The sequence below is a fragment of the Vigna unguiculata genome, chromosome 6 (genome assembly GCF_004118075.2).
Source record: "Vigna unguiculata cultivar IT97K-499-35 chromosome 6, ASM411807v1, whole genome shotgun sequence".
Taxonomy (NCBI): Eukaryota; Viridiplantae; Streptophyta; class Magnoliopsida; order Fabales; family Fabaceae; genus Vigna; species Vigna unguiculata.
In genome coordinates, this window is record NC_040284.1 from 20,069,318 (window position 1) to 20,141,406 (window position 72,089).

Here is a 72,089-nt window from a genome sequence, read left to right on the forward strand (position 1 = left end):
ATGTAAATTTATCTTAAACTACAATAAATCATCATCCACAACGTAATTGAATAAAAGCAATACATCATAGGCAGTTTAACCAGTGTAACCGATACATCAAATAATGGAGGTAATTCCTTTTTAAAATTATCAGATTTTTAAATCTCATTTAAATAATTATCGAATTTTAAATATATATATATATATATATATATATATTTCTTTTTATTTATTTATTTTGTTTTGTTTTTTCTTCTTTGTTTTGTTATTTTCAGTGTTAATTTTTTTAATTTTATTTATTTTCAATTTTTTAATTTATCTTAATATATTATTTACAAACTATATATATATATATATATATATATATATATATATATATATATATATATATATATATATAAGCACATTGTAAATATGTTTTTATGTTTCAATTTATTAATTAATATTTTTAATTGAATGAATTAAAATAATTATCATTTTAGGTCAAGAGAGTGTGTAAATGTCGCATTATTTTGAAGAGACATAATTTGTTGGTATATTCACTCAATTGCCTAAATAAAATTGTGATTTTTACTTTTTTTTAATTGTTGGGTCAAGCTAAAATGTTTTTAGCAAGTTCTCGGTAGATAGTTTTTCATTTTGACTGTTATCATTATTAATTGTTTGTACTTTTAATTTAATTCTCTTTAATATTTTTAATTTTAATGGAACTTTATTGACTTGTGTACATAAGTTTGTATTCTGACAGGATTTTCTCACCTAAGAAATATTGGTTTGTCTTTTGTAATTATTATCATTTTTTACAACTACGCATGATTTTGATTTTAATATGAAAAATAGTATTTTAATCCTATTATCATTATTCAATTTATTTTATATTGCATATCATGATTTGGAAACGGTAGCATTTGTACATTTGAAATAATTTAATAATTGTTCGAAAATTCTAATTGTTTGTTAGAGTACAGAGTACAGTTTATATATCTATTGATAAATTTATTTAATTTTAATTGGTTTTTAATTTATTAGAGATGTATTGGCAAGTCTGATCTCATATAGTACAATACATATTTACAAGTTTTCATATATTTAATATCATTCGCACAAATTCTTAAATTGTAATCATATTTAATTTTCACTTGTGAAATTTTATCGATAATTAGTATATTAAAATCTAGGTTAATTACTCTTTTAATCCCTTTATTTATCATAAAATTTCATTTTAATACCTTACATAATACCAAATATTTTTAATGTTCTTAGAACCAATCTAATGTTCTAGTTAAACACAATCAATACAAACATTTTTAAAAGCCTAAAGTGCCAAATTAAGATCGTTAAAACTTAACGTACTAAAACATAAAAACCAAAAACTAACATTTAGGAAGTAAAATATAACTTGGCTAAAATTTATTTATATCAAATATCTATCATAAGTTTTGTTTAACCTATTATACCATAAATATTTATATTATGACATATGTAGTAGCACCCAGGCTAGAATGATACTAATCCGATATCTATTTAATATATTTTTAATTGAAATATTATTCACCGAACCTTATATTTTATATCTTTTGCATAAAATAAATATTTTTGAATTAAATAATTATTAAACTCTCTTATAATTTATAAAATAATTTAAATAAAGCATTTTATCTTTAAAAAACATATATTTTAAACACCATGAAGTTAAATAAATATTTTAAGTAAAAGATAAAATAATTTATTAGTTATATGATTTAGTATATATATATATATATATATATATATATATATATATTAAATCATATAAATAATTAATTATTTTATCTTTTACATAAAATATCTACTTAACTTCATGTTTATTTGTCTAATTATTATAATTTGTAAGGTCTTACGTCACAACATTGACATACAAATATTAATTATAATTTGAATTTTTTATTAAATCTTTTAATTGCATAAAAAGTAATTGTGAAACAAAATACAAATTTTTAAATGATATCTTTGGTAATTTCCATTATCAATTTTTTAACAACTAGCCATGAATCCACGATTTTATAAAGTTTGAAAGATAATATTTTCACTACAAGAAAATTCCTCTTTTTTACAACCAATTTTAGTAAAAAAGATATATTATTATTCACCGGATAATTTAGATACTAACTTACACAATAAAAATTTATTGATTACCGAAACAATCATTATTATAAAAAAAATCATAATTGATCATTAATTAATTATAGGCTAATTTAGAAACTTAGCAAAAATCTTGATAACTCATGTTTAATGACCATCTTTTTTGTAGTCAAAACTTTGATAACTAATTTTAAAAGCCAATGTAGAGATCAATTATAATTTTTTATTCATAATAGTGACTATTTTAGTACCAATAATTTTTTATTTTGTAAACTAATATCTAAATTGGTCACTATAGTACTGACAATATTTTTTGTCACTAAAATTGATTGTTAATGAGAGATTTTCTTATACTGTTTTAAATTAAATCCACTGTCATTTATTTAATTTTTTATCTTGTATTTAGTCTAGATTATATCATTTATGCTTTTGATTATTTATATTTTAAACATATGAGTATAGTTATTAATGTTGATGAACACATAACATTATTAATATCAATTATGCTTATCTAATTTATCATCAAGAATCATTAATAATCAGTTACACATAATCTCAATGAAAAGATTAATTAGTGCTTTAACCCTAATATTATTAAAATGATAGGTGATTTGTTGTCAGATAAATTAATGTTTATGATAAGTTGATATATATCACTTATTGTTATTTTAACTATTAACAATATATAAATATATAAATTGATAGAGAAAAGAAGGTGAAAAAGAGAAGCATCAATAGAATTTCATAGGATTTCTGTAGCGAGTTGGAAAGGAAGAAAGTGTTGAAAGGAAGAAAGAAGAATGATGGAGCAGAGTGAGGAATGGCATAATGAATTTGGTGCTTCGGATTCAAAAGTGTTGCCTAAAATTCAAACTCAGTCTGCGTCAAATGTTCCTCCCATGTCGGAAACAACCTCCTCCATTAGATGTTCTCTTCAAGATGTCGTTGAAGCTCCTTCAACGTCGTCGTGGTCTCAAACATCACAACGCGGCCACATGCGAGTTCAGTCCAAGAAACCAAAAAGAATAACTTGGACCGAAGAAGAACACAGGTGCTTTTAGGGTTAATATTTTTTTGTTTATGATTTATTTTTGCAATGCCATTATATTCATTCAATATTTGTTTATTATTTTTCACAGGCGATTTCTAGAAGCACTTGATAAGTATGAAAAAGGAAATTGGAAAAAAATTTCAGCGTATATTCAAACGAAAAATACAACTCAAGTAGCCAGCCATGCACAGAAGTATTTTATCCGTCAACGTAGATCAGAAGAGCAAAGGAGGAGAAAAAGCATTCACGACATGGTTCTGGAGAACACTGCTAATCATACTAATATTCATGCTCAAAATTCATCTTCTTCTAAAACAAGTCCTGCAATTTCACAATTTAACAGTATGCAATCACTAGAAGCGCAACCACTGCAATCTATACGTCCTACACAGTCTATCCAGATGCAACCACATCAAATGCAACCACAACAGGGACAATTACCGCAACCACATCAAATACAACCACAACAAGTGCCACTATTGCAATCACAACAAGTGCAACTACCGCAACCACATCAAATACAACCACAACAAGTGCGACCACCGCAATCACAACAAGTGCAATTACCACAACCACATCAAATACCACCACAACAAGTACGACTACAGCAACCACATCAAATGCAACCACAACAAGTGCGACTATCGCAACTACATCAAATACAGTCGCAACAAGTACGACTACCTCAACCACATCAAATGCAATCACAACAAGTGCGACTACCGCAACCACCGCAATCAGTACATCATACACAGTCTAACCAGATTCAACCAACACATTCTTTCAACAACAATACACAGTTTTCCCATATGCAACCAGCACATCAAATGATAAATGTGAATTCCAACAACATAATTCAGCGTCCTCCACAGTTTAATCAACCGACAACCAACGTCATCGTGCAGGTTAATCCCATCAACAACATAATTCAGCATCCCACACAGTTTAATCAAATGCAACCGACAAGATGAATGCACTAATGTTAAGAGTTGCTCAAGAAGATGACTATTTTGTTTGTGTTTGTAGATTTTTTGTTGATAGAAGACCATTTTATTTTCATTTTATGTAACTAACCATAACTCTTTTTATTATTTTGTATAGAATGATTTAAATTTTGTTTTAATTATATATTTTAATTTAGTATTTACTATTTAAAAGTCAAAAATTTCTTCATGCACCCCTTATAATTTCTTCCTGAACCCATATTTTTTAAAAGTGTTAAATATGTTTTTGATTTTTCAACTTTTAGTAAAATTTAGAATTAGTCTCTAAGAAATCTTGAACCAATTTAGTCCCTTATATTTAGAAATGGGTGGATTTAATCTTTTAAACTAAATTTTTTAAAGTTTGTTACGCGTTTCTCAACTAACATTGTAGTGAATATGTGTCTAACAGTATAAACAAACTAAAATACTACAATCAAATGTGTTCAAAACGTCAAATAAACTTAATAAAATTTGGTTAAAAGTAGAGTCATCAAAGTGGGTCAGAACCTATGGGTCAACCCGGCCCACCACGGGTTCAACTTGGGTGAGCCGGGTCAAAAATTGAGCCATACTAAACCCTAAACCCTAAACGCAAAGAACGAGGTTACTAAAGTGGACCTCTAGCGGGAAAAAAAATAAAAAGAACCTTGAAGGAAATCAGTAGGGGTTGAAGTTTAACTTACGTGAAGACGAGCTGAACTTAGAGCTAGCTTAGAGCTAGCTTGACCAAGAGCCGTGAGTAACCCTAGCAAAACGTTCTGAAAGGAAGAGGGGTAGCGTTTTAGATACTGTTTGCAAGAATGAGGCTGAAAAACCTAGTATCTTTAGGAGGCTTAGCACCCTATGAGCCAACCCTTAGGCCCAACAAATTAAGACCAATCCTTAAACATTAGGGCAGAAAAATAAAATTTGACCTTCCAAACTAACTTAAAAACATATAAGTATATATTATTATTATTATTATTATTATAAATACATATTATATATATATATATATATATATATATATATATATTATTAAAGTTATTTAATTGGATATCATATCATATTATTAATATTCATCGTATTTTATTGGATATAGATTAAATTAAAAGTGGATTTTGAATGTATTATTTAATTTGTTATTTTACATTTAGTATAACTGATATCTTTCATATACTTTTGATTATTAATGTTTAAAAAGGAACACATACTTTTGACAGAAAAAGTTGGCTTTTTCAATAAATATTATTTAGTTATCTAATTTTTATGAACACGTAATATTATTATTAATATCTTAGAGTTACCAAATTTAATTACCTTCTAGTTTAAAGTATATCATCTATGGTCTCCAATATGAACTTTTATTATTTTTTTCACTAAGATCGGTACTAATAAGATTTTTTTTTATAATGAATAAATAGTAATACTAATAAATCGTAATAAATTATAGTAATATATAATAATTATAATAGTAATAATATATTATAATAATAATATATAATACTTATTATTATAATAATTATTATTATTACAATACTAATAATTCTAATAAAAATAATAATAATATGTAATATGTAATATTTATAATAGTAATAATGATAATAATATGTTATAGTAATAACAATACATAACAATAATATTAATAGTATTAATAATAATAATAATAATAATATTTAGTTATCTGATTTTTATTAGCACGTAATATTATTAATATCTTATAGTTATCTAATTTAATTACCATCTAGTTTAAAGTACATCATTTATGATTTTTCAATATCAACTTTTGAATTATTACTCATAATCTTATTAATGTGATATGGTGATATATTTTATTTTATAGTTACATATCTATATTGTTATAACTTATTTTCTTTGGCATTTAGTATAAGTGTATCTTTTATATACTTTTTGATTATCAATATTTAAATAAGAACACATAATTTTGATGAAAAAAATAGGCTTTTAAATATATACTATCGAGTTATCTAATTTTAATAAACACATAATATAATTAATATCTGGTTTAAATTATATCATTTATAATCTGAAGCATCTTTACGCGTATAAGATATTTTAAATAATATATATATATATATATATATATATATATATATATATATATATATATATATATATATATATATATATATATATATATCATGTTATCTTATCTATAAATAAGATATAGGGTGAGAGAGAAAAGTAAGAAAAGATAGAAAGCATTGAGAGTGATCTGTGTAGTGAGTTGAAAAGGAAGAAAGAGCCATGGCAGAGCATAGTATGGATTATTGGAAAGAGTTGAGTGCTGATTGGTATGACTTGATTGGTCAGCCGTCGCACACCTTCCATGTTCCGGCAGCCTTGCAGAGCCAACCTGTCGCCGTTGCTATGGAAACTCCTTTAATGTTGCAGTCGCCGTCATTGCCATTATCCTCGTCATCGCTGTCATCGTTGTCATCGGCGTTGCCGTCATCAGCGTTGCCGTTTCCATCATCGGCGTTGCCGTTGCCGTCATCGTCGTTGCTGTCGTCGTTGACGTTTCAGTCGAACAAAAGAAAAAGGATAACTTGGACAGAAGCGGAGCATAAGCGGTTTCTAGAGGGACTTCATAAATATGGAAAAGGAGATTGGAAAAACATCTCAGCTTACATTCAAACGAAAACTGCAATTCAAGTTGCCAGTCATGCACAAAAATATTTTATCCGTCAAGCTCAAACACAACACCAAAAGAAGAGGAAAAGCATCCATGACATGGTTATGGAGAACGCATTTCATATGCAAAATTCATCTTCTTCTGGTGCAAGTTCACAGTTTTCCGATGTGCAACCACTACCCTTCAATCCTCACGTCAACGTGCCTCATCCACCAGAGCTACAACCCATGCGAGAAATGATGAACCAAAATCCTATGAATCCCAACAACATGATTCATCATCCTGCATACTTTAATCAAATGCAACCATGTTAAAAATTGGTCAAGAGGATAACTCCTTTTGTTGTTCATGTAATTTTTTCATTAATAATATATGGAAAACCATCTTATTATATGTAACTACCCACAACTCTTTCCATTAATTTTCTATCGAATGATTTCAATTTTTATTTTAACTTGTGTTAATTTAATATTTTATCATTAGTAAGTATTCCCAAATACTTGTTTATCGAAAAGAAATTGTGATTGTCAAAACTTTTCCTTTTTCTCTTTAACGAAAAGTTCTACACATTTCTCAATAGAATGGATGGAAGTAATATAAAAAATACTTAATGATGTTAACATACGATTAGTAATGACGTTGACATATTCATAATTCTTAGAAGAAATTTGACATATCAGCTTTTGTTGCAAATAAATTAAAAGAGAGGTTTTTTTTTTTTTTTTCTGTTTCCGGCCACTACCAGAAAAAAGAAATGTTCATTTCCTGCATTTTTTTTATAAATTTTTTCTTTTGCAAGAAATTGATGCGTATTTTTCTTGGAAATCTTTTTGGGAAGAAATTCATTTGACTTTTTATATGGAATATAATTAGCAGGAAATATATGCAGAAGATTTTGATAAAAACTCTTTTTTCATATCAAATACATGTAGATTTTCTTATAAAAAGTATTCGCAGAAGAAATGTTATAATTTACTTGCCAATTTACTTACGTGTATATCTTTTTCTTACGAATCAAATTTTGCAGCAAAATGTTTAGAATTACTTATTGGAGATTTTTCTTATAAATATAGTTTCGCAGATAATAACATTGTAATAATTAGAAAAAAAAAACTAGGTAGGTAATATGTTGTATTTAGTTTCTTCACTCGATCTCACGGTCTTCTTCACTCAATGTCGCCGGTATTTCATCACTCCCTTCTTCTCTTTCTGGTTCTCACTATCCTCTCATTTCTGGTTCTCATGTCGTTTTGATTCTCACTCTCAGTGTCATTTTGATTCTTACTTTCACTCTTTAGAGATTTTGAAATACTTATAAGGATTGAAATTTTGATTATCATGAATTACCTAAACAAACAACTACATTTGAGAGAGATTGAAGCAATGAGAGTTGTGCAATGTAAATATGCCTGTAAGAATCCATTCTTGAAACTTGAAATTGTATGCTTTCTTATTAAGTTATAAAATAGTATTCAAGTTGGTCGGCGGAGCGTAACGTCCATTTTTTATTCCTTTGGTTTCAATTGTAAGTTAAAAAATGTTATGGTTAAAAACTTAGGCCAAGCTGTTCAACCAAATTTTCTCACATTTATCTCATATTGGCACCTGATAATGATTTTTGTTATAGTTTAAAATTTGTATGTTTTATTTATTTTTCATTATAGTACGATTCAACCTTATTTGAATCATTGTCACAAAAAATAGTTTTTTAGTTAGAATGTAAAATATAAAATATATCAACATATTTAAAATTTAAAATCGGATAAAATTACATTAAAAAATATATAAAAAACTAAAATAACTGGACCTTGAATATTAATTATATACTTTTTAAAATTTATTACAAAAAAATTCTTGTGGAATTTCTTACAAAAATATTAGTAGAAAAAAAATATAATTACTTTAACGTCCCAATTAATAGGAAAAAAATTATTAAATAAAACATCACATAGTGTTATATAATTGAGCATAGACAGAGAATATATTAGAATAACTATTATAATCATCTAAAATATACAAGGTATACATAATAACATGGGCACAAAACAATCCAAAGAAAGACTACAAACATAAGATAAGAGTTTTAAAAAAGATGCTAAGAGAAAGAGGTTGATCTATAGCATCTACTCTAAACAGGAGCATTGATATCCACCTGATCAGGATCAACAAACATCTCCTCATCTGCTCACACCAATTTTTGGTGATCATTGAAGATGAAAAGACAAATAAGAAAATATAAGCACAATCAGAAAGGTAAGCCAATGAAAATAAAATGAGTAAATAATAACCAAGCCACTTTAAACACAATCAACATGTATTACCAAATATAGAAGACACACTAATTCAATTATCCAGATACATGTAATGAAATTAGATTCATTGAAAACTTGCACTTGTGGTGACATCTACTTCTCTACAGAGTCATTGTCAATGAATTTCACCCTACTGCACACAAGGTTATCCTGTCTTAGATTAGGACCTTTTGTTACTCTTACAACATGAATAATTCTACTCTATGTGAGTTTAATGATCATTAGAGTGTCAGTATGTAACCTTACTTCCATAAATCATTATATACACTATATTACCACCAAAGGAATTTCTCTATGAAATTCTCGCATCTTTAAAATGTTATCTTAGAATAACTCATGTAAAACACATTAAGTTAAGTCTCAAAATATCACATCATTCATGCATAGCTTCATACATCGTATTTTTTAAATTAACTCAGTCAATCACAAGTTAATATTAAAGACTTTAGAATTTTGTAGCATTCTCATTTGAGTTAGGAATTCTCGCTTGAGCGACAGGGACTCTCACTTAAGCTAGAAATTCTCACTTGAGCGATAATGACTCTCGTTTAAGCTAGAAATTCACGCTTCAACGACATGGGCTCTCACTTAAGTTAGAAATTTTCGTTTAAGCTAAAACTCGAATAAATAGCAAGTAAAATTCTGCTATTTTTGCTTGAGCTATATTTTTCTCGCTTGAGCGAGAAGGCTCTTGCTTAAGCTAGAATAACATATGTTCACATGCTCTCAGCATGCAAAGCCAAAATTCAAACAAAAAATACACAAACCGCTCCAATTCAATATACTCATCCATTCAACACATCAAGACACAATTAGTGACCAAGATAAGCAATTCATTTCAAAATTTTCAAAAAATCTAGCTTCCCTTATCTCAATATACCAATTTACACTTGCTAAGTACTTCAAAGATATATTTTACTCTTAGGAACCCCCTTCAACCTAAAAACAATAGAAAATAAACAAATGATTAGAATAGCAATCCAAAGACATGGATGTGCACAACTTAGAGAATTCAAAGTAGTGACAACACTCCATCGAAAAAATCGGAGAAAAAGAGAAAACAATTTGGTTTTCCCCCTTAGAACTAGGATAACTTAGTTTACGCTAACCAAGATTTTGATCGGTGGACAAGATAGATGATTCTTTTGTGTTTCCAAAAACAGTCTCTGATCAAGAAAAAGTTGAAGATTGAGTGAGAATCAGAGGAAAGAAGGTTGAGATGGTCAAGAGAAATGAGTTGGTTTAGGGTGAGGGTTGTGTGTGTTTATAAGGATTGAGTTTAATACTTACAAATTCAATTTGGTGAAAAACAAAATAATAGGGATTTTTTATTTTTTAGCAAAAAATTACTTACGAATTTTAAATGCACAAAAAAATTACTTACAAATATAAAATACGCAAGAAAATTATTTACGAAATTTAAATTTAAAAAAAGTACATGCTAATTTTTAAATTGATTTTTTTAAGAAAAATTATTGCGATTTTTTTAAAAAAATTTAATGTGAATATTTTTCATAAAAAAATTTGTATAAAATTTCCTATAAATATTTTAATTTTACAATAATTAATTATCCACAAAAATATTACTTACCGATCATTCGTAAGAAAAGTGAAAAAAAAAACACTTTTCCAAAAATTTACTTGTAAATATCAACAAAATATGGAAATTGCTTACAGTAAGCATCACTGAATTTCTGCGTAGAAACTTCATTTCATATTTTTCATCTATCAATTAGTTTTATAAGGTTTCTGACTACTTCTATTCAATTTTACTGATATATGTATTAATTTTTCTATCAACAATATTTCTTGTTGTAATAATTCATTTCATAGATTTCAGTGATTTAATACTTGTTTTAAAGAATAAGTTTTGACACATACAAGCATGTGGCAAATCTTATGTTTTTTTATATATCCAATTCACTAAATCCATCTAAGAAGTTTATTTGAAAAATCTTTATGCATTGTAAATAGGAAAGTGAAGGAGAGTATGTTTATTTTTGCTCGTTAGAATATTAAAAAATATATTGTAGAATATGCTTTGTTCCAAGAAATTAATCTCACTATTTATACAAATTCACGCACAATTATAATTTTATCAGAACTATTTTTCTACATATATATTTGAAATATTTTTATAATTAAATTTTGTAGAAAATATTTATACATTTTATAATTTTACAGAAAATAATTGTCTACGAAAGAATTACCTACCAATTCATATCCTTAAACAAAATGGCAGGAACTTGCAGATTTTCTTAACAAATTTACAAAAAAATTTCCATTTAATATGAAAATTTTTAGCAGTCACTTTATATATATATATATTATTAAAGTCTCATATTATTAATATTCATTGTATTTTATTGGATATAGATTAAATTAAGAGTGGATTTTGAATGTATTGTTTAATTTGTTATTTTACATTTAGTATAACTAATATCTTTCATACTTTTGATTATTAATGTTTAAAAAGGAACACATGCTTTTGACAGAAAAAGTTGGCTTTTCAATAAATATTATTTAGTTATCTAATTTTTATGAACACGTAATATTATTAATATCTTAGAGTTACCAAATTTAATTACCTTCTAGTTTAAAGTATATCATATATGGTCTCCAATATCAACTTTTATTGTTTTTCACTAAGATTGGTACTAATAAGAAATTTTTTTATAATGAATAAATAGTAATACTAATAAATTGTAATAAACTATTGTAATATATAATAATTATAATAATAATAATAATATATATATAACTCTTTTAATAATAACTATTATTACAATACTAATATTCTAATAATAATAATAATAATATGTGATATGTAATATTTATAATAGTAATAATAATAACAATACATTACAATAATATTAATAATAATAATAATAATATTTCGTTATCTGATTTATATGAGCACGTAATAATAGATATCTAATTTAATTACCATCTAGTTTAAAGTACATCATTTATGATTTTTCAATATCAACTTTTAAATTATTAAACATAATCTTATTAACGTGGTGATATATTTTATTTTATAGTTACATATCTATATTATTATAACTTATTTTATTTGGCATTTATAAGTGCATCTTTTATATACTTTTTGATTATCAATATTTAAATAAGAACACATAATTTTGATGAAAAAGATAGGCTTTTATTAAATATATACTATCGAATTATCTAATTTTAATAAACACATAATATAATTAATATCTGGTTTAAATTATATTATTTATAATCTGATGCATTTTACGCGTACGAGATGTTTTAAATAATATCTTTTATAAGTAAACTAGCGTAACACAGGCGCTGTGTGTATATTTTTTAAATATACGTAATATTTTATTAGCAGTGATAATATTATAATGTTATTAAATAAATATATATATATATATTAAAATTATATTTATTAAAAATAAAGTGAAATATATCAGAACAACAAAGGCATCTGATTTTATAAAAAGTTTATAAAGTAACGGTCAATTTTTAAAAATTTAATAAATTATTATATTTAAAGGGTAAAATCGGTATTTTGAAAAGTGGACACAAAAAGGGGAATCCCCTTTATATATTGTTATAGATAATAATAATCTTTTAAATATATATATATATATATATATATATATATATATATATATATATATATATATATATATATATATATATATATATATATATATATATATATATATATATATATATATATATATATTATATATATATATATATATATATATATATATATATATATATATATATATATATATATATATATATATATATATATATATCATGGTATCTTATCTATAAATAAGATAGAGGGTGAGAAAGAAAAGTAAGAAAAGATAGAAAGCATCGAGAGTGATTCGTGTAGTGAGTTGAAAAGATAGAAAGAGTCATGGCAGATCAGAGTATGGATCATTGGAAAGAGTTGAGTGCTGATTGGTATGACTTGATTGGTCAGCCGTCGCACACCTTCCATGTTCCGGCAGCCTTGCTGAGTCAACCTGTCGTCGTCGCTATGAAAACTCCTTTAATGTTGCCGTCGTTGCCGTTGCCCTTGCCGTCATCGGCGTTGCCGTCATCGGCGTTTCCGTTGCCGTCATCGGCGTTGCCGTTGCCGTCACCGTCGCTGTCGTCGTTGACGTTTCCGTCGAACAAAAGAAAAAGGATAACTTGGACAGAAGCGGAGCATAAGAGGTTTCTAGACGGACTTCATATATATGGAAAAGGAGATTGGAAAAACATCTCAGCTTACATTCAAACGAAAACTGCAATTCAAGTTGCCAGCCATGCACAAAAATATTTTATCCGTCAAACTCAAACACAACACCAGAAAAAAAGGAAAAGCATCCATGACATGGTTATGGAGAACGCATTTCATATGCAAAATTCATCTTCTTCTGGTGCAAGTTCACAGTTTTCCGATGTGCAACCACTACCCTTCAATCCTCACGTCAACGTGCCTCATCCACCAGAGCTACAACCCATGCGAGAAATGATGAACCAAAATCCTATGAATCCCAACAACATGATTCATCATCCTGCATACTTTAATCAAATGCAACCATGTTAAAAATTGGTCTGGAGGATAACTCTTTTTGTTGTTCATGTAATTTTTTCATTAATAATATATGGAAAACCATCTTATCATATGTAACTACCACAATTCTTTTCATTAATTTTCTATTGAATGATTTCAATTTTTATTTTAACTTGTGATAATTTAATATTTTATCATTACTGAGTATTTCCAAATACGTGTTTATCGAAAAGAAAGTGTGATTGTCAAAACTTTTCCTTTTTTCTCTTTAACAAAAAGTTCTACACATTTCTCAATAGAATGGACGGAGGTAATATAAAAAATATTTAATGATGTTAACATACGATTATTAATGACGTTGACATATTCATAATTATTAGAAGAAATTTGACATATCACAGCTTTTGTTGCAAATAAATTAAAAATTAAAAATTGGATAAAATTACATTAAAAAATAATATAAAATATTAAAATAACTAGACCTTGAATATTAATTATATATCTTTTTAAATTTCTTATAAAAAATTTTCTTGTGGAATTTCTTACAAAAATATTAGTAAAAAAAATATAATTATTGTCCCATTTAATAGGAAAAAATTATTAAATAAAACATCACATAGTTTTATATATTGAGCATAGACAGAGAATATACTAGAATAACTATTACATTCATCCAAAATATACAAGGTATACATAATAATTAAGGGCACAAAATAATTCAAAGAAAGACTATGAACATAAGATAAGAGTTTTTAAAAAGATGCTACGAGAAAGAGGTTGATCTATAGCATTTACTCTAAACAGGAGCATCGACATCCACCTGATCAAGATCAACAAGCATTTTCTCATCCACTCACACCAATTTTTGGTGATCATTTGAGGTAGAAATTCTCGCTTGAGCGACAAGGGCTCTCGCTTAAGCTAGAAATTCTCACTTGAACAACAATGACTCTCTTTTAAGCTAGAAATTCATGCTTGAGCGAGAGAGGCTCTCAGTTAAGTTAGAAATTTTCGCTTAAGCTAAAATTCGAACAGAGAGCAAAGTGAAATTCTCCTATTTTTGCTTGAGCTATATTTTTCTCGCTTGAGCGACAGAGGCTCTCACTTAAGTTAGAAATTCTCGCTTAAGCTAAAACTCGAATAAAGAGCAAAGTGAAATTCAGTTATTTTTGCTTGAGCTATATTTTTCTCGCTTGAGCGAGAAGGCTCTTGCTTAAGCTAGAATTACAAATGTTCACCTGCTCTCAGCATGCAAAGCCAAAATTCAAACAAAAAAATACACAAACCACTCCAATTCAATACACTCATCCATTCAACACATCAAGACACAATTATTGACCAAGATAAGCAATTCATTTCAAAATTTTCAAAGAACCTAGCTTCCCTTACCTCAATATATCGATCTACACTTGCTAAGAGTTTCTAAGACATATTTTGCTCTTAGGAACCCTCCCTTCAACCTAAAAACAACAGAAAATAAACAAATGACTAGAACAGCAATCCAAAGGCATGGATGTGTTCATCACATCTCAGAGAATTCATAGGAGTGACACTCCCATGCACATCGAAAAAATTGGAGAAAAAGAGAAAACAATTTGGTTTTCCACCTTAGAACTAGGATGAACTTAGTTTATCCTAACCAAGATTTTGATCGGTGGACAAGAGATGACTCCTTAGTGCTTATGATCAAGAAAAAGTTGAAGATTGAGTGAGAATCAGAGGAAAGAAGGTTGAGATGGTCAAGAGAAATGAGTTGGTTTTAGAGGATGAGGGTTGTGTGTGTTTAAAAGAATTGGGTTTAACACTTACAAATTCAATTTGGTGGAAAAAAATAGTAGGAAATTTTCTTTTTTTTTCAAGAAATTACTTACGAATTTTAAATACACAAGAAAATTACTTGTAAATTTAAAGTACACAAAAAAATTACTTGCGAAATTTAAATTTGCAAAAAAAAAATATATATTGATTTTTAAATTGATTTTTTTAAGAAAAATTATTGCGATTTTTTAAAAAGAAAATTTATTGTGAATATTTTTTATAAAAAAATTTATAAGAAATTTTCTATAAATTTTTAAATTTCACGGTAATTAATTACTCACAAAAATATTACCTACCGATCAAAATTCATAAGAAAAATGGCCAAAAAAAAATACACTTTTCCAAAAATTTACTTGTAAATCTCCACAATATGGAAAATTCTTATAGTAAGCATCGCTGAATTTCTGCGTAGAAACTTCATTTCATATTTTTCATCTATCAATTAGTTTTATAAGGTTTCTGAATACTTCTATTCAATTTTACTGATATATGTATTAATTTTTCTATCAACAATATTTCTTGTAGTAATAATTCATTTCATAGATTTCAATGATTTAATACTTGTTTTAAAGAATAAGTTTTGACACATACAAGCATGGGGGCAAATCTTATGTTTTTTATATATCCAATTCACTAAATCCATCTAAGAAGTTTATTTGGAAAATCTTTATGCATTGTAAATAGGAAAGTGAAGGGGAGTATGTTTATTTTTGCTTGTTAGAATTAAAAAATATATTTTAGGATATGTTTTGTTCCAAGAAATTAATCTCATTATTTATTCAAATTCACGCACAATTATACTTTTATCAGAACTTTTTTTCTACATATATATTTGAAATTTATGAAATTTGAAAATATCAAAAACTAACCAAACATATTTTTATATTATTATTATCGATGGTCGAAAATTCGACTAAAAAATAAATACATGGCCACATTTTACAATTAACTCAAATTTTTTACATCGGAAGTCATCGCATCATTTTTATATTGTTTATGATTAACACGGCAAGACTGCATGAGTATATGAATAAGTTTAAATCGAACCTATTTCAAGATAATATGAAAATATAAAAAATCTATTTTATTTTAAAAGAAATTGAGAATAAAATATTTTTACATGATAAAAATGTAAATATTAAATAAAAATATTTAAGAAAGTAAAAAATAATAAAATATGTGCATTAAAAAAGTTTGATTCAATGAAATTAAAAATTGCATTTCTTAAAATATAATTGATTGTTTGAATGAAATTATACAAATGAAAAATAAATGAAACCTTAAAAGAGAATGAAAATTTTCAAAGAGAAAAAAAAAAATTCTTTAAATGAAATGAAGCTAAGACGAAAGAGAATAGAGAAAATTATTTACATTAGCTTATGTCATTACATACATTGAGAGTAGGACATTCTAAAGCGGGCAAAAAAAAATTAACAAATAAAATAATAAAAAATGAGTGTATACGTTAAATGTGTATCTTATAAATTGTTTGGTTCAATGAAACTACGGTTTATCTTTCTTGAAATATCACATTTGAACTAACTTCATAAAAAACAAAATGTATAATCAAGATTGATATTAGAACAAAAATACTTTAAGAATTTAAGTGAGCTTTGTACACATTAAATAAGTAGAACAATGAGAATATAAAATTGTAACAAAATAAAGAAAGAGGATTTCCCAACTAAAACAAAAACTAGCAAAAGAGATCAATAAAGATAAATTTTCAAGTTACGAGATAAATTATAAGTGTTTTAATAATTTAAAATGGGAGCAAATATGAGGCAAAGTTAATATATATATATATATATATATATATATTTATACATATATATATATATATATTTTATTTATTTATTTATTTATTTATTTTTTTTTACCCAAGATCAATTTAAAAATTAATCATTTTTCATAGAAATTATAATGAGTTCAAATAGTATTCAGTACTCATTTGCTTGTTATCCCTAATTGTGACATGAGCAATGTGAAAAATAACCTTTCATATGAGGTAGGGGCATATTTTTACTAAAATTTCTTGAGGAGCCAAATAATATAATTAGAATTTATATATTTAACATTAATGTCTTTGTAAAAGAAATTATACTATCTAAATGATTATCCATCATTTTTTCATATTTTTGTATTTATCAAATAATTCAATCATAACTAAATTTTTCAGCTATTTTTTACAATATAAATAACAATATTATCGCAAAATATTCATTTTTCATTTTACTATTGTGCACATATCAATTTAAAGGTCATCACAAACATTTCATTTCATTGTTATATCATGAATAATCATACTGTCATGTTTTGATCTTCACTCCTCTTTTATCAATTTTAAAAAATAAATTTATTCTTTTGTTTTTCATCAATATACATATTTAAAAAATAAGTTTAAGACTAAAAAATAATTTATCATAATATAATAAAAAATTGAGAGACATAATTACTAAAACAAAATTATGATAATCAACTAACAATTAAAAAGTCTATAAAAAATATCATAATACATTACTTGCTCTTCTATATTCATAAAAAAATAATATATAAAAGAGTCCTAAGATAAAAAATAGTGCTAAATATTAAACAAATATTTCACAACTAAGTGAGACAAGAGAAAATTATCTTAAAAAATGAGAACAGAGATAATGAGTTTTTGTTTAATTTTGTTTTCTTTGGTAATAAAAGAAATCAGGTAAGGATGAGAAATGAATACAACATGTGAAAAACTAAAAAGACAATGGAAATAAAAAATAAAAATTATATTAATAATTTTTTTATTATATTTAATTTTATATTTTACTATTTATTAATATTAAATGCTGTACTTTGAAAAAAAATAAAAATACCAAATAAATTTTCATTAATTTTTCAATGTACTACTACCTAATTAAAAAGAAACATATAATTTAAAAATTTTAAAAATATACATAGTTTAAAAAAATTAAACACAAATAATTTAAAAAAATTGAAAAAGTTAAAAAAAAATAAAAGAAAAATTAAAAATTAAAAAAATTGAAAAAGTTTGAGGAGGTCATGGCCCCCACATGCTCCTTCAATGCTCTGCCGCTGACATTAGGCCTAAGATACTTGACGAAAAATGTCATTTATGCATCCTCTACTTAATCTTCTTAGTTAGAGTTGTCATATATGGATGTATGAATTCGAGTTTCCCTCTTGTCTGACATTGGCAAAGCTTATATTTGGTGTAGGGGTCTCAGAGTGGGTAACTTGGTTCATATGGGTTGGTCGACCAAGGATTGAGCTAAAAAAGGATTAGTTCAGTCTGACTCACTTTATGATAAACTAAAAATTTTATAATCTGGCATGACTCACCACAAACTAGTAAGTTGACTAAGAATGTTTTGTTCTTTCAATTTATTTTTCAACTCAAACCTATAGTGTTTTACTAAGATTTACATCAAATTCATATAAGGTAAGTGTCTAAATGATATGCAATTATAAATAAATTAGACACTTATGAGATACATAAATATTACACGAAATAAGTGAACATAATGTTATATTTTAAAGATAGATCCTCTCTGCAAAACACCATAGTTGGTGTGTTAAATTAGCTGCAAAAATAATAAAAATACATAGCATGAATACAAAGTGATAAAGTTTGATGGTTTTGAAACCAAATTTGAATGAAAATAAAGATAAGTGATGCCGATTAAGATGTTGGAATTGAACTTGGCTCCTTTAACCAATTGGCCTTGATTCTCTATGAATGTTTTTACTTTTGTGTTTTTTGAATTACTCTTTGATTAATTTTAAGCCAATTCATGAAGTTTTAGACTATAAGGGTATCAGATAGAGTGTGATCCTTCACATAGATGGAGTGACCATTAAATTAATAAATAAGAATCTCTTTAAATTCATTAGAGTCGTAGATCCATTATTGACATAGCAAACATTAAGAAATTTGATTGGATTTAAACTCTAAGCCAGTTCCCATTGCATATAGGCTGATGAAGTATGATGGTCATATATATATATATATATATATATATATATATATATATATATATATATATTATTTCATTTTTAGAATACATATTAAGAAATATGAAAACATAAAGAAAAATAAACGAAAAACGTTTAAAATTTAGGAAACATAAACTTTAAATAAAATTAAAAACAGTTAAAACAAAATAAATATTTTTTTAAATTTAAAGTTTAATTATTTTTTAATTTAATTTATTTCTTAACTTTATTTATTTTTTAAAGCATATATATATATATATATATATATATTTATATTTATTCTTTTTTATCTTTTTAATTTTAATTTTTTTTTCTTTTGTTTATTATTCCTTTGTTTTATTTATTATTGATATTTTAATGTATAAAATATAAAATAAAACATTAATACATATATATTTATTTTTATTTTTATATAATGTATTAAGAAATAAATAAATAAAATTTAAAAACAGTTAAACTTTAAATTAAAAAAATATAAATGAAAAAATATATATATATATTATATTTTTTAAATTTTATTTAAAGTTTAAACTTTTTAAATGTTAATTTTTTTCTGTTTATTATTTTTTATTTTATTTCATTTTAACTTTTTTATTTACTTTTGTTTTCATATAACGTAATAAAAAAATTAAAAAATGAAATATATATATATATATATATATATATATATATATATATATATATTAACATCAAGTCCACAGTTTTAATTGGATGTTGATATCTAAAAATATCCTTTACGGAAGTCGATATCCAAAACTAATTTTAAAAATGTGATTTACATAATTTTACTCAAATGATCAAAAAATATTTTATACATTTGAAAAAATTTTGGAAGTCCAGAAAAAAACTCCCCATAAAAGATTCTACCTGACTCATGAAAGACGATTACTTTCTGCACCATATCTGCACCCATTGTTTCCGGAATATATTTTTCAGAACACAGTAAATAATTTTGGAATTTTTCTTTTTTGGAAAGTAAACATTCACTCCTTCTGTAGAAAACAATTTCTGCAAACATTTTGATCGGATTGAGAGAAGAAATTTTAGGGATGAAGGAATTAATTGCACTCATGAAATGGGTGAGAAATAGGAGCAAGTGCAGTGCAAACAAGAATATGTCAATAACATATAAATTTCTTCTATATACATTGTTTTAAAAATACAAACACATCACTGACAATGTTTAAAAACAGATCACATATCAAACAAGCAAAACTATCTTCAAACAAAATAAGAATAACAAACATAATAAATACAAAAGCATACCTAACAAACCTATTAAAAACACTACTTATTCATCTTTTTAAACCAATTCATCAACCATATGTAAAATGAAAATTTAGTCTAAAAAATTTATTCACCTTCAAGACAGTTCTAAAGACCTCAACCAACACTTTCCTCTGCTCCGCACTGAGTTTTAATGACGAGAAATCCACATGCGAACAAGGTACGAGAAACATTTAACTCCAAATTTTAAACAGTTACAATATTCTACACTATATATTTTCCAAAATGAAAGTAAATTCTAATCCAAAATTACAATCAAACTAAATTTTATTCTTTAAATTATCTATTATTAATACTTAGACATCCTCTTAACAAACACTTTATTTTATGCTGTCTTTTTTTCTTCAAAACGACGTACAAATGCATGTCATCACAAATGTTACATTTGAGTTTCATGTGATTCCATGTTTGCCAGGTGATCATCATGTGAAGGTGTATGAGAGGCGAAGCCGAAGGGAGTGAAATAGTTGAAGAAGCAGAAGAATGCAACAAGTAGAAGAATAGCGTTGATGATGTAATATCTCAGAAACTCAGATAGAAACAACCACAAGAGAGTTTCACATCCAACTACTCCTGACACATGAAATGTTATGATGGTAGCGGAAAAGCTTGAGTCAGCTATGGAAGCTAGGGCATGGCAAAATATGGCAACCACGAAAATCAACGTGGTAGGGCTTAGTTGTTGGAAGGGATTAGAATCACTTGAAATTCCATACTTAATTTCAATCGAAGCTAGCTCCAACGCCATTAGAACAGCATAGGCTTTGTGCTTTCTCATAACAGTGTAGTGTGGAAGAAAATGAAGAAGTTCTGTGAATTAAGGCACTGTTTGTGTCAGTAGTTATTATATAGAGGAGGCTTCACAGCGTGTACAGTTAAAATGTCACGGCCAAACATGTCGTCGATAACGAAGATGTAACCAATATTGTTCTATATATATATATTGAATGAAATAAAAGAAGGCAGAAAAAGTTGTATTGCTAATTTCATCATTTTTTTTTTCTGATGAGAATTTGTAAAGGTTAAAAGTACATTTTATATATATTAACAGGAACAATAGAGGTATACACATGTAATTTTATTTTATTTTTAGATTGGATTAATAGTAAATTACGCACAATGTATATGCATGTAAATATAAAAGAATAAAATTTGCAAGTGCTGATTATGAGTATAAAATTTGCAAAAGTAAATAAGTGTATCTAAATAATATTAATCTATTTTAAATGTAATAAAATATATTTGTAGTTATGGTTACCAAAATGCCTTTTATGCAATATAAAGTTAGATTTCTAAAAGGTTCACAGTATTAAACTTTTTCATTTACTGTTTATTGAATTGAGGAAATGACTTATAGTTGAGGGTATTTAAGGACACGAACCTATTAAACAGAAGTTTGTTAAATTGAATTCTATAAATAAATAAAAGAGGAAGAAAGGTAATTTATAACACAAAAATTATATTACAAGCATTCTAAATTGATTATTATAAAAAAAAAGAACAAAAAGTGTGCTTAATTCACTAACACAGATAAATATAGTTAAGTAATTTACTTTTAATAATACTTTGTAAAATTTCAGTTATATTTCATAAATGCCAGAGTTATTTTGTTTATGTTTATAACATTACAATAAGTTGAGACAAAATTTTCAACAATAAACATGAGTTATCAATATATATCGTTAGCATTTTCCCAATATACATGTCCTATAGTATTAGACTTTGCAATAAGTTAATAGTTTGCATTTTATTTTAAAAAAGATAAAAGATGTCTTTTAATAGTTCAACTGAAAATAAATAGTTTGCATATGTTTCTTATATAAAAAAACCAGAGCTAATATTTTGTTTTAATGTACTTAAATGCAAGGTTTAGTAAATTGTGATTTTTTTTTTTGGATTTTTGAAAAAGTAGCAACATCTATATAGGTGTAGTAAATGAAAAATGATTATATATTTCCCACCCACACCCACTTTTTGTTTTTGTTTTTAAATAATTGATAATCTTTTTGATAACAAAATATAAATAAATTTTTTAAGTAAAATATAAAAAATAATAATTATATAATATATTAAAGTTGCCGAAATACAATATTCCTTACATTCAACATCAAACAAAACGTGATATCCAAAGATTCAGTATAGGAATATAAAATTAAAAGGAAAAATGGTATTTTTCTTGTGCGAATTGGTATTGCACGAGGTATCTCCATGAAAATCATCTCCCCATGCATGATTTGCGTCAAAAACTCTTGTTGTTATTCATGTAAATTATCAATATTTGCAAGTTGAGTCCCAAAGTAAAAAAATCAATAGGTACATGGAATTAAATTGGCCTCAATCATCTGAATCCATGAGAATCCTCAAAAAAAACAGTTACAGCAACAAAACTTGTTGATAGAAAAATATACATATATAGCAGCAGAGATTACATGGGCTTGAAGCTGAAGACATCGCACTCCTCCTGATGGTCCGATGTGGGACTTTAGAACTCTTAGTTCTACCGTAGTTCACCGGTAATGGCAACACCACCACCACCAGCTGCCGCCCTAGATAACAGCGAGAAAGTGACAGATCCTACGACGTCACCCCGGCAACTTCCAGGGCCTCAAAACCAATGCCTATACGACAATAACATCATGCGTTGCCCAGCTCCTAAAAGTCAACTTTAATACTAACTCAACCTTATAAAATTGTTTGTGAAGTGAGGTTTTTGTTAAAAATAGACTTTAAGCCTAACTTAACACTATAAAACCAATTTATAAGGTGAGGTTTGCACCTTACTTATATACTATGAAATTGTTTTATCTCTAGTCGATGTGAGACTTCCAACACACCCTCTCATGCCGAGGTATATACATCAGTTGGAGGTCCGTTAATGGCCCGATATCGGGTAGAACAGGATGTCCAAGAAAGTTTGCTAGGATAGACTTTAACCTGACTTTGATATCATGTTAGAAGTGGGCTTTAAGCCTAACTCAACCTCACAAAACTGGCTTGTAAGATGAGATTTGCATCTCTAAATATAAAGACTCTAATGACTCTAATATGTTAAAGGGTGAAATTTAAGTCTAACTCAACCTCGCAAGTCAGCTTTGTGGGGTTGAGTTAAGCTTAAAGCTCACTTCTAACATAGTATCAGAGCTAGGTTAAAGCCTATCTTAGCGAACTTGCTTGAACATTTTGTTCCACTCGATATCGAGCCGCTGACGGACCATCCACTAATTTTCTGTCTCATGCACGAGATGAATATACCTCGGCGTGAGGGGTTGTGTTGGAAGTCCCACATCAACTAGAGATAAAGGTCAATTCAAAATATATAAATGGGTGCAATCTTTACCTTACAAATTGGTTTTGTAGGGTTGATTGAGACTTAAAGCCCACTTCTAACAGTTTTCATATACCATGCTAAAAAATGAATTTAAAATCAACTCAACTTCACATAGTCGATTTGTAAAATAAGATTTGCACCTACTTATATACTCTAAAATGACACTATCATTGGTTGGCGAGGTACTTCTAACATGTAATACAGAGACAGCACTGGAATATGTTCTAAGACATTAACATCAAAGGAATCGTACAATCTCTCAGACTCGTAATATATATATTTCACTTGATGTCAACTCCAAAGTCATGAGAAACTAAAACGATGAGAAAGAGAATTACTCACCAAGAAGAGGTGATTTTGGATGTGGAAGAGTAGGGGTTTTCAATTGTACATATATCTTTATATTTATATAAAGAGAGGATAGTAGTGTTGTGCTAAAAGCCATTTAATTGGCGAAAACATTGAAGCTTCAGTGTATAGTAGTGTTGTGCTAAAAGCCATGTAATTGACGAAATTATCGAAGCTTGTTGTGTTGTGTACGGTGTTCTGCCAAAACCATGTTGGCGAAAATAACAACGAAGCTTTAGGGTATAATACTGCACCAAAACAACGTAGCTGACGAAAATAACGAAGCATTATTTGAGAGCCGTGTATAATTTCACATCCAAAAGGTTTTTTTATATAAAGATGATTATGTACAATATTTTTTCAATCTACTAATACATTGCTTTAGGTTATAAGGTTATTAAATAATGTAATAATCGACTAATAGTGTGTGTTTGTGTGATTATTTCTCTGTATAATTTGTCGTTGGGCAATATTAGATATGTCCAAGATGAGAAGTGTGTTAACCATTATCACAGTTATAACTTGTAGTGTTAGTTTGGCTTGTGGGACGAAAGAAATGGCAAATATTACAGATTCGGTCATCAAGAACGTGAAAGTATGATGAACTTTATTCGCATAACCTCGCTGAAAAAATAAAATATTCCAAATAACTATCAAATAAGAAAATCTTTGACGAATGTGTTAGTTTAATTTACTTTTAATCTTCCATGTATTTTTAACGTCGATTGAACGAACACTATTATAATTTATTTTTAATATGTATTAAAATTAATATATATTAATAAATCGATACAAAATTAATCGTAATATATATTTATTTAAATTACTGTCAATTTATCTTCTATATATAGTCTAATTTATTTTTAATATTCCTTTAAATTGGTATGAATTTACTTGACACTAATATAATTTATTTGTAATATTTATTAAATTTAATATTAACTTAGCTGAAGTTAATTGTCCATTTTTAATATTTATATTTATTTAGATAATATCAATTTTACTTATTTTTAGTATTTATTTAAATGAATATGTTGATCTAATTGATACTAATATAATTTTTTAATATTTATTTAAATTTGTATAGGCTGTACTCTGCATGTGTGTTTATTGGAGCAACTATAGAACACCCATGTTTCATGCATCGATGATATACATTATTACACTGGTATGTAAAAAAAATATTAACAAATGTCAAGCATTAATTAGTGTGAGATAAAAGCTTGAAAAACTGTATTCTACATTTTTCATGATAAATCATACAAGTTGAACCACATTTGATCCATGAAGAAACAATTTTTTTTATAGTAAATATATGATAAAAGTGTTTCTGTTCTCATTAATTAACCTTTACCCTAAACAGATACAATGCTTTTATATGTACACCAAAGATAAGAGAAAAACAGATTCTGATGACAGTAAAACAACCGTAGTAACGGTCACACAATTTTGACTTAACTACAACAACTATTACCTTTTCTTGAAACCAGTTTTCAAAACCATAATTTTAATTAGGACTGTGGCATGATTAATTTCAGTTTTACAGTTAACTGTATTGTTTTATATTAAAATAAATCGAACCGGTTATATTAAAAATTCAACTGTATTATTGTTCAGTTTAGTTTTTAAAAACCACATTTAAATGAGTTAATTATTCTATAATTGAACTCTGCATTTTAGTTTCTCCTTGGTGCTTCATACATAGCTGGTAACGTACACAACACCGTATTCCATCATCTCGTACACACTGCACACAATTTGTTGCTCTTTAATTTTTGTTTTCATTTCATATACAATAATAAGAAAAGGTATGTAATATATGTTAGGTTAATTATAATGATAGATTTCAACGACATTGTTATGGTTATATTATAAGCCACGTTTTTATTGATATTAATTATTTCATTTTATAAAAAATAGTATGTAATATTTATTTTATTTTATAAAAAATAGTGTTATATGTAATTTATATTAATTAATGTAATTATTTACATTAAAGAAAATTTAATACTTCCAACACTTATTTTTTTGAATAATTTTTCTGATATCGAATACAAAATAAAATCTATCTCTTTTAATTATAGATCCTTCTTTTTCTCTTGAAATCAAATGTGTTCTCTTATATATCGCATAATTCCTATTATTTATGGAAGAGGACATAACAGTGGAAGACTTAATTTTATAAATAATATCTTAAGTTTTATTTTATTATCGTTTTTACGTAACAAAATCATGTCATATTATATTTAATTTTAGATTGTTTTCTCAATTTCCGTATTTTTTCTTCAAATATATTTTAATAGTTTTAATATATAGTGTTTTAATTAAATTTGTATTTTATTTAAATTTAAAAATATGGTGAACACACAAAATACTATTAAAAAACTCACATGTCTTATCAATTTTATTTTGGAAATTTTTTCGTAGGAAATACCTACTAATTTTGTTGTGAAAAAAATTGCAAGAAATTGCTACAAATTTTTTTGTAAAATATTTTGTATAAAACATTTTTCGCAAAATATTTTGTATAAAACATTTTTCGCAACAAATTTTGTAGAAAATACCTACGTATTTTATAATTTTGTAGGAAATAATTACCCACGAAAAAAATTACTCAATTAAGATTTTTAGAAAAAAATGACAGAAAAAAACTTTTTCTTGTAAATTTTTTTAACAAATTTGCAGGAAAAGTCCCATGTAATATGAAAATTTCTAGGAGTGAAATATCTTTATTTACATAAAAATGTTAATTTCAAACTATTATACATGAATAAATATTACAAAAAATAGTTTAACTTAATTCAATATTAATATTTTTTTAAGTTTATTAGCAAAAAATTAAAAAAAAATTGAAGAAAAAATTCAACAATTTAAATTGATCTAATAATTTATTAACAATTTAAATGATGAAGTACATTTCAGTTCAAAAATATTATATTTTAGTTCAAAATTAATGTGATTCAGTTTAAAAATGGTTCAAAATAGTGTAGTACAATTCAAAAATAGTGCAATTCAATCCAAAAATGGTGCAATTCATATAACAGTTTAGTGTATAACAGTTCAATTCAGTCTATATTATAGTGTAGTGCAGTTCAATTCAGTTCAGTTTGTTAAAAAAAAAAAACAGTTCAGTTCAGTTCGTCTGAACTGTTTTTCAATTCAGGCGAACTATTATTTAGTTCAGTGCAATTTAATACATTTTGTCCAGACCAAATTTTAATAATATCTAATGAACTTAGGCTCAATTTTCTATTTCATAAGGATAAATGTGTAAATGTCAAAGGTTGTTAAATGGGAGTATTTTTCTTTAGAAGTATCAAATTAACATTGACACATTTATTCTTATGAAATTAACATTGACACTTTTACTCTTTACTCTTGTAAAAGTCTAACTTCATTAAATATATGGTTACTCGTTTTGTAGTGGTATTGTTGTTAGTAACTTAATGGCAAGTATGGAGAAAGCTGATGTCAAAATAATTGTTCTCAACATTTATCTCTTAACAAGTGACCTCACGTAATTGGTTCTCGATCAGTTACGCAATGGAAAAAAGAAAGGCAAAATTACTTTTATTTGTAGCTAGGTTTACTGGGTATTTGTTGTCAGGCAAAAAATTGCTATGTTTAGTTGTGTATAATGTATGATGCACAGATATGATATATGTAGGATACGATATATGTAGAATATGACACACACTACAAAAAAAAACCTAAATTGCGGAGGTTTTATTTTTGTTTTGCGGGGTTTTTTACCCTCCACAAAATATTTTGCAGGAGTTTTTCAAACCTCCACAAATAGGTTCCCCACAAGTTATTTGTGGAGATTTTCTACAACCCCTGGTACCAGGTTTATATTGTGGAAGTCTTTTAATGGAGGGTTATAACCTCTCCTATTCATGACTATTATTTTGTGGAGGTTTAAAACCTCCTTTATTTTCATAAACCTATTTGATTCCAAAATTCTTATTTTTCATTTTTTTTTGTGGGGGTTAATACCCTCCTCAATTCAAGGATTATAAAACCTATTTCGTTTGTATTATTTAATTTGTGGATTTATTATTGTATTTTTCCTGCGTTATTCAAATCTAAAAAGAAAACAATATTTTGTTTGTAATTAGAATTTCCTACTATACTTGAAAATGTATATCCCCATTTGAGGTACTTATATTTTTATATCAACAATATTTTTTTGTAAACTTCAATCAAATACTTCAACCAAAGTGCTCAAATATATATCATTAGAACTTTTATTTCTCAAAATCAACATATTAACATAAAAGCAATTTAAAATGAAACAATTACAACTTAATCCATACTTACTCAAACTTCATAATACACTAAAATAGTTTCATCCTAAAAAACATCATCAACACCCTAAATGTTGCTACCACCAGATGATCCTCTTGTACCCATAGAAGACTCAGGCTCATTTGTATCACTAGTTTGCTGAAATTATAAAAGATAAATATTAACTGCAAGAATAACGTCAACCTCAAATTATGAAATCAACATGCATATACTAAAATGTGTGTAGAGAACTAAGCCACATTTTGTTCAGTGTAGAGGGAATGCAGAGCTAATTCAAGCCACATTCCGATCTGATGGTGGTCCATACAATTCAAACCATATATATGAATCAATTGGATTGAAAGAGGGAATGCAGAGCTAATTGAAAATGGGTTTTGATAAACATACAGAAATTGGTGAAATGCAAGTATGTTTACTTTCTGAAGGTGACTTTGAAAGCAAGGACGGATCCTGTTTTTGACTTTTGAAAGTCTCGACCTTTCATCCTCTTGGTCCTTTTGCATCATTCTTAATTGCATAAGCAATTTTAAATCCATTAACGGTAACCAACTCTGCAACCAGTTTAGAGTTCCCATCAAATATGGGATAAATTATAAATTATAGGCACAAGATATCTTATAGCAAAAATCCTATCTCTTATCCATAAATATTACTTAACTCTTATATGTTGTATTATCAAAGAGGTTATCCAATTTCTGGAAGATAATAGGAATCCAAAAGAAGTAAGATTGTGTGGAAAAGCTATAACAAGTGATTGAGGAAAAACTAATTTAACATTCTTATCAAATGTAATACAGTCGGTCAAAACAAACTATACATACATATATACACACACATGTGTGTATGACAAATAAAGACTATATATGTATCCGATATGATATATATTTGGTAAGGTGGAACAATGATTCCACAAATATATAGAATATTATATATATAAGATGAGTAAATATATAGATATGTATAAAAAATCATAAAACATTAATATATCATTCCACTTCTGTATATCCAAATTGAGAAATATTTCTTGAATATTACTGAAAACAAACAGGAATAGAATTAATCACACTCCTTTCTAGAAATTATCCAGAAAGAGGACAATTTCTGTTTCTGGTCCATTAAGTGTTTTATCTCATATTATACATGGTTTTGTCTCATATGTATCAAGATCAGATCAATAAATTAAAGAAGTGGTGCTCCATAATCAGGCAAGAAAAGAAAAAAGAAACTAACAGTAATGGTAGTCATTAAGTGATTCAAGAAAGCATCAACAAATGATTATAATCATAAACTCAAAGTTAGCAAAGCTTGCTACATATACTTTATCAATTTCATTACAATATAAAGGTTAATAGTGCCCTCACCTCAACTCTTAAATGACAACCCAGTGCATACTGTGCATCAGGATCAAAGCATTCCAGCCTTTAGCAATGAATTCCAATGCTTTCTTATTCCTGCTATGCAATGCTCTCTGCAAAATTTCCAAACCCATGAGATAAGCATAGATTTTGAAACAGGACACTAGTACAATAAAAACACAATAATATGCCTGTTGATTGAATTGGAAAGGAGAAACAGTGGATGATTTTTGAACGAATCTAGCCAACAATGCCCTTGGCAACATCATCTCTCTCCGAAACAATAGTTAGGATTTTAAACAAGGAAACATTCAACATTCCAAACTAGTAAAATATAAAACCTTGCAAAATACTGGTGCAGGGCTTTTTCAACAGAGAAAATGATGAGAAAATAGAGGCATTCAAATATTCAATTAAAGTATCATTTACAGTGAATTGTACATATGTTAAAATCTATAACTTAATGAGCTAAAAGCAAAGAAATGAACTGAAATCTATAACTTACCAACCATTGGACAACTTGCTTTTCAAGGACTTCTGCTTCTGTTGTGCCTTCTATGGTGCTTCCCAAATAATTGGTGTCGCAAATCCCTGTTTTTTATAGCATGTTTGGATTTATGCTTTTGATTTCAAGGCCATTTGCTACTTGGTTTAGAAAATCCAGAGTGAACATGTGTAAGCAGCATACGTGAAATCACAAGATTGATTATACGACGAAATGTTTGTGTAGTTGTTTTCAATGGCAGAACCTACAAACAATCCTAATGCATAGTCACACACATGCCAGGTACCTACAATTACAATTCCAATCTCTATAGACACTCTTAAACTTCAGCAGTATATAGCAATTAGCTATACAAAATACTATCACTACACTTTGCATACATCGAAGCACCCTAAATAAAGTAAACAAACTTGCTAAAGTGGGGAACATGTATCAATCTCAATTCCCACAATAAAAACACCAAATAAAAACAGAAACACACACATCATCATCCCCATGTGACCTCTCTCTGCTGCATGCATATACATCTTTACACTTTAATTCAAACATAAGATTCAGCCAGATATCAGGCCTTGCCAAAACCAAAATGCTGCATTAATTAACCATAATTTCTATTCCAAGTAAACACCCATTTTATTCACATACTTGCAAACTGACTCAGTAACACCACTTCCTTTATCAGCAATAAGTTGTTTGCCTCAGCAAGGTTTTAGGAGAAGAAACAAAGCTTAAACCGAGAAAAACACTTTTATCGAAATGACTTTAGTTGCTATAGCCTCACAAAGTTCGTTTCACATGCCACCGCTCAAGGAAAGAAAAATCAGGACTGAATTCAGATAATAACAAAAGGTACGTTGTTTATTTGATTTTCTTACATGTGTTTTGAGATGCGTGCACGTTAAAAAAACAAGGATAAAAGACAGATAATTATATGCGGTAGTGTTGACATATATAAAATCTCAGTGTTTTTTTTTTATGTTCAAATAACAAAACTCCAATGCTTAAATATTCTGGTCAGAGACCAAACCAACCTCTGGAAGAAACACAATATAAACTTATATATCCATGTAATTAACTTTACTTACCATTTCCAATGTAACCCTTTAGAATTGAATTATGTAATGTTATTTAATCAACAACTGTTATTAGTTTATTAACTTTTACAGTAGTAATGAACGATTATGTAATGTTCTTTAATCAACAACAGATTACACATAACAAGGCTGCTAGCCTAGCTATAAGAAGATTCACAAAAAAATTCACATCTTACCCTCTAATAGCACAAATATAGTCCCATTTGCTCATTCTTCTCATTTCATCCATGTCCTTGGAATGACACCTCACCTACAAATAATAGTATATGCTTTATGAGAAGGAATTCAACTAATTAATAACAATTGAATCAAAATCTGCAGCAAGATTATATTTATGAAATTCATAAATGCATCTATAATGAATGAAACATACATGACAATTGGTTAATGCTTTTAAGCCCCCAATTCTGATTGACACCAAATCATGAGCTTTGGCGGCGTCAACTTCAGTTGAATAAGCACCTGGCAACAGAAGCAAGAAAAGATCAGAGAAAGATTCACACCAAAACCAAGATTTTATCATCTGCTATTTACATTAACATAACCAACACTTGATGCAGGAAAGCAAATTGTACCAATGTAAACTGCAACAGTCGAAGAAGATGCAGACATACAAGTAAAAAAATGAAACGAGGTTAGTGAGTAGTTTGTTCAGAAAAGCAAATAATCAAAGAATTGAAAAGATATATATGTTCTAAAGTCTATTTCAACCTGTTCTTCCTTTTTCCCCTGGATCGCTCTTATCCCACACAAATGCTTCAAAACGATCTTCGTTGCACCTATATCAGAATTAATTTTTCCTTTCATTCAGGGTCACAAAAAATCAAATAAAAACTAATGCAGCAGGTTAATTATTTGAAAGAGATTCATATACATATACTTGACTACTCCTCGATACACAGAGCTCTTGCTACCAATTGTTTTGGCAACCAAATCAAGACACGTTTCATATTTGATTTCCAATCATATTCTGTATTTTGCAGAATAGATTCATATTATGTACAACTCTGTTCTTGAAACTTTGATTTCCAATCAAACAACAGAATGCTTAGAATGTTTACCTTTGCTCGCGGAATCCCTAGGTTTGATGACGAGATTGATCGATCCTAGGTGAAAGGAAACCGATTTGGGAGATGAACCCTAAACTCACCAAAACAAAAATGAATGTGGCGCTTAGTTTTGGACTTGGGAATTTGGGGAAAACGTAAACTGAATGTGAAACCTTTGGAAGGAAAGGATGAAAAGAGAGGATCTAACCGAGTGTGAAATCTTTGAAGGGAAAGGACGAAAAGACGAGGGTCTGAACCCGAAATCTAGTACCGGAGGTCATATACCCCTTCAGAATAACTTAAAACTTCTATGATTATTAGCTCTTACATAATTCATCATATTTATCTTAAATAATATTAATTTGTGGAGGATTTTTATAACCTTCAAAAAAAATTTCCTCTACTATTAATAATTTTTTGTAATGACATATCTAATATGTCGATATATTTATTTTGAAAATAATATGATACGATATATAATAGATAATAATATATGAATATTGAAAAATGTACAATAATTCTTAAAAACATAATAAATATAAGATTATTATTATGTGAATATAAATTAAAACTATATTACTAAACTTATCAACATAAAAAATATAAATTATTGTCATCATAAAAGTACTACTACAAGAAAATTCTTAAATAATGACCAATTTTAGTAACAAAAAATATGTTAGAGGTCACTTTCCTAATTAGAGATCAATTATTTTGGTAGCTAAAACCTTGGTAACTAATGTTAATGACCAATTTATAAACCAATTATTTTGATAGTCAAAACCTTGGTAGTTAATGTTAATGAATAATTTAGAAACAATTCATAATAAAGGTTACTTTACATATTTTTTTGTTTTTAGATTGATATCTAAATTGGTTACTATATAGTGACTAATTATATATTGACTAATTATTTGTTGTCATAAAAATTGGTCATCATTTAAATATTTTCTTGTAATGTACTACAATTTTATAAATTAAATACTTCATTGATAAGTATCAGTAAAATATCTTAAAATATCGAATACGGATACGTAACTCAAGTTGAAATATAACTGCGTCATACTATATAACAAACAGATCAATTTTTCTTCACTAATTTGTTAAATATTATCTTACATTTGTCAACTAATTCACGTATATGACTTTAAAATGACCGACCTAAGCGTTTTTATTTATCCAATAGTTTGATACTATTAAGACTATACAATTCAAACGACTTGATGCACACGTGGCAGTTGTTTATGATGAGTCCAGAGTTCTTCTATATTGCATGCGGTTAGGTAATTCCGTACAAAAAATGGTTAAAGGCTTTGTTTTGAAAATTAACATAAGCATATTTCAAGGCTTCAGATATTGGGTATACACGCACAGTTGAGTTTGGGAAGGTTTTAACAAATTAATTCATCACCTAGCCCAAAAAAAAAAATTGGTTTAGAATAAGGAATTTACTTATCATTTTATTAAATCAAATCCAACTCAATTCAACTCATTTTTATTAGGTTGGAATGAATTCAATTAACCAATTTATAAATTTGGACTTTTTTTGGTTAAAATTTGTAGTTTTACTTCTTTTTTCTTTTACAACTTTAAAAAAAGAGATTATACTATTAAACATTCCAACAATAAATAAAATAATAAAGTAAATTAAAGAATAATTGTGTTAGAATTGATGCTCCAATATTTCACAACCAAGAGGGGGGTGAATTGGTATTAACAGATTTTGCCCAGTTTTAGCACTTTTGAAATTGTTTTGATAAAAACCTTTTCTTTTGAATCAATTGAAATAGTATGGTTTGATGCTTAATGTATGGAGCATTTATACTATGACAAGATATAGAGAGAAAGAGATAAAGCACACAAAATTTTTATACTGGTTCGATTCTTAAGAATCTACATCCAGTTCATCTAGCAAACCACAGCTAGAGATATTCACTATATCACAAGAATTTCAAGATTTACAAATACACTTGATAAATCTAAATTCTAAGATAAAGGAACACACACGCAAGGCATCCACACACTTGCACAACCACACAACAGCAATGCTATCACACACACTTGCTTTAACAACCAAAAACAACAAGGCTATCACACACACTTGCTTTAACCAGAAAATAGTAAATCAGAGAGTTTCAAACTATATTTAGAGCACAAGAACACATCCTAAAGATTAGATTGAATACACCTTTTCCAAGTCTGAATTTTCTTCTTCTTGCCAAGCCAAATTTGATGTGTCTTGATGAAATTCTCAAGAAGATCTTCCAAGATAGCTCCAAGAACTTGTTCCACACTTTTCTTTCTTTCTTTTGATTGCACAACCTCTTTTAACAGCAGGTGCAGAGTCCATTTTATAAAACCAGTTGCTGTCAGCACGAGCCTAATCGACTACATTAGTTGGCTAGTCGACTAACGGGACAACAAATTAACAGATTCAGGATTTTACACATATAGTCGACTACATTAGTTGGCTAGTCGACTATCGGGGCAGCAGATTAACAGATTCAGGATTTTATACACATATCATGTTAACCATTGTCATGCTATGTCATGTTAACCATTGTTATGCTATTATGGACATCATCAAAAACATTTCAGATACACTTAATCAACAACAATCTCCCCCTTTTTTTATGATGGACAAACTTGCATAGAACAACAAACATTTCTCCCCCTTTGGACATGATCAAAAACAGGGATAAAAAAAACTGCAAAAAATAGCCAATCTCAATGAAATATATAGCTAAAAGCATTCAAAATCATGGGCTACCTTTGCTCCCCCTACCTTGAAATCCCCTATATGATGAATAGGCCAATGAAATCATAGAATGTCATAACTATGGAATGCATGTCATTATATAATATTGTATCAAAGTAAAATGTAGCAGAAACATATAAGAGAAATTGGAATATCAAAGTACAAGCAACATTCTCAAATCAAGTACCAAGAAAAAGAGCAACATAGACTTAATGGCAAACCAAATAGAACAAATTTTATCATATTAGCTAAAAGTATAATCAATCACATAAGAACAATCTTGATCCCAAAATCTAGATGCATGGTTACTCCCCCTAGGAACAAACACCCAACACCTATAGGTACTTTCTTATAATAGATTTTCAAAGATTAAAATGAAAAAAGTGTTGGTGAGAGATGCATTATCAAAGCATCATGTAATCAATTTTGCAGAAGATTAATTGATATGGATCTTGGCATAAACGAATATCACAGAGAAAAAAAAAATATAAGCACAACATGAAAAATATCCTTTAAACAACCTTGTAATTGATTATCCAGTTAATTATTTTATGCAGAAAAATATGAAAAATGCACATTTTACTTCAAACAAGTTATGTTTAGTATGACAAAGTAATGGTTCTTCCTTTTTAGTGAACAAGCATGCAATAAATCCAAAAGATAAGTTGTTAAAAACACAACGAATGATACTAAGCAACTTATATTCACCATATGTCTTTAGCAACTATTTAACAAAGTGGTGTGAAACTTCCCCTTTTTGGCATTAGCAAAATAAGGGTATGAAAGAAGAAATATTCAGTACCAATTTCACAAATGTGGATCAGACAAAGAAGTGAAAAACAAAACACACATATAATGGAGAAGCAAAAGATGTGCCTTATATCAGCTATCAAATTAGATTGGGCATTGTACAGATTAAAACCAGATTAAGCTAAAGATGAAAGCAAAAGAAGAAGGATAGCAAGATTACAACCCATTAATCGAACATTTCAGCTTATGGAGATGCTTCCTCATCTTCAGCAATGGCAGCGGAAAATTTCTCTTCTTCTTCCTCAGAAGCATATGAAGGATGCAGGAAGGATGAATAACAACAACACAATTCAAGGGTTTTAAAGAGATTGTGAATTTTGAAAACAATTAGAGAATGGGGATTTAGGGTTTTGAACAGATTTGGGGGTTTGGAGGTTTTATATTGGAAAGAAGTTTAAAGGAGAAGAAAATTTCACCAAACCATTTTTGTGCCAGACGTAGTTAACTAGGTTACTAATGTAGTCGACTTGCTTCGAAATATAACACAGGGAATATGAAAAATGCATGACTAGTTAACTAGCAAGTTGACTATTTTATGCAGAAAGATAAAACCTGATGCAGAAATTACAAAGTCTGATGCAGTATGAAAATATAGTTAACTACGAAGTTGACTACGTAATGCAAAAACAGAAAATCTGGTGCAGTGATGACAATTCTGGTGCAGTATTTGGATGATAGTTGATTTGTAAGTCGACTATTTTAATGTAGAATGGTAAAATCTGATGCAGATTTTTATGCTGTAAATGCGAAATCAAGTATGCCTAATTCATTAAAATGTTGAAGAATAGCAACATAGATGTAACAACACAATTTGTATTTGTAGAAACACTTTTGGTAGTAAAAGATTAATTTTTGTCCTAAGAAACATCATCAAAAAATGTTAAAAGTTGTTTTACTCGTATCATTATTAAGCAGGGAATGATTCAAACTTATTTTTACTTATGCAGCCCAAAATTAGTACCACATTGATCATTAGGCTTTTCATAACCCCTGCAAAAACAAGTAAAATATATCTAGGTACCCACTTTGAAGTTGGGTCCTTTCATGTTAGACAAAACATTTGAATTCTTGGCTATCCATTTATATTTACCTTCAGGAACACCATGCTTTTTAAAGTAACATTTATTCGATGTATGACCAGATTTGCAATAGTAAAAGCATACAATAGAAGATGGTTTACTCATGTTAATGAATTTCCTTGATTCTAGTTGACTCCCTAGTTGATTTTCGTGTTCTGCATATCCTATGCCTTCTCTGTTCAGTACACTTCTTTGGGAACCTAGCATAGCATCTAGATAATTTCTTCCTAGAGTGAATCTAGTTAATGTACTCATTAGATATTTGATTCTCTCTAATTGTTTGGAACAATTTTCACAATTAAGCACACTCTTTTTGCAATCACCACTTTTATGCTTTTCAATATTTTCAAGCTCAGTTTTCAATTCTTCATTTTCTGTTTCAAGCTGTTTTAATCTATTTTCAAGCCACCTATTTTCACCTTTATGTCTGTTATTAGAGTATTGCAACTTTCTAGCCTCTTCATGCAGCTCATTATATACATCAAGTAGTTGATAGAACCTAGTTTCATAACTTTCATCAGTAGATTCAAGATCACTTACACTGCTGGCAAAGGATTTTGTATCAGCCATCAAACACAGATTTGTTTCTTCTTCATGGCTTTCACTTGAATCACTAGAGGTGTTAGAGTCATTGTCCTCCCAAGCAATATATGCTTTCTTCACTCTCTTGGACTTGCTTATAGCCTCACCCTTTTCCTCTAATTTCTTTTTGATCTTGAGAATTGGACAATCAGGTTTGATATGACCAGATTTGCCACACTCATAACATGTTGAAGTGTTAGATGATGACTCTTGCCTCTTGGAAGGGAATCTTCTATTTCCTGCAGCTGCAGATTTTGCATTAGATTTATTTTTGTACTTCAAAAATTTTGAAAAACGTTTTACCATCATATTTAGTGTCTCAGAATCAGAAGCTTCATCCTCTTGTTCTGCAGTTTCCTTATCCTTGTTGGTTTTGCTTCTGCCTTTAGTTTTTGCAGCAGCTTTTAATGCAATGCTTTGCCTTTTCTCTCCTTCCTCTTCCTCTTTTAAACGTCCAAGTTCCAATTCATGTTCTCTTAATTTTCCAAAGAGGGTTGCCATACTCAGTGTGGTGAGATCTCTTGATTCAGAAATTGCAGTGACCTTAGGCTGCCATGCTCTATTCAGACTTTTCAGTATTTTTATATTCAGTTCTTCCTTTTCAAAAACCTTTCCCAATGCTATGAGATGATTCACAATATGAGTGAACCTTTTTTGCACATCATAGATTGTTTCCTCAGCCTTCATCCTAAACATTTCATACTCCTGGATTAATGTGTTCTTTCTAGCTCTTTTGACTTCATTCGTGCCTTCATGAGTTACCTCTAACACATACCACATTTCTTTGGCGGATTGACAAATTGATACCCTATAGAATTCATCCAATGTTAGTGCAGATGAGATTATATTCTTGGCTCTCACATCATAATGAGCACATTTATTTTCATCAAGAGTCCAAGATAAGAAATCTTTAGGAATAGTTTTTCCTTCCACCATTTTTGTAGGTATGAATGGACCATTAACAATAGCATCCCATACACCTTTATCAATTGATTCTAAAAAGATCTTCATTCTGATTTTCCAGAAGGGATAGTTATCTCCAAAAAATAAGGGTGGTCTGTTTATTGAAGCCCCTTCAGAAAAAGTTTGTGAAATATTGGCCATCTGTCAGGATCTAGTCGACTATGTATTCGACTAACCAGCTCTGATACCACTTGTTAGAATTGATGCTCCAATATTTCACAACCAAGAGAGGGGTGAATTGGTATTAACAGATTTTGCCCAGTTTTAGCACTTTTGAAATTGTTTTGATAAAAACCTTTTCTTTTGAATCAATTGAAATAGTATGGTTTGATGCTTAATGTATGGAGCATTTATACTATGACAAGATATAGAGAGAAAGAGATAAAGCACACAAAATTTTTATACTGGTTCGATTCTTAAGAATCTACATCCAGTTCATCTAGCAAACCACAGCTAGAGATATTCACTATATCACAAGAATTTCAAGATTTACAAATACACTTGATAAATCTAAATTCTAAGATAAAGGAACACACACGCAAGGCATCCACACACTTGCACAACCACACAACAGCAATGCTATCACACACACTTGCTTTAACAACCAAAAACAACAAGGCTATCACACACACTTGCTTTAACCAGAAAATAGTAAATCAGAGAGTTTCAAACTATATTTAGAGCACAAGAACACATCCTAAAGATTAGATTGAATACACCTTTTCCAAGTCTGAATTTTCTTCTTCTTGCCAAGCCAAATTTGATGTGTCTTGATGAAATTCTCAAGAAGATCTTCCAAGATAGCTCCAAGAACTTGTTCCACACTTTTCTTTCTTTCTTTTGATTGAACAACCTCTTTTAACAGCAAGTGCAGAGTCCATTTTATAAAACCAATTGCTGTCAGCACGAGCCTAGTCGACTACATTAGTTGGCTAGTCGACTATCGGGACAACAAATTAACAGATTCAGGATTTTACACATATAGTCGACTACATTAGTTGGCTAGTCGACTATCGGGGCAACAGATTAACAGATTCAGGATTTTATACACATATCATGTTAACCATTGTCATGCTATGTTATGTTAACCATTGTCATGCTATTATGGACATCATCAAAAACATTTCAGATACACTTAATCAAGAACAAATTGTATTATTATTGATATTATTTAATTATTTTGATTGGATTTTGGATTCAATATAAATTAATTACACAAATTCACATGTGTATTTGGGTAAGTTGAGGTATCAGTTATCTAATCCAATTTACACTCTGATAGTTAAAGTATTTTTATTATTATATTATATATTATATGATACATTATTTAATAGTCTATATATACACATTATATATTAGTTAATAACGTTCTTTGTTAGAAGTTTTTATGTTGTGTTTTCAATCATTATAATGAAAGTGGTATTTTGTAATTAATTAAAATTTAATTATTTATAATTTAAATGATCTAATAGGAAATATGATATTTTTATGAAGATACCTTTGTTTTAATTAGAAAGTTAAATTCTAACTTTTCTTATGAGATACAATTTTGAAATATGTAGCTAAAAATCATAATTATATATGTTTTCTTAAAACATATATCAAACCTAAAACAAACATTCTTAATTTCGGATTTTTTAAAATTTGAAAATATGTGCTGTGACAAACACCTGAATTGAGGGGACTGTCGCCTTAACTATATCAGTGAGTGTGAGAGAAAAAATAATGAAAAATTTTGGAATTTTTCTGTCCATAGAACAATAAATCTGCCAAGTCAACACTAAGAACTGAATCCAATATTCATCCTTATTCTCTTACACTACTTTTTTATTATAAAAAAAAACAAGTGACTATAATAATAATAATAACTATTATTATTATTATTATTATTATTATAAATAACAATCATAACTAATTATAATATTATAATCAGTTATTTTTTAATGTTTAACTAAATTATTTTCAAATCTTTATAGGTTACAAACATAAATGTAAAACGACTTGTTTTAGCAGATTGTGATGAATTAGTATGTCTAATAATGTCTAGAGTTTGGTCATTCAAAAGCTTGCTCGGAGATTTTTTTAGCACAAAAGTAGTATTGATATATGATCCACAAAGCATTGCTATCTTGGGTAGTAGGATATCTCAATTCTCTAAGCAAACTTCATTGCATAAAGTTAGCAATAGCATTAAACTTCCAGAAGAATGAAAATCTAATAGCAATAGCAATGATTTTGTTTTATCTAATCGAATAATAATGAAAATCAAATAAATGATCAGAGAATTTGGAGACACATCAAACTAATGACTCTTTTATAGGAGGATTGAATGCATTAACAGGGCATAAATCTACATAGAGGAGTATGCTCTACAAGGAGGAGGTAGAGAAAGTGTGTAAAAACAAAAAGGAAATCAGCAAGGGTATCATGTTTAAACTCTTCCTTACCTATGAATTGCTGCTGCAGTAAAAGCATGGATGTAAGACTGTAAACAAAGGCAGAATCAGTACCAGTGCTAATCATGTAAACTAATTTTCATGAAACCTGCAAGAACTACTCTCCGAAGTGATAACACGGTAAATGGACAATTAATACTTGATGTCAAAAGAAAGGAAGAAATCATAGTTTCCTACGGTTGACTCCGGAACAGGAGTAAAATTGATGGTTTATGTTCTATAGATGATCTGGTTTTGCTTTCGTCACGGATCGGGTTCCATACACTTCCAGATCTGTTTCACCGTGATCGATGGCTCCACGTCCGTGGTCTTTTTCTATGTTCATTAGATCTATGAACGACACAGATGGTGGTGTTGTGGGAGAAGACACATACACCAGATCTGGAAGAAACGGATCTACCCTATTGAAGAGAAGAGATCATTGACGAATTCCGTATATTGCTCAACAGTGACATAGATCAAGTTTCCCTAATAATCACATCTTCCGTGAAAGAACAATTTGATAAGGTTCATGTTATGTAGCTACAGTCACACAGCGCAAAATAAAGAAGAGAGGACGGTCGAACAAATAGTTCACTGTATTGATTGATTTGGAAAAGATAAAAAAGTGGACATGGTATTATCTATTATGAACTATCCCTGGACAACTGGCCAAAACAACCTATACAAACCAATATAACTTACCCTAATAGTATTATAATCACTTATGACTCCTCCAGCAAAAGAGGAATATGTCAAAGAAATAATTCACTGTATTGATTCATTTGAAAAAAAAAATGTATAAAAAGTGTTTACAGTGATTTATTACTACCCACTAAACACTAAACGTAAAATAAGATCACCAAGAAACCACCTCCGGTCAAAAATTTCACCCCGGATCTCATCGGAAAATCATTGGCGGCGGAGGTTTATTAAGGGACGAAAGAGGAAGATTGATGTTGGATCCTAAACGGAGAGACTTGTTGACTTGTTCCAATCTCGTTGGGAATATACCATAGAGATTGAAGTGCGTGGGGACTACCTTTGTACTGAGGTTAGTAAAGCTCGCAATTAAACTTATCAATCAGATATCAAAATTACGACCATTCTATACTATGATTCCTAATTTTTAATTTCTATTCTTTATTTTTAAATCAATCGTGTAACTAAGTCAGGAGTAAATATTAGAAGTTAAAAAATAAAAGTTATAGTATAATTTTCGCTTAAAATTAATTACCGCCTCTGATCTGTCTCGTTTCTTCTTTTTTTTCGGTTTATTTGAAGAAGATGGAAAAGAGAAAAATATGACGGCGTTACACAAACTCCGTTAGTAATTAAAAGAAATACTTCATTTAGTTAAGTGTAGAGGATTAAAAGTGAGAATAGAGCATAAGGATGAAGTGCAGAACATAAAAAAGAAGTGTATACTAAAACAATCCAAAAGCTTAGAAGTGAACAACTTGATAACATTACAAAAAACATAAGAAAAGTGGTATAAAGGGAAACAAACTAAAGCTTGATAGAGCACGTTAAGTTCTGAGTTCCACGTTGTCAAAATTTTCAGTACGTTGTATTTCTCCAAGTTGTTGGTGTTGGGCTTCCAAATCTGTGACGTGATGAGGTATTGAAGTTGGGAGGAAATGGATGAAATGATGGTTGAAGAAGAAGCATGCGAGGAGGAGGAGAAGGAAGGCATTTAGGAGATAATAGTAGCATCGCCATGAGTGAGGTAGGACAACGAAGACGAGGGTTTGGCATGCAAGTAGCCCAGAAGCGTGGAGGGTAATTGTAGCTATGAATGAAGGTTGAGGTATGGAGATTGCAAGAGTGTGGAAAAGCGTGGATGCGAGGAAGAAGATGATCTGGAGGTCAGTAATTGGGTAGGGCTTGACAGCAAGTAAGTTTATGCAGACGGCTATGAAAGCCGCGTAGCCAGCATAGGGTTTATGCATCATAAGCGAGAGATGAATCCTTCTTCAGTGTAGAGAATTGAACGCTTGTTTCAGTGTTAGAAAGGATACTTATATAGGAAGAGAGAGGGTACCCCTTTCTGCATTGGTTCTAGTCAACTTAAACCCATGTGGGACGCTTTTCTGCTCCGGTAACTTAATGATAAAAGTCCATGTGGACCCTTTTCTGCTCGGTTGAACTAAAATGCTCCCATGTGGGATCCTTTTCCGCCCGCCCTGTTGAACTAAGTGATCAAATTCCGAATGCAGTGTTTTGTTTTTTTTTGAAAACGATATTTTAATTACTTATATTTTGAAAACTTTTTTTTAAAATTTTATTAGTTATTTTTTAAGTAATTTTTTATTTTTTACTTTTTATTTTTAATCTTTCAAAATTATTAAAAAAATAACACATCATATTATAAAAAAAATTACTTTTTATTTTTAATCTTTCAAAATATAATTATGTTTTTCTTTTTAACCGGTTGGTTGGCCCCAGACATCAGAGAGATAAACGCAAAAGAAATATACCGCTTTAGGATCTTTCGTTTTGGGGTCCACAAGAGGCGTTAGTGGTCCATAGAGATTGAGCAGAGTTGTGAGTCTGATGTCTCTGAAAAAAAAAAATTGCGAAAAAATAACTTCCCTACTTCAGATTACATGTTTGTATGAAATAATACAAACTAAAATAAAATAAGAATCAAAACATTAACTTTAAATAAATAATTACATACGAATATTATACGCAAATAAAAAAGATTAAATATATTTTTAATTCATTAACTTTAAGAGTGTATATTGAAATTCGTCTTTTTTTTTTTAACTTTGAATCAATTTAGTCTATAATTTTTAAAAATGTATCGATTTAGTATTTTTAACCAAATTTTGTTAAGTTTATTTGGCATTTCAAATCTGTTTTTTAAATAATATTAAAACGAGAATGTGTCAAATGAGTGACGATTTTAAAAAAAATCATAATTATTATTGTCACAAAATATAATACAATAGTTTAAGATGAACCGACACAACAAACTTAATTATTTTATATTATATATAAAATGACGTTTTAAAAAGGTAAATAACATCGATTAAAATTATCATAATATTTTTAACCAAAAAAAACTCAACAAAAAAAACGCTTAGAACTAACATTATATATTATTGTAATCTTAATATTTAATTTATTTATTACTTTCTACTCATATTTTTATTTTTATAATTTAATAAAATTTACTTTAATTGATAATTTAAAATGTATAGAAAATCATGACATCACAAAAAAAAATTAACAAATTTGTAACATCCCATTTAATTTAATATGCGAAATTAAAGGAAGCGTCACATAAAGATAACATACTAGTGCAATCCTGGAGTTTAAAACTCAACTCCTTACAACCCAAGGCACACCACGATGCCCACAAGAAAACTGGATAAAAATTTATAAAATGTATATAAATCCAAGGACAAACAAGTACATGGGCCATAGCCCTAAAGAAAAGCCCATAAAGAAATTTAAGCCTAGTCCACGCGGACTATGCAGCGGAACCATCACCTCCCTGTTGCCCACGGGTATTCTTCGCATCTGCTCACACCAACAAGTTGATGATCATCGCAAAGGAGAGTATCACACAGCAGGACACACAACAATAAAGTAGGGTAAGCTAGAGCACAAAAGATTTCATCCATACAATAAAACATATTTTCACAATCCCATATGCACATATCAATCAAGCATGTTATGACTTCTCAAACAATACACTAAGACACGACTCGACTCATCCAGATACATATAACCTGGTCGGATTCAACGGATGCTTGCACTTGTGGTGGATACCTCTGCTCACCCCCGAGGTATGTGTTATAAGTGTTACAATGAATCAATTTTCCTCACCACAAGGTTAGCCCTTAATGGATTTCAGGCCTCCTACTACTCTCACCACAGGAGTCAGTCCGCTCTAGGTGAGACTAACTGATTCTTTCGAGTGTCAGGATGCAACCTTACCTTGAATCCTTACCAAGTTATACAGATGGGGCACCACCATGGACACCCACTAACAGGGGCCATGGGATTACATCCCAACCACTGAAGCGCGACCCTGAAAGTCTCACCTAGATACTCCAAGGAATTACGCATTGACACGGACCAAACATGCTCAATCAGTCAAGAAAGATTCATCATACAGATTTATACATACATATCGCATACTAGTTCTTCATAATCCATCTCTTTCATTTTTCCAGTGAATCCATACCAAGTCATCATTCTCAACCAACATAGTGGAATTTCATCTCATGCCAATGCCATGTCAATTTAATACCAACCACCTCATTCATTTCACATGCGAAGGTTCACGCCCAAACCATCATTTACAATTCATGAATCACATCACTCATGCATATTTATTTGTCTCATGCATTTAACACAATAATCAACATCCAAGCAAGCATAACCCATTTCAGAATTCCAGAAACAACCACGCAATCACACTGCCTCGCCCAGCTCCTCGTTCAGGCTGAAGGGTCTCGCTCAGGCGAGCCCCCTTCGCCTAGGCGAGGGCTCGAAAAAGGGGAACAATAGCTCACGCGGGATCTCGCTTAGGCGAGACGCTCACTCGCTCAGAACAAACCTGGGTCGCCTGAGCAACCGCTCGCATGAAGCAGCTTGGGCAAGAAAACCAGTGCTCACCACTGTTCTCTCGTGCATTACCACTCAACAGGTCGCCAATGGCTTAAAATTATCATACCCAGATTCGCATCAACATACCAAACATATTTAAACGGTAAAAATAATGGTGCAAACAACCTCACTCAAAAGAAAGGGCGAACCCTAACTTCCCGTACCTGGAAAACAAGCTAGCGGGACGCTCCGACACGCACACAGTGAGCACGATTGTCCCTAGGATGGTCAACGAGGTGGAGTAGGAGCTGGGTTTGAGTTAGGGTGACGACTGATTCTGTGAAAGTGTGAGGGTGGAAACGTTAGGACAAACTTGGAATCAGCTTTATCCTTTGGGCCAGCTCTTTGACCCATCAGATTTGGAGCAGCCTTTTTGGTAAAGGTCATCAAAAGAATAGGGCCTTACAAAATTATTTTATTGATTAATTAACATAACATAATTACACTAAAATATCAAGTAACAAAATCTTCGTACATTCAGAAAAGAAGAAGACAATATTAAAAGCGCAAAATTATAAAACTAAAGTTTTAATCTAATTCTAATGTGTGCCAAGTGTGGAAATATAAGAACATGATAATTTGATAAAATACTTTTTGTCAAACTTTACCAAATTCATGTCTATTTTAATGCACTGCGATTGGCTTAGTGGAACGAATATGCACATCATATCAATTTTATTAACAAAATCTTCGCTTACAAAACATTTCCGGCAAATATATTAGTGTATGTGAATTTGGTCTAAGAGATTGTTCACTTAACTTAAAGTGATATGAATGAACATTCTTAGACTAATAAGTATTTGATAAAATTTAATAAATTTAATTATATAATAATTATTTTATTATTTTATCTTTTGATATAAATAAAAAAATAATATTAAAATAAATTAAAATTATTATTTAAAATTAGAAAAATATAATTTATTAATATTATCATTAATAATTTAAAATAATTTATTAATATTTTTAATTATTATTTTTACATATGTTTTATAAAATTGTCTATTTTTTCTTTTTTTTATCTTTTTTAATTCATCAACAATTATTTATTCATATTTTTTTACATTTATTTTCACTTTGTTTCTAATAAATAAGTTAAATCATTGCAGGGTTTTCATTTTTGTAACGAAATTTCAAGTAAGTCCCCTCCTTTCTAGTTCACTCAATTGGATTCTTGTTTTGAAACATTTGTTACAATTAGGTCGTTTAGTAGTGTTAACTATGTGTCATGTGTCAGTATGTGAGTTTTTTATTTTGTTTTTAATTTTTTTTAATTAAAAAATAAATAAAAATTTTCACGTGTCAATCTGACATTGTACCACGTGTAAAGACATTGTGATGTGGCAATGACAATGTCACATGTCAATATTGATGTGAAAAGTCTCACTGCAGTCCCTGTATTTGTTATTCTGTCTCAATTTAGTTCCAATTTTATTAAAACTGAATCAATTTCTTTCCTATATCTAATTTAATTTTTATATAAATTTTACAGTGGTATTTTTATTATAATTGATATTTTTAATAAAATTAAGTTTATTTAAATGTATATTTTGCATTAAACTTTATTTAAATATTGTTTCAAATATTTATATATCAATAATTTATAAACAAATATTAGAATTAGTTTAAAAATAACAACTTTATAAATTAAGTTAAAAAAATTTAAATAAATATATTTATTTTAAATTATTATAAAATTGTTTTAAAATTTTACATTTGAATTTATAAAGTTTTTATTTTTAAAACAATTCTAATATTTATCTATAAATTATAGATATATAAATATTCAAGGATTTATAAAAGAAACAGACAATACTAAAAATACAATTATAAAACTAAAGTTGTAATCTAATTCTAAGACGTTTTCTTCCCGAAGATGGCATCTCCTCATGAACATATTTGAGGTCTTCTATGTTTAATAATTTGATGTTCCCAGTGCAACATGTTCTTGTCATTCATCAAATAAAATAAGTATCATGAGTTTATTTTAAACATACATAGATATTTTATAAGGATACTATAATTCTTATTTATTATTCATTGAAAACACCGATTAACAACTTAATCATGTGTTCAAAATCCATTATCCTCAAAAAAATAAAAACTTATCATATTTAAATAATTAATTTATAACTATGACATAAAATCATGTTTAAAATATATAAATAGTACATGATCAAACTAAACCGAACCGCATTAAACCGAAATAAACCGGACCAGACCGAATCGAACCGAACCGCACTAAACTGAACTCAACCGGATCGAACATAATCGAATTGCACTAAAACGAACTGAAGCAAACCAAACAAAACTGAACCAAATCGAACTGAATTGAAATACTCTTTAGTTGTGCTGAATTTTAAAACACCTTCAAAAAAAGAGGAGAAAATTTAAAGGAAATTTTTACACTTTCATAATTAATTAATATAAAGCAAAAGGAGAGTCGTTTTGTAATGTGCACAAAAAATGTCATACCCAAAAGTTTTATCAGCACCAACACCACAATCGTAAGATTCCTCTTAAACAATTGAAACATAATGTTTTTCCCAAAATTAAATATAGCAAGTGTATCAACAATAACATAAACAAATTGTGTACTTTCAATAAAAAAAAAAAACATCCAAAGGATAAACTTGAATTGGTTTGTATTCACCTTTCACACAAATAACTATTTATTTTGTCAAAGTGGAGAATATAGAGTTTCGAATTTGATAAAAGCTTAAATATTTAAGTATTTAAGAAAAATATTATAAGACGATGAAAAAGAAAAGTGAAATGGAAGCAATGAAGCATTGAGTATAAAAAGATAAGAAGAATGCAAAAGACATATAAGAGAAGGATAAAATGTTAGTTATGGTTAAGGTTCAAAATAAGACATACAAGTTGGGTGAGATGTGAGGTTTTAGAACTGCAATGAAGGTGGTAAGGTGGGATGACGAGAACAATGCGACATGACCTTATAGAGTAGTGACAGGGATGAGAAGTTTACGATCGTTGTCTCAATGGTGGTGATTGAATTAAAAAATGGAGTGTGCACAATGTTTAGGATAGAGGTCATTGAAGAAAAAGGAGAAAATAAAATACATAATTCAATTAGTGAGCAATTAACCAATAGAAGTTCGGTTTTTTAAAAAATAAACGGTAAAACAATACGGTTTAATTTTTATTGATTTTTTTACTATAATATATAATTTTTATTAAAAATATTTTTTTTACTTTAATATAATACAAATAATTATTGTTAAGTTTTGTTAGATTAATTGTTTTCATCTATAACAATATATAAATAGGATACCCTCTTTTGTGTCCATATTTCGTTATTCCAATTTTACACTTAATTATTATTTTAAAAACTAATTATTTTATAAATAGTTTACTTTTAACCGTTAGTCTAAAAACCTCTTTTGTCTTCAACAATTGTTTTAAAAACCTTTCTTATGTACATATTTTATTTTTTTAATTTTACGTTTAACAATTATTTTAAAAATTCATTATATATTCTTTATTGCACTGAACCGAACCGGACCAGACCAAACCAAACTAAACCGGATCAGACCGAACCGAAACGAACCGGACCAGATCGAACCGAATCGAACTAAACCAAACCAAAATGAACCGGACCAGACCGAACCAAACCGCACTGAATTGAAACGAACCGAACCAGACCGAACTGAACTGAACTGAACCGAATCACACTAAATTGATCCGAACCGGACCGAACCGGATCGAACCGAATCGAACCGCACTGAACCGGACCGCACTAAACCGAACCACACCATACCATATTGAACCAAAAAAAACCAAACCAAACTAAATTGAACTGAAATACTCTTTAGTTATGCTGAATTTTAAAACACTTTCAAAAAGAAGAGGAGAAAATTGAAAAAAAATACACTTTCATAATTAATTAAAATATAGGAAAAGAGAGTCGCTCTGTAAGGTGCGCAAAAAATGTCATACATAAAAGTTTTTCAGCACCAATACCACAATCCTAGGGTCCATCTTAAACAATTGAAACATAATGATTTTCCCCGAATTAAATATAACAAGTGTATAAACAATAACATAAACAAACTGTATATTTTCAATAAAAAAAATCCAAAGGACAAGCTTGAATTGGTTTGTATTCACCTTTCACACAAATAATAATTTTGTCAAAGTGGAGAACATATAGTTCCGAAATTGATAAAAGCCTAAATATTTAAGAAAAATATTATACGACGATGAAAAAAATGTGAAATGGAAGTAGTGAAACATTGAGTATAAAAAAAATGAGAAGAATGCAAGAGACATATAAGAGAAGGATAAAATGTTAGTTAGTATTAAGGTTAAAAAAAAACATATCAATTGAGTGGGATGTGAGATGTTAGAATTGCAATGAAGGTGGTAAGGTAGGATGATAAGAGCAAGGCGACATGGCCTTATATAGTAATGACGGGGATGAGAAGCTCACAATCATTGTCTCAATGGTGATGATTGAATTACAAAAGGAGTGTGCGCGATGTTTAGGATAAGAGGCCATTGAAGAAAAATGAAAAAAGAAAATACATAATTCAATTAGTGAGCACTTAAGGGGTAGAAGTTTAGTTTTTTAAAAATAAAAGGCAAAACAATACTATTTCATTTTTATTAATTTTTTTACTTTAATATTTAATTTTTATTAAAAATATTTTTTTGTCACTTTAATATAATTCAGATAATTATAATTAAGTTTAGTTAGATTAATTTTGTTCATCCTTAAAAGATAAAATAATTTTATAAGAATGATATATTCTTAAATATAAAGAGAAAATAGTAAAAACAAAAAATAATAACAAAAATAACGTACTACTAAAGGAAGATATCAATGATATTCATGAGACATATCGTTATTATATTGGCCAAGTCAATTTTATCAATATTTTTTTTACAAACAATTAAGGCTTCCTTTTAATATCTTTTATTTTATTTTTTTTAACGAGATATATTAATCTATCCTAATGTAGATGTTAAATTTTGTCTAAAATAACTACAAATCTATTCTATTATAGTTAAGTTTAGTTAAATTAATTTTGTTCATCCTTAAAAGATAAAATAATTTTATAAGAATGATATATTCTTAAATATAAAGAGAAAATAGAAGAAACAAAAAATAATAACAAAAATAACGTACTACTAAAGAAAGATATCAATGATATTCATGAGACATATCGTTATTATATTGGTCAAGTCAATTTTATCAATATTGTTTTTACAAACAATTAATGCTTCCTTTTAATATCTTTTATTTATTTTTTTAACGAGATATATTAATTTATCCTAATGTAGATGTTAAATTTTGTCTAAAATAACTACAAATCTCATCTACAATGGCAAAATATTAAGGGTAAATATCTAAAATTTATAAACCATTTTGAAAATTTCGTTTTGTATACAATAACTAGATAATCAAATCAAAAAGATGAAGAAGCACGTGACAAATTTTTATTTTTAGCAAGCACGTGACAATGTAAATGCAATAAGCATGAAGGAAGGGAATCTCTACTACATTTAAAGGTTAATCAACAAGTAATTATAAAATATTTACAAGAAAAAATAAAAAATACATTTTCTACTATATTAAAATAACGTTAATTGATTATTGATTGTGTCTATTCTTTATATATTGTTATAGATGAATGAAAAAGACTTTTTTTTTTTGCCCTCCTATGATTTATAACAACAGTCACATGTTTCAAAACAACCTTCTACTCTTCCTAAAGGGACTTCAAGATTACCTATTCAACAATATTTTTGGAACAAACTTTCTGAAATTCTAAGAACATGATTTTCAAAATAGGGTTTTTGGAAGAAAAATTTTGAAATAGAATTTCTAAAGCATATGAAATACATTTTGTAAAGAGCCTTCTAGACCAGAATTTTCAAAATAAGCTTTCTAGAACATATGAAATACTTTTTTCGATGAACTTTTCAGAATAAACTTTGCAAAACTTATAAGATGCAGACTGGAATAGGATTTCAAGAACAAGATTTCCGAAATAAATTATTCAGAACGAGTTTTCTTGAACAAGCTTCCCATCAATTATCATCGGTTTACACTCTCTCTTATTGCTTCCTCTCAAAACGATTGCAACAACAATGAGAACGAAGGTGTAGTGACAATGGCGACGAATGCGGAGGCTCGGTAGCCGCAATGATATGGTTCAACGATGAAAGATATTTTAATATTTTTGCTTTTAGCATGAGAGTTAAACTTAACTCAAATTTCTATAAAATATTAAACAATATGAACACACAGACACAACAACGCCTGTGTTTTTGCTACAACAACAAAAATCATTACCAATCCATACTCGTTACAACAACAATCTTTGTGTTTATCAAAATATATACATCAATAAGGTTATTACAATTTCTTCAATATTTGTATACCATTACATATACATTTTATGTCTCATAAGTAAATAACAATATTCAATGATATTTTTTAGTTCTTTAAAACTCAACAACTTATGGACCATGTCTTCTTCAAAGAATTAAGAAGACTACTTCAAAGGTAAATAAAGATTTTTTTTATTATTTATACATAATTCAATTGCTACATAATATTTCTATTATTTGCATATATTTTAACTATAATGTTTACTTTTTTTAAAATGCAGGGAAGCTAAACACATCCTAGACATCAATCTTTATTTGGCCTCCCAATTAAAGAAATGTTTAAGGATGTAAATTTATGATACTTTCATTTACTAATTTAGTTTGTATATTTATAGACAGCTACCATTGACTCCATCACATATAGCTCATTAACCCCAAATATTGATCAAGTGTATTAAATATTAGTTGATACACAATTTTATGAATTAGTAATTTACTGCTTTTCTTTTCCAACCAATCTATGTATACTTATCATAAATTGTCATAAATTATTCTCAATATTATACATATACAGCGCCTGTATTTTCGCTAGTGAATAAATAATAAATCTAACGCTGATGAGTTATTAATCTATATTTTAAAATAATTATAAAAATATAAGCAAAACATTATACTGATATATGTGATATTATATTAAATAACTTTTACATCTTATTTAATTTAAAAATAAATATTATCTTCCCGTTTTAGATATGCATTCATTTATTTTTATATTTTAATAAATGTTATTTTTATTTGTCATATATTAATAATTGTTAATTAGTAAAGTGACAGCCACTTTTTTTATTTTATTTAAAAATATTACATTAACTAAATTTAAATACAAAATTAAAAAAATATGCAAAAAATAAAGTTTAAAATATAACATACAACATAAATTTAATAATTTGGTTATTATATATTAAAAGTATCATAAGAATTATAATATTTAAAATTTTAAAAGCTATTCTAAAATATAAAACTTACATTGTTTTCGGGAAATATTTATTTTAATATAAATAAATAAATAACTGTAAACCATATGATTAGATGTATTTGTTTATGATTATGTTTTAGTATAAATAAATAAATATAACTAAAATAAAGGATATATAGAACATAATTGTTATTTTATCTATTCTAATATAGAAAGAGAAAAATACAGCACAGGAGAAGGACCTTTTAGTCCATGAAAAAGTGATACCTGCTTAGACTTGCAAATGAAGACTTGTGTTCATGTACCTACCGTGTAGTGGAAAGAGAGAGAAAGAAAGGGAACAATTATAGTGGTTCATCCTTCCTCTGTTCTTCTTCTATGCTTCGCGCTCTGGTTTTCTTCCGAGATTGACTCTGCAATTGATGATGGCTGTACCAGTAGAGGAAGCCATTGCTGCTCTATCCACATTCTCGCTCGAGGTACTCTCTTCACATGCAACTCTCCCACCTCAATTTCTTTCTCTATTTCAATCCAATTTCCGTCACATTTTTCTCACTTCTCTTGTCACGAACATTGAAATGCGCTTAAGATTCTTTTTTATCTTTTTGTACTCCTGCTATCGTTTGTCTGATTCACTCCATCACTCCTTAATTCGTTGTTGCTAATTCTAATTGAAGAAACTTCCATCTTGGTTTCTTTGAAGTTTTGTGAGTTTGTTATAGACAGTGTGTGTGGCTTCTTTATTTTATCTTTCCGAAATGTTTATTAAGCAGAAGATAACTGAAACAAACTTCTGATCTGTGAATGCTAGATTTACATGGCATGTCATTTTATGACGAGGTCCCAAACTAACACATTGCAGGAACTTGAGGTTTTTGTTTCTATGTACGAGAGTTTTTTTTTATGTACCCCTTCTTTTATTAGTTTGTTATGAATTATGTAGGATGAGCAACCGGAGGTGCAGGGACCTGGAGTGTGGGTTTCAACTGAGAGAGGTGCAACAGAAAGTCCAATAGGTATTTCTTTTTCTTATTCTGTCTGAATAATAAGAATAATGGTAAGGGTCACATTGCTCAGCCTAAAGATCACACAACCAATGATCAGTCTCTTAAAACTAATTTTACACATTCTGTTATTCCTTGCATCACTTAGTCTTTGTATATATATGTTTGTCTTCCTTTCCGAAAAGTGAATCAATAAGACTCTTTCAGTATCTTTTTCACACAATCAATTTTGCCTCTCTCTCTTTCCCTCCTTCTTGTGTTTCTTGTCTTCTTTCCCATGGTTTCCGCAAACCCGTTCAATCTTGTTCAATCCCGTTCAATTGTTCTTCTGCTCTGCATCAATTTCATTCTTCATATGGAATCCAGGTTTATTAAGATGGTATCAGAGCTCTTCTTTTAAAGAGTTCTGCTGTGCATCTCTATTTCTTTCTTTCTTTTTCCTTCTCGCTTTGTTTCTTTCCTTCATTTTCCTTTTCTTTGCCATGGCCACAGAAAGTGAATCCAAATCCATAATGCTTGCTAACGATTTCAATGCCCCGCATAGTTTTCTTTATCTGCAACCCAGCGAAAACCCAGTCCTATCTCTGTGTCGCCTGTGTTGGAGTCGCAGAACTACCATTCATGGAGCAAATCTTTCGCCACTGCTCTTAGCGCCAAGAACAAGATGCAATTCATTGATGGTTCTGCTCCTGAACCAGAAAAAGCAGATCCCACATATCAGGCTTGGAAGAGATGCAACAATATGGTTGTCTCTTGGTTAACACACTCGATTTCACTCTCCATCAGGCAAAGCATCTTATGGATGGAAAAATCTGAAGAAATATGGAAGGATCTCAAGTCTAGATTTTCTCAGGGCAATTTGTTGCGCATATCTGAGTTACAGCTAGAAGCATCTTCCCTCAAGCAAGGAAGTTCCTTTGTCACAGAGTATTTCACACTTTCACACGTATTCGCGTTCTTTGGGATGAACTTGATAGTTTTTGGCCTGATCTGATTTGCAATTGTTCTGCGAAATGTTCTTGTGGTCTCACTATTCTTTTCAACAGAGAAAGATTGAAGATCATGCTATGCAATTCCTGAGAGGCCTCAATGAGCAGTACAACAACATCACTTCTCATGTCCTTATGATGGATCTGATCCCATCCATCTCAAAAAATTTCTCTTACATGGTTTAAGAGGAAAGGCATATTGGAGGGAATAATGTCTTGAATGGAACCGAGATCAAGATCAATAACCCTATTGTTACTTGCAGCTACTGCAAAAAGGCTGGTCATAGTGAGTTTGTTTGCTTCAAGAAGCACGACTATCCAGGTAATAACAACACTGACAACAAGAATGTCAGATATAGCAAGAGGGTTTGTTCTTTTTGCGGTCAGAATGGTCACACAATTGACAATTGCTACAAGAAGCATGGATTTCCACCAGGTTATAAAATAAATAATAAAGGAGGTAATGTGAATAGTGTGGACACGAATCAAGAAGGAAAGACTTATTCTGTTCCAGTGGATCACGACTTCAAATTATCACAGCAGCAGTACCAAGCTTTAATGACTCTACTGAAACAAACAAATGGTAATGGCAGTGAAGGTGTTTCTGCCAATCAGGTTGGTTCCATTGTCTCCTGCAATGTAGAAAAAGGTAAGAATCTTATCTCTTTAATTCGTTTAATTCTCATAATGATTGGATCCTTGACTCGGGGGCCCAGATCATATATGTTGTTCCCTCTCAAACTTAGTTTCTTTTAATCGTATTTCTCGTATACATGTTAATTTGCCTGATGGAACCAAAGTCCAAGCAACTCATTCGGGTTCTGCGAAAATTTTTATATTGGAAATGTCCTCTTTGTTCCCAATTTCTCGTATAATTTGGTGTCTATTTCTAGACTTGTTTCTCATTCCAATTGCATTGTTACCTTCACCACTAATGATGTTCTATCCAGGACAAGAAATCCACCAAGAGGATTGGTACAGCTAACATCCAGTCAGGCCTGTACGTGATCAAGGGTGAAATCAATACCAGAGAAGGCACTCCTGCTCAAGCCTGTACCAATGCTATTAACCATGACATTTGGCACATGCGTCTTGGTCACCCGTCACACAAAAGGATAACTATTCTTAACAGAAAGTTTCCTTTCATTTCTCTTCCCGTAAACTTTGATTGTGATGTATGTCACTTAGCTAAACAACGAAAATTGCCTTTTCCTAATAGTACATCTTATGTTGATTCTGTTTTTGATTTAGTACACATGGATATTTGGGGTCCTTGTGCTGTTAATTCCATGAATGGTGACAAATATTTCCTTACTATTGTGGATGATCACTCTAGATTTACTTGGTTGTATCTTATGAAAAGCAAAGCTAAAACCCGCATCCATTTAATCAATTTTGTCTCTATGATTAAAACTCAATTCCAGAAAACCATCAAGATAATTAGGACATATAATGGTTTAGAGTTTAATATGACAAATTTCTTTAAAACTGAAGGAATCATCCATCAGACCAGTTGCATTGAAACCCCTAAACAAAATGGTTTGGTTGAAAGGAAACATCAACACATTATGAATGTTACACGTGCTTTACTGTTTCAATTTAACCTGTGAGGCCCTTTTTTTTTTATTTTTGCCCTAAAGATTGTGGGCTGCCCTTGTAAGTGGACCTAAGGCCGGCCCAACATATAAAGTCTTTAGCTCTGCCCTAAACCTAACATTCCTTACCATTTCAGAAAAGCTGTCGTCCTTACCTTGAGCCGCAGCCGCCTTTTTACTTCTGCTAGGGTTCCAACATTCTTCCGATTCACGTTTCATCTTAGCCATAGTTCTGCTCACGTAAGTACTCTTTCACCTTATCGCCTCTGTCTAGTATAGTTTTGTACTCGCAGTGAGAAACTCTGTATTGATTCGTTTGACTCGCTGTTCCAGTTTGCGAGTCGGGTTCTAAAGCTATTGTGCCCCTTGTTTCAGTGCAGAAGTCCCGTGCAAACCCATTTCCAGGTACAGGAAGTTAGGGTTCCAGTTTTTGGTGTTGTTTTGGCTGTTCTTGAGTTAGTTACCGATTGTATGGATGAATGCTTCGATTTGATGTGTGAGAATGCCTTGTATGCTTGGTTGGTTCGAAAAACATGGTTGTTGCAGGTGAAACAGTGGCGAGACCTGTTAATCTCGCCCAAGCGAGCCAGTCTCGCCTAGGCGAGACAAACGGGGATTCGCCCAAACCAGTTTGCGCGAAGGGTCGCCCAGGCGAGCCCCTCAAATTTTTGAGCGAGTAAACATTTCGCCCAGGCGAGAGGGGTCTCACCTAAGCGAGATCCCGCGTTAGTTTCTGGATGCCCTTTCGAGCCCTCGCCTAGGCGAAGGTGGTTCGCCTGAGCGAGCTCGCCTCGCCTGAGCGAGACCCTTCAGCCTAAGCGAGGTGCTGGGCGAGACAGTGATGTGATTGGATGGTTGTTTGTTCCCGAATGATTTGTTTTGGTTGAGTATGATTGTATGATGAGTAATATGTATATAATGGAGCATGAGGTATGTTTGGCATGATTCATGAATTGTCGATGATGGGCTTGGTATGAGGATTGGCATGTGAATTAAATGAGACGGGTATTATTAAAGTGGCATGATAACATGATGAGTTGGATCTTACTTACATGGATAAACTATGAGGTTGGAATGAGTTGGGCCTGGATCATGAAAGGCGTTGGCTTCAAAGGTTGGTACGAGTGATGTATATCTATGCGTGGTAATTATTATTTTTGGCTATGTGAATGAGGTTGATCTGTGTCAGTGCATAATTCCCTAGGGGTCTCTAGGTGAGACTTTCAGGGTTGCGCTTCAGTGGTCGGGACGTAATTCCATGGCCCCTGTTAGTGGGTGTCCATGGTGGTGCCCCATCTGTATAACTAGGTAAGGATTCAATGTAAGGTTGCATCTTGACACTCTGAGGAGCCAGTTAGTCTCACCTAGAGCGGACTGACTCCTGTGGTGAGAGTAGCAGGAGGCCTGAAATCCATTAAGGGCTAACCTTGTGGTGAGGAAAATTTGATTCATCGTAACACTTGTAACACACAGCTCAGGAGCGAGCAGCTCGGGGGTGAGCAGAGGTATCCACCACAAGTGCAAGCATCCGCTGAATCCGACTAAGTTATACGTATCCGGATGAGTCGAGTCGAGTCGTAGTGTATTGGTTGAAGAGTCATAATATGCTTGGTTGTTGTATGGACATTTGATGGTGAAATCATGTTTAACTGTATGATGAAAATGTTGTTGGCTCTAGCTTACCCTGTTTATTGTATGGTTGTCTTGTATGTGGCTCTTCTTTCTTGCGATGATCATCAATGTAATTGATGGGAGCAGATGGGCGAGGTTCTCGTGGTCCGCAAGGAAATGGAGATTCTGCTGCTTAGTCCGCGTGGTTTGGATTATTGTTTTCTTTGGACTTTCTTTAGGGCCATGGCCCCTGTATTTCGTTGTTCTTGGATTTGTAAACTTTTAGTCGAACCATTATACTATTTTTGGTTGGCATCGTGGTGTGCCTGGTTTAGTAAGGGTGGCGTTATGAACCCCAGGGCTGCGTTATGATGTTATCTCTGTGTGACGTTTCCTTTAATTTTTTATGCATTAAATTAAATGGGACGTTACATTTATGGTATCAGAGCGGTCATTCCTTAGGTCTGTGGACTCGGGTTGTTCGCTTAATTTTCTCTGTGTGTCTCTGAGTGTTCAGTTAAAATTCTTGCCTTTATCAAGTCTAACCAAGTGATTTTCTGTGTGCCAGTGGACTATGGCACCTCCTCGTCGAGCTTCTCAATCATCCCAGGGGGACGCACCAGATATCGCCAGAGCCATAGAGGCGATGGTAGCAGCTATGGCGCAGCAGAGTGCTGCGATGATGCAGCAGCATGAGGCATCCACGCAGCGACAGGCGGCGTCGCTTGAGCAGCAGCAGGCTGTGATGCAGCGATGGAGGCTGCGAGAGTAGCTGTTGAGGATGCTCATCGGCACCATATGGAGGCCCTCCGCCAGCTGGAGGAGAACAGGGCGGCTGCCCCTGTGTTTGGTTTTGAACCACGACCTACAGTCAGGGAGTGGAGCCTAGAGGACTTTCTAAAACACCACCCGGTAAAGTTTGATGGGAAGACTAGTCCTGATGCCGCAAACCAATGGCTGAAGGACCTAGAGTGCATCTACGACGCCAAAATGTGCCCTGCGGAGAACAAGTTGGCGTTCTCGGTTTATATGCTCACGGGGGAGGCGGAGCATTGGTGGAGCAGCACTACATCCATCCTGGAGGAGAGGGATGAGCCAGTGTCATGGGAGACTTTCAGGGAGAGATTCCTCTCCGAGTACTTTCCCGACAACATCCGGTACGCCAAGGAGGTAGAGTTCCTCCAGTTGACCCAGGGAGGGAAGACTGTCACAGAGTATGCTGAGAGGTTCAAACACCTCAGCCGTTTCTACACCCTGCCGCTTGACGAGGAGTGGAGATGCCGTAAGTTTGAGAACAGCCTCAGGGGAGATATTCGCTTGATGGTGGCACCATTGTCCATCAAGGATTTTGCTGCTCTGGTAGAGAAGGTCAGAGTGATGGAGAAGATGAAGCGTGAGGTGGAAGGTCAGTGCCCACTGCAGCCACAGCCGCCTCAGAGGATCGGTGGACCATCTGGGTCCAGGCCCAGACCTGAGGAGAGGAGGAGACCGTATGATAGACCACACCATTAGCCTCAGGAGTCTAGGAGCTTTTCTCCTCAGCAGGGCCGAGTTCGGTGTTACACATGTGGAGGACCCCACCCGAGGTACGCTTGTCCACGTAGGGAGAGCTACCGTAGGTGCAACAACTGTGGCAAGGAAGGCCAATTTAGGAGGGACTGTCCCAACCTTGCCAGGGCAGCGACACGCCTTTCGGTTCAGACACCCCATCACCATCAGGGGAGAGATAGAGGCAACAGGCGACGGGCAGAGTCTATGCCATGACCGGAGCAGAGGCTGCAGGTTCAGGTAACCTTGTTATTGGTTATTGTGTGATTTCTAGGATGAGGTGTTGTGTGTTATATTCTGGAGCGACACACTCTTTTGTGTCAAATGTATGTGTGGAACGGTTGGGTCTGCCGGTGCGCGAGCTACAGTGTGAGCTTGCGGTGTCTACTCCGGTGTCGGGTTTGGTCAGGACGTCGTCCTTGTGTGCTAGGCTTCCAGTAGAGGTGGAGGGACGCAGGTACATGGTGAAATTAATCTGCCTGCCTCTACAGGAGTTGGAGGTGATCTTAGGGATGGATTGACTCTCTGCCAATCGCATCCTGATAGATTGTCGGGAGAAGAAGCTGCTTTTTCCCGACACAGAGGAGCCTGAGTTGGTGTCTTCTCAGGGTGTTATGAGGGAACTACATGACGGCGTGCAGTGTTACATGATCTTCACACATATGGAGGTGGAGAGAGGAGAGACAACGTCAGTGATACCAATTGTCCAGCATTTTGGGGATGTATTCCCGGAGGAGGTTCCAAGATTATCTCCCAGTAAAGAAGTGGAGTTCTCTATAGATCTAGTACCAGGGACAGGCCCGGTGTCGATGGCCCCGTATCGTATGGCTCCGGCAGAGTTAGTAGATCTCAAGAAATAGATAGAAGATTTGATGTAGAAACGGTTCATCCGACCCAGCACTTCGCCTTGGGGAGCACCAGTGTTGCTGGTAAAGAAGAAATATGGGAGTTCACGTCTATGTGTGGACTACAGGCAACTGAACAAGATGACGATCAAGAACAAGTATCCGCTTCCGAGAATCAATGACTTGATGGATCAGTTGCATGGGTCATCGGTGTTCTCGAATATAGATCTGCGATCGGGTTATGATCAAATTTTGGTGAAGGCTGATGATGTGCAGAAGACGGCCTTCAGATCCAGATACGACCACTATGAGTATGTGGTTATGCCGTTTGGTGTGACCAACTCCCCGGCAGTGTTCATGGACTATATGAACAGGATCTTCCGGCCCTTCCTAGATAAGTTTGTCGTGGTCTTCATAGACGACATCCTTATCTACTCCAGGACTTAGGGGAAACATGCAGAACACCTGAGGTTGGTACTTGGTGTTTTGAAAGAGAAGCAGCTGTATGTCAAGTTGTCTAAGTGTGAGTTCTGGATGGATGAAGTTCAGTTTTTGGGGCACGTGATATCAGTCCAGGGGATTGTTGTGGACCCAGCAAAGGTCGAGGCAGTGGTAAAGTGGGAAAGTCCTAAGTCAGCCACAAAGATCAGGAGTTTTGTGGGCTTAGCAGGCTACTATAGGAGGTTCATAGAGGGATTCTCCAAGATAGTGGCACCTCTGACCTTGCTTACTCGGAAGGATCAACCTTTCACTTGGACAGATAAGTGTGAGGAAAGTTTCCAGGAGTTGAAGAGAAGATTGACTAGTGCCCCGATACTAGTGATTCCGGACGTGGGGAAACCGTCTGAAGTTTACTTCGATGTGTTTCATCTCAGACTTGGCTGTGCCTTGATGCAAGAAAGGAAGGCAGTGGCGTATGCTTCGCGACAGCTTAAGGTGCATGAGCGTAATTACCCCACTCATGACCTTGAGTTGGCAGCGATAGTATTTGCCTTGAAGATTTGGAGGCATTATCTTTATGGTGCCCAGTTTCGAGTGTTCAGCGGCCATAAGAGTTTAAAGTACTTGTTTGATCAGAAGGAGTTGAACATGAGACAGAGGAGGTGGATGGAATTCCTGAAGGACTATGACTTCGAACTTTTATATCACCCGGGGAAGGCAAATGTGGTGGCAAACGCTCTGAGTAGGAAGACGGTACATACGGCACATCTCATGATAAAAGAGGTAGAGCTACTAGAGAAGTTCAGAGACATGAGGATACAGGTGGAGTTGGGGTCCGAGTTCATTAGGTGTAGTACCCTTACTATATCTAGTGACTTCTTGGACTCGATCAAAGAGATGCAGTTGTTGGATGCTGGTCTGAACAGAGTTAGAGAACAGCTGGGATCAGAGGAAGCCAGAGACTTTGCCTTAAGTGATGACGACATACTGCGGTTTCAGGGTAGGGTATGCGTACCTGATGATGCAGAGGTGAGAAAGTTGATCCTTGAGGAAGGACACAAAAGTCGTCTTAGCTTGCATCCTGGCATGACTAAGATGTACCAGGACCTCAAGAAAACTTTCTGGTGGCAGGGGATGAAGAGGGACGTGGCGCAATTTGTATCCGCCTGTCTGACGTGCCAAAAGGCGAAGGTGGAACATCAGAGACCCGATGGAATCTACAGCCTTTAGAGATACCAGTGTGGAAATGGGACAGCATCTCCATGGACTTCGTGACTCATCTCCCTCGGACTTTTAGAGGACATGACACCATCTGGGTGATAGTGGATCGGTTGACCAAGAGTGTACACTTTTTGGCGATGAACTTGAGGATGTCCATGGCCAAGTTGGCCCAGCTGTACGTCAAAGAGATTGTGAGGTTGCATGGGGTACCTTCGGGTATAGTCTCCGACAAAGACCCACAGTTTACATCCCGGATTTTGGCAAATCTTACAGGAGGCATTGGGAACCAAGCTGACTATGAGCTCAGCTTATCACCCTCAGACCGATGGCCAGTCTGAGAGGACGATCCAGTCGTTAGAAGATTTGTTGAGAACTTGCATATTGGATCATCTGGGTGCTTGGGACGAGGTATTGCCTTTGATAGAGTTCACCTACAACAACAGCTTTCACGCGAGCATTGGCATGGCGCCATACGAGGCTCTTTACGGCAGGAGGTCATGTATTCTTGAGGGTGACCAGAACCACGGGCGTGGGGAGGGCTCTCAGCTCAAGGAAGCTTTCGCCCAAATTCCTTGGTCCGTACCAGATCACGAGGAGGATAGGGCCAGTAGCTTATGAGATTGCCTTGCCCCCGCAGTTGGCGAACCTTCATCCGGTGTTTCATGTGTCACAGCTGAGAAAGTATGTATTCGATCTGGCCCACGTGTTGGAAGATGAGGATATACAGATCAGGGAAGACCTCACAGTGGAAGTGCCACCCATAGCCCTTGAGGATAGCAAGGTTGAGGAACGCCGTGGAAAGACCGTCAGTCTTGTTAAAGTCATCTGGGATCGGAGGACGGGTGACTCGAATTGGGAGCTAGAGGAGAACATGAGAAAATCACATCCACATCTATTTACCTGGTGAGTCTTTATTTTCGAGGTCAAAAATTTTCTTGTTGGGAAGAATGTGAGGCCTCCTTTTTTTTTATTTCTGCCCTAAAGATTGTGGGCTGACCTTGTAAGTGGGCCTAAGGCCGGCCCAACATATAAAGTCTTTAGCTCTGCCCTAAACCTAACATTCCTTATCATTTCAGAAAAGTTGTCGTCCTTACCTTGAGTCGCAGCCGCCTTTTTACTTCTGCTAGGGTTCCAACATTCTTCCGATTCACGTTTCATCTTAGCCATAGTTCTGCTCACGTAAGTACTCTTTCACCTTATCGCCTCTGTCTAGTATAGTTTTGTACTCGTAGTGAGAAACTCTGTATTGATTCGTTTGCTTCGCTGTTCCAGTTTGCAAGTCGGGTTATAAAGCTATTGTGCCCCTTGTTTCAGTGCAGAAGTCCTGTGCAAACCCATTTCCAGGTACAGGAAGTTAGGGTTCCAGTTTTTGGTGTTGTTTTGGCTGTTCTTGAGTGAGTTACTGATTGTATGGATGAATGCTTCAATTTGATGTGTGAGAATGCCTTGTATGCTTGGTTGGTTCGAAAAACATGGTTGTTGCAGGTGAAATAGTGGCGAGACCTGTTAATCTCGCCCAAGCGAGCCAGTCTCGCCTAGGCGAGACAAACGGGGATTCGCCCAAACCAGTTTGCGCGAAGGGTCGCCCAGGCGACCCCATCAAATTTTTGAGCGAGCAAACATCTCGCCCAGGCGAGAGGGGTCTCGCCTAAGCGAGATCCCGCGTTAGTTTCTGGATGCCCTTTCGAGCCCTCGCCTAGGCGAAGGTGGTTCGCCTGAGCGAGACCCCTTAGCCTGAGCGAGGCGCTAGGCGAGACAGTGATGTGATTGGATGGTTGTTTGTTCCCGAATGATTTGTTTTGGTTGAGTATGATTGTATGATGAGTAATATGTATATAATGGAGCATGAGGTATGTTTGGCATGATTCATGAATTGTCGATGATGGGCTTGGTATGAGGATTGGCATGTGAATTAAATAAGACAGGTATTATTAAAGTGGCATGATAACATGATGAGTTGGATCTTACTTACATGGATAAACTATGAGGTTGGAATGAGTTGGGTCTGGATCATGAAAGGCGTTGGCTTCAAAGGTTGGTACGAGTGATGTATATCTATGCGTGGTAATTATTATTTTTGGCTATGTGAATGAGGTTGATCTGTGTCAGTGCATAATTCCCTGGGGGTCTCTAGGTGAGACTTTCAGGGTTGCGCTTCAGTGGTCGGGACGTAATTCCATGGCCCATGTTAGTGGGTGTCCATGGTGGTGCTCCATCTGTATAACTAGGTAAGGATTCAATGTAAGGTTGCATCTTGACACTCTGAGGAGCCAGTTAGTCTCACCTAGAGCGGACTGACTCATGTGGTGAGAGTAGCAGGAGGCCTGAAATCCATTAAGGGCTAACCTTGTGGTGAGGGAAATTTGATTCATCGTAACACTTGTAACACATAGCTCAGGAGCGAGCAGCTCGGGGGTGAGCAGAGGTATCCACCACAAGTGCAAGCATCCGCTGAATCCGACTAAGTTATACGTATTCGGATGAGTCGAGTCGAGTCGTAGTGTACTGGTTGAAGAGTCATAATATGCTTGGTTGTTGTATGGACATTTGATGGTGAAATCATGTTTAACTGTATGATGAAAATGTTGTTGGCTCTAGCTTACCCTGTTTATTGTATGGTTGTCTTGTATGTGGCTCTTCTTTCTTGCGATGATCATCAATGTAATTGATGGGAGCAGATGGGCGAGGTTCTCGTGGTCCGCAAGGAAATGGAGATTCTGCTGCTTAGTCCGCGTGGTTTGGATTATTGTTTTCTTTGGACTTTCTTTAGGGTCATGGCCCCTGTATTTCGTTGTTCTTGGATTTGTAAACTTTTAGTCGAACTGTTATACTATTTTTGGTTGGCATCGTGGTGTGCCGGGTTTAGTAGGGGTGGCGTTATGAACCCCAGGGCTGCGTTATGATGTTATCTCTGTGTGACGTTTCCTTTAAATTTTTTACGCATTAAATTAAATGGGACGTTACATAACCTCTCTCAAAACTTTTGGAATTTTGCTGTTTTATATGCTGTTAATTTGATAAATTGTTTGCCTACTCCCTTTCTTAAAGATTCTACTCCTTTTGAGATTCTGTATGGCAATGCTTTTGATATGAGACATCTACATGTTTTTGGATGTTTATGCTATGTTTCTACCATCTCTGCCAACTGAACCAAATTGGATCCCAGGGCTCAGATAGGTATATTCCTTGGGTTCAAACCAAATGTAAAAGGTTATGTTGTGTATGATTTAAAGTCTCATTCCATTCACGTTTCTAGAAATGTTATATTCTATGAAAACAAATTTCCTTTTAAAACCATTTCTCATGAAGATTCTGTTGACAAAATTGCTACACCTATTCTTGATTATGATTTTGATCTTATTATCCCTAACTGTTTGAGTGATAAAGGTGTTTTTGAAAATAACGAATTGCAGGAAGAGAACACTAGTGGTTCTACTAGATTAAATAATGAACCCGATATTGATTCCAAATTAGAACAAAATCATCTTAGGAGGTCTACTAGACATAAAACTGCTCCTGCCTATTTGCAAGATTTCCAAACTTCTTTTGCTATTAAAACTGGAATGAAATCTAGATATCCTATTGAGGCTCACATCTCTCTTGCAAGATTATCCCTTCTTTCAAACAAGTTATTTGTTCCATTGATTCTCATGTTGAACCAGAATCTTATGAAGACGCCTCCCGCTATGAACATTGGCAACAAGCCATGAAAGAAGAGTTAATAGCCCTGGAACAGAATGACACTTGGACAATAAGCCATTTACCTAAAGGAAAGCATGTTATTGGATGCAAATGGGTATACAAGCTGAAGTATAAGGTCGACGGATCTATAGAATGCTACAAGGCGCGTCTAATGGCAAAAGGTTACACACAAAAAGAAGGGTTAGATTATCTACACACCTTTTCACCTGTGGCAAAAATAACAACTATCAGGTTGCTTCTATCCTTAGCTTCCATTCATAATTGGCATTTAAAACAGTTGGATGTAAACAATGCTTTCTTACATGGCAATTTAGAAGAAGAAGTTTACATGCAATTACCACTAGGCTTTAACTGTGATGATAAAAATTGTGTTTGCCACCTACATAAATCTTTGTATGGCCTTAAACAAGCTAGTAGACAATGGTATTCCAAACTTTCAGAATTTCTATGTTCACATGGTTATAAACAATCCTTTGCTGACCATTCCTTGTATCTCAAATTTAATAATTCACACATCACTGCCCTTCTTATATATGTTGATGATGTAATATTGGCTGGAGATGATATTGTTGAAATCAATTCAATTACTAATCTTCTTGATCATACTTTTAAGATTAAAATCTGGGAAACTTGACATATTTTCTTGGCTTTGAAGTTGCAAGAAGCAGCAAAGGAATACAATTGTGTCAACGAAAGTACACTACTGATATTTTGAGTGAAGCCGGGATGCTTGGTTCTGCCCCTACATCAACACCCATGAATTTCTCTAGACACAAAAACACTGAAACAGGGGAACTTCTCTCTGTTCCAGCACCCTTTTGAAGGTTGATAGGTCATCTCATCTACCTTACTCATACAAGGCCATATATCACTTTTGATGTGCATCATTTAAGTCAATTCATTGCTGCACCTACAAGTCTACACCATCGAGCTTCCATGCGGATTCTTCGTTATCTAAAACAACATCCTGGATAGGGGATTTTCTTCGACTCCACCAGCAACCTACAATTAAAGGCCTTTTGTGATTCAGATTGGGCTGGATGCCCCGACACCAGAAGATTTGTTACTGGTTATATAATTTATATTGGTAACTCTCCCATTTGTTGGAAATCAAAAAAGCAACAAACTGTTTCAAGAAGTTCCTCAGAGGCTGAATACCATGCCATTACCTCCACAACCTGTGAAATCCAGTGGCTCCACCACCTTATGCAGGATCTTAAAGTCAATCACCAGCAACCTTCCCTTCTGTATTGTGATAGTCTTTCAGCCATACAGATTGCGTCAAACTAGGTCTTCCACGAAAGAACCAAGCATATAGAAATAGATTGCCATTTAATTAGAGAAAAGGTCAAACAAGGTCTCATCAAGCTTCTTCACATCAGCACCCATCACCCGCAAGCTGATATTCTAACGAAGGCTCTTTCTCCAGCTCTTTTCAACACTCTTATATCCAAGCTGGGTCTGCTTGATATCTATGCCCAGCTTGAGGGGGCTGTCAGAATAATAAGAATAATGGTCAGGGTCACATTGCTCAGCCTAAAGATCACACAACCAATGATCAGTTTGTTAAAACTGATTTTACGCATTCTGTTATTCCTTGCATCACTTAGTCTTTGTATATATGTTTGTCTTCCTTTCGGAAAAGTGAATCAATAAGACTCTTTCAGTATCTTTTTCACACAATTAGTTTTGCCTCTCTCTCTTTCCCTCTTTCTTTTGTTTCTTGTCTTCTTTCCCATGGTTTCCGCAATCCCGTTCAATTTTGTTCAATCTCGTTCAATTGTTCTCTGCATCAATTTCATTCTTTATACGGAATACAGGTTTATTAAGATATTCCATTTTTTTATTTGCTATGGTTTTACGCTATGATGACTGTACTTAATAGTTTCAAAGATGCAGAGTTATTAGTAATTGCTATTTACCACCCTCTTTTTTGTAGAGTATAGCGATGTCTCTGCTTACTGACTATCTCTATCAGAGGATACAAAAGCTCTGAATCAGCTGGTATGCAGCTCTTGAGCTATTCTTGTTGTTTAATCTACAATTAATTTACAATTAATTTATAGTTAGACACCCATTTTATTTATATTTACTACATGATCATGTTCCAATTACTTACATTTTTTTGTTTCTTTTATTGTTGATTTATCATTACATCGGAGTAATTAATTCAAAAAATAATTACTACTATTATTATATATTATTTATATTATTATTATGATTAAAGAAGTAATTAGAAAAATTATTAACTATAATATACGAAAATTAATACTTAAATTAGTAGTGAAATTATTAGTATTACTATTAGTATTATTACTATTATATTTTGTTATTATAAAAAATATTAACATTATTAGTAATAGTAAAATTATTATTATTATTATTATTATTATTATTATTATTATTATTAACAATATTAACATATAATATATTAATATTATGATTATATAGGATTGTTGTTATTATTATATTTATTGATAATATTAGTAGCAGTAAAAATATTAGTATACTATTACTTATAATATCAATATATAATATATTAATCTTTTTATATATTATGAAAAGAAAACTAGAAAATTTATTATTACTAATAACATTAATATTAGTAGTTTTAATGATATTATTATTAATAAAATTACTATTATTATTATTTACGGTTTTTAGTACTATACTTATCATAAATAATATTAGTATTATTATTATTTCAATTTTTACATAAGATTATACTTTAATTACTTACAATTATATTAGTTAGATTGTAGTATTTAGATAAACATTTTATTTTTATATACTATGAGATTATATTTTATTTACTTACATTTTTATTTGCTTTGTTGTTGGTTAGTCTTTATATTTGAGTAATTAGTTGAATCAAAAAAAGTAATTACTAAATTAGTAAAATAATAAAACCAAAATGTAGTTTTCTAATTATAAATAATCATTTAAATTTAAAAAATAATAATTAGTATTAGTATTAATATTAATATAATAATAATAATTATTATTATTATTTGTATTTTTATTTTAAATAATATTAGTATTATTATTATCATATTAATATCAATCTTAGTGTTATTATTTGAATTATAGTATTTAGATACACATTTTACTTTTATCTATTACAGATTATATATTAATTACTTGCATTTTTATTTGTTTTATTGTTGATTTATCTTTACATCCGAGTAATTAGCTGAATTTTAAAAAAAAAAGTAGTTACTAGAATTAGTAAAATAGTAGAACTAAAGACTAATTTTTTTATTATCAATAATAATTTAAATTTAAAAAATAATAATTAAGAGAATATAATAAAATAGGAGACCATGTATCTCTATATATGTAGTTGTGTATTATTATTTTTATTTTTATTTGTATTAATACCGATAAGCTTGATAAATACTAAAAACTTGTTAACTTATTGACAAGTGTACCAATTCGTTTTCAAGTAGTAAAATGGTAGTCCAAGTGTCAATTTCCCAAGGGATTTGTGTTTGTTAATTTACTTGTGATTATTTATTGATTTTAGCAATTGTGAAAAACATTTTTAATTCAAAGTAAAATAAAGTATGCAAAATTGTAAAAATAAAGATGTGATTCGGTAAAATGCATCATTAGGATTGGATTTCATGAATCAACTTAATGTAACGCTACACAATATATAAATATCTACGTACTCACATTCATGTTAAAAGCATACTTACTCTAATCCCTTAGAAGCAAATTCTAAATCATATGTTAAAACTATAATTCCTTAGTCATTTTAGCATACAATTTGCATTAAGATCACATTTCTAGAATGACCAAGAGATAATGTCTATTCCTAGATCATAACTCTTGGGATGGTCTATCCATGTCTAGTTCCAAATTCATTTTCCAATGATTTAGTAACAACAAATAACATGATATTCCTATCATACACATTAATAATCAAGATAGAACAATTGAATACGAAGGAGATTATATTGCATAGGAAAAGTTACATAGTGTATGAATTCATTACATCCAATCCTAATGAAAATAGAGATTAGCTACTCCTAATCATCTAGAACATACGGATTTGATGAATTCACACGAGTAGATGGAAGAATTCGCTGTAATTTCATCCACAAGGTGCCCTTGACCGAAGCTTTCGAGTTTTTCTGCGTTTCCACAACAAAAGAACTAACTCATTTCCTTTGATTCTCGAAACTTAACCAACCAGAACTGTCTGCTCGTTGGGCGAGCCCTATCTCTTGCTGGGCGAGAGATCACTTAACTGCCACATTGTGTCTCGCTGGGCGAGACAGACTTCTCGCTGGGCAAGTGGGGGGCCTCTGGCTGGACGAGATGGTCCTGACAGACAGCTTTGTAGTCTTCCATTTTCCTATACAATTACCTATACAATGATCTAAGAAAAGAAAAATACTCCTAACTAAACAAAACACAAAATACTAATAAACTACCTAAGAAATAAACACAATACACATGAAATAAAGACAAATAAGAGAGGTTAATAAGCTTAAATACCAAGTATTTATCAAGCTTATCAAATACGGGATATTATTATTATTATTATAGTTAGACACCATTTTATTGATATTTACTACATGATCATGTTCCAATTACTTGCACTTTTTTATTCTTTTTGTTGTTGATTTATCATTACATTGGAGTAATTAATTCAAAAAAATGGTTACTACTATTATTATATTATTATTATTCTTATGAGTAAAGAAGCAATTAGAAAAATTATTAACTATAATATACGAAAATTAATACTTAAATAGGTAGTAAAATTATTAATATTACTATTAGTATTATTATTATGTTTTGTTATTGTGAAAATTATTAACATTATTAGTAATAGTAAAATTATTATTATTATATTATTATTGTTATTATTATTATTATTATTAACAATATTAATATATAATATATTATGATTATGATTATGTATGATTGTTGTTATTATTAAATTTGTTGATAATATTAGTAGTAGTAAAAATATTAGTATAGTATTACTTATAATATCAATATATAATATATTAATCTTTTTATATATTATGGAAAAAACTAGAAAATTTTATTATTATTAATATCATATTTAAATAATTAATTTATAACTATGACATAAAATCATGTTTAAAATATATAAATAGTAAAAAAATCGAATATGATAATAAAATGTGAAATATAAAAAGTTGCAAGTACTTTCTTATTTTAATAAACAAGATTAACTTACATATTTTATTTAAAATAAAAATAGAGTTACTTCATCTCAATTAAGTAGAATTTAATTAAACACTGCATCAACATGTTGACCAATTATTCATATCTACTTGTTCAACTGGAAATCTCAAAGTCCTTCGGACTTTTTACTTAATTCCAGCACTAACTAGGAATGTTATTTTCCTTCTTGCATCTTTTCTATTGAATTATGGTAAGTACGATTTTTTTTCACAATATTTATTAAAAAATAATTTTTAAGTCTAATTTATTCTAACTCTACTTGTTTGTAGGGATGACAAATAAACTCGCTCTGTGGGTATTGTCAGAACCCATCATCGGTGTGAAGGAGAATCTCCACATTGACTGAATATAAAGATGAAGAATCTTCGACTTTTTTCAATTGGGGGACATGGGTATAGGTATGAGGATGTACATATCCGCTCCGTCCCCATCCCCATACCCGTCCCTACCGCATTCTCGTCCTCATTTAAATTATTAAAGTATTCATAGTCAATTAAGTAAATATCTATATTACTACACACTTTCTATTTTTTATTTCTTCTAATTGTTTAGTTTTTCATGAAATTTATTCGCATTTCTAATATATTTTAC

At 31.1% G+C, this 72,089-nt stretch overlaps 3 protein-coding genes and 1 long non-coding RNA gene across 16 annotated transcripts; 2 read left to right on the forward strand and 2 right to left on the reverse strand.

Annotated features, from left to right (window-relative positions):
* The first annotated feature begins 6,384 nt into the window (after positions 1-6,384).
* Positions 6,385-7,086, forward strand: LOC114188497 (transcription factor MYBS3-like). Its single transcript, XM_028077068.1, has one exon. The coding sequence runs from the start codon at positions 6,385-6,387 to the stop codon at positions 7,084-7,086; it is 702 nt and encodes a 233-aa protein (XP_027932869.1).
* A 5,905-nt stretch (positions 7,087-12,991) lies between these two features.
* On the forward strand, positions 12,992-13,669 carry LOC114188498 (myb-like protein G). The gene has a single exon (XM_028077070.1). The coding sequence runs from the start codon at positions 12,992-12,994 to the stop codon at positions 13,667-13,669; it is 678 nt and encodes a 225-aa protein (XP_027932871.1).
* Positions 13,670-28,663: 14,994 nt separating this feature from the next.
* LOC114188744 lies at positions 28,664-33,041 on the reverse strand. 13 transcript variants are annotated; one of them, XR_003605434.1, is made up of 11 exons: positions 32,933-33,041; positions 32,737-32,815; positions 32,556-32,645; positions 32,387-32,454; positions 32,251-32,259; positions 32,049-32,137; positions 31,852-31,925; positions 30,582-30,825; positions 30,083-30,189; positions 29,138-29,272; positions 28,664-28,859 (listed from the first exon to the last, which is right to left on the reverse strand). It is a non-coding gene; the product is annotated as an uncharacterized LOC114188744 (long non-coding RNA). The 13 variants fall into 13 exon arrangements; XR_003605435.1 differs by having other exon boundaries at positions 32,550-32,645; XR_003605427.1 differs by lacking the exon at positions 32,556-32,645.
* A 4,264-nt stretch (positions 33,042-37,305) lies between these two features.
* On the reverse strand, positions 37,306-39,057 carry LOC114188499. The gene has a single exon (XM_028077071.1). It carries the CDS (start codon positions 39,055-39,057, stop codon positions 37,306-37,308), a length of 1,752 nt encoding a protein of 583 aa, XP_027932872.1.
* Positions 39,058-72,089: the final 33,032 nt, after the last annotated feature.

Coding starts and splice junctions, on each gene's coding strand:
- LOC114188498 (XM_028077070.1), top strand. CDS start 12,992: ATGGCAGATCAGAGTATGGATCATTGGAAAGAGTTGAGTGCTGATTGG.
- LOC114188499 (XM_028077071.1), bottom strand. CDS start 39,057: ATGGCCAATATTTCACAAACTTTTTCTGAAGGGGCTTCAATAAACAGA.
- LOC114188497 (XM_028077068.1), top strand. CDS start 6,385: ATGGCAGAGCATAGTATGGATTATTGGAAAGAGTTGAGTGCTGATTGG.